Source organism: Haemaphysalis longicornis, unplaced genomic scaffold, assembly GCF_048455015.1.
Source record: "Haemaphysalis longicornis isolate Haplotype H1 unplaced genomic scaffold, Haemaphysalis longicornis Haplotype H1 scaffold_9, whole genome shotgun sequence".
Classification (NCBI taxonomy): domain Eukaryota; kingdom Metazoa; phylum Arthropoda; class Arachnida; order Ixodida; family Ixodidae; genus Haemaphysalis; species Haemaphysalis longicornis.
In genome coordinates, this window is record NW_027526460.1 from 117,901,554 (window position 1) to 117,973,642 (window position 72,089).

Below are 72,089 nucleotides of genomic sequence, written 5' to 3' on the forward strand. Positions count from 1 at the left end.
GCCGCGGCTACCGTCACAATTTTTATAACATGCCAAGTGTTTTTACATCTTTTTTGCACAATATTTGATACCTTGGTTGCGATCTTTATGAGTGAATCGTCAAATTACACTTCACGTCGTCATAGCTATAGGTGTCGCATGTCACTGATTGCTTGCGTCGTGCTTACAAGGTGCTTACGCAAAAAATTGCCGGCAATTTGTGCAGTCGAAAATAGGGCCCCGGGTGGCGCCTTCAATGGACGCCAGCCGTTGTTTCACCCTTCTAGCCAAGTAATACTTTCGCTTGAAAAAAACTTTAAATTGGTCGCACAATCGAGCCGACGGCACGTGTGAATTTCCCCCAGAGTGAATCGGCAGACTGACAACAACGAACGAGAGAAACACAAAATGACAACGGCTGCAGGTAAATGCGGCGCCAGCCGGTGCAGTGGCGTCGGAAAGAACATAACAAATAAAACAAGCAATAACAACACCGGCACGGGAAATTCTTGCGCGTGGGCGGGTTACTATCTATAAAGCCGGTCGTGCACCTGCCAGGGGCCACCGAGATAAGCTGCCGAGAATATTTACGGAAAAGTTGTCGCAGCGGAGTGCTTACTACGCCAAGCCACTGATACCGCCGCCAGACACAAAATCAAGATAGGCGACGGACGGGCGCTGCGGGGCGTCTGAGTCGTGCGCAGTTTTCGCCGAGCCCTCGTACAAACGGGAAGGTTCATAGCCCAGCCGAGGGGTGACGGTGTCAAGCGCCGTTTCCAATTTCCGGCCACGATGGGGCTGGTCTCAGAACGCTTCTGGGGGCTAGGGTTGGAAATCATCGTTTACATTTGGTGCAATGTGACCAGGCTACTCTTCTATGTTTGGTTTTCGTGGTCGAAGCCTCGTCCACTACCTCCAATCAGCGATGATCTCCTGCTACGCTCAGCATCCTCGCTCGCTGCGGACATCCGGAGTGGCAAGGTGAATTCTGACTTCTTTTGGGAGGTGGTTTCTTGTTTGCCCGGAATTTGGAAAGCAAAGGTCCAGGAGGGAACGGTTTCCGTCTTTAAAGTTTCAAAATGGTTCCCTTATTGGAGTTTCGTAATTATGCATATCCCGTTAAAGCAAGAAGAAATGAACAATCGCCAATAGCAATAACTCTGAGGCCAAATTTTTGCACTACGCAAATGAGGATAGCTTCGTGGTCGTGGTGGTACTCAATGACTAAACAATATAATATCTGCGCAAAAATGAAACACGGAGAAAGTGAAGCGAAGACGGGCACACAGGGCGCAAACTTCCAACTACATTTTATGGTACCACTGTGTGAACATTACAAAGTTCACAAAGAACGAACGCGCATGAGTAAGCATAAACAGATTAAACGCCGAGCGAAGCAGCGGCTAAATAAACCAATTCCTTTTCGGTGAGCGCAAGTGAGGGCGTGCTCCTCCCTTTTATAGTTCAGCAGGCGGCTGTACACCACCCGGCTCACATAAGCAACAAATCACCGAGTCTTGCTGTCGCCTCAACTTCCGTAATTTCTCGTAAAAGTTGTTTCCGGCCACGCAATAAAATCGTACATTTTTCAAATGTGAATTTACAGCCGAATTTTAATCAAGGTGCAGCCAAGAACCCACCGGTGCCAGATTTATTGTTATTGCTGTGTTCGCGTGACCGGTCATTCAGGCAATGCCCGGCCTGTCCAAAATACTGCCCGTTACAATTGAGCGGGAGGCGGCACACCACCCGGCTCGCACAGGCAAAAAAACCTCTTCCGGTGCCTGTTGTTGCACTTCTCCGGGGTGGGGCGATTGGGGTTCGTGAGTGAACAGCCTCCCAAATGTTTAATAATATAATATAGCGGGAGTGACGACCGACCCCCATGTCAGCGCCTTATCACGGTGTTCAGTAGCGAAATAGTCGAGAGTACGCGCACGGGCATAGGGCTATCTGCTATATGAGTGTCGTCTGCTACGTTGTTTCTTTGAGAGGGGTACACCCCCTGACACTGCATCTGAATGACTTTGTGCCCTACGCTACTGAGCTACCTTTGGCGGTAGCAAAACGGCGTTGCCAGATAAGAAAAACAGGGGGTGTGTGGCCCTCAGAAGAACAGCGGAGCAGAAGACGCTCCCACAACAGATAGTTCTATGCGCGTGCGCGTACCCTCGCCTATTTGACCGGTGAACACCGTGATAAGGCGCTGACATGCCGATCGGTCATCGCTCCCGATACATTATAAAAAAATTGGGAGGCTGTACTCGGCTTCCCAAGCTGGTTGGGCGCCGAAAAAAACACCTTAATGTTAGCTTTCTAATGTTAGCTTTCTAAAGATCTAATCAGGAAACGGCAAACCATGAGAATCTCTACCGCAGCTGACAGAATAGAACAAGCCGAGCTCTCGAAGCTAGTCAATAAGCGTAAGACAGCTGACATAAGGAAGTATAATATGGAGAGGATCGAATACTCTGTAAAGAACGGAGGTAGCCTGAAAGCAGTGAAGAGACGTCTTGGCGTGGGGAAAAATCAGATGTATGCACTTAAGGATAAGCAAGGTAATGTCATCACAAATAGGGATAAAATAGTCACAGTGGCCGAGGAGTTCTATAGGGATCTGTACAGTAGCCGGGACATACAGGATAATGCCGAACGAGACAGTAGTTCAGAGGAGATAGACATCCCACCAGTAACGACCGAAGAAGTAAAGTAGGCCTTGAAAGAAATGAAAGGGGGCAAAGCACCTGGTGAGGATCAGATAACAGCAGACCTCTTGAAGGATGGCGGAGAAATTGCACTTGAAAAACTGGCAAACCTGTATACGCAATGCCTAATGACCGCAATGGTACCGGAATCTTGGAAGAACGCGAACATCATCCTAATCCATAAAAAGGCGACATGAAGGACTTGAAAAATTACAGGCCGATCAGCTTACTGTCAGTCGTCTACAAGGTATTTACCAAGGTAATCGCTAACCGAATCTCTGCAACGTTAGATTTCAGTCAACCTAAAGAACAAGCGGGGTTCCGTAAAGGTTATTCAACAATAGACCATATTCACACGATCAATCAGGTGATAGAGAAGTGCACGATGTATACTGAACCCCTATATATAGCGTTCATAGATTATGAGAAAGCATTTGACTCGGTCGAAACCCTAGCAGTCATTCAGGCTTTACGGAACCAGGGGGTAGAGGAGCATTATGTAAGAATACTAGAGGATATCTACAATGGGTCTACAGCTACCATCATCCTCCATAGGGAGAGCAGTAAAATACCTATAAGGAAGGGTGTCAGACAAGGCGACACAATCTCTCCAATGTTATTCACAGCATGCTTACAAGAAGTATTCAGAACGTTGGATTGGGAACAGGTGGGAGTAAGGGTTAATGAAGAATACCTCAGTAACCTCAGATTTGCTGATGACGTTGCCTTGCTAAGTAGCTCGGGGGACGAATTGCAAAGCATGCTTTCCGCACTGGGCGAACAGAGTAGAACCGTGGGCCTGAAAATAATATGCAGAAAACTAAAGTAATGATCAATAACCTCGGGACAGCACAGCAGTTTGAGATAGGTGGCAAGGCAGTGGAAGTGGTAAGCGAATATATCTACTTAGGCCAAGTTGTGACCCCAAGTTCCAACCATGAGGCAGAGATAATTAGAAGGATCAGAATGGGGTGGGGTGCATATAGCAGACATTCTCAGATAATGAATAGCAGCCTACCATTGTCGCTGAAGAAGAAAGTGTATGACAGCTGCATCTTACCGGTACTCACTTACGGGGCAGAAACTTGGAGGCTCACTAAGAGGGTTCAACTTAAATTGAGAACGACTCAGCGGGCAATGGAGCGGAAAATGATAGGTGTAACATTAAGGGACAAGAAGAGAGCGGAGTGGGTCAGGGAACAAACTGGTGTTAAAAACATATTAGTAGAAATTAAGAAGAAGAAATGGACGTGGGCAGGGCATGTAATGCGAAGGCAAGATAACCGCTGGTCATTAAGGGTAACAGAGTGGATCCCTAGAGAAGGCAAGCGCTGCAGGGGGCGGCAGAAAGCTAGATGGGCAGATGAGATCAAGAAGTTTGCGGGGATAAATTGGTCACAGTTGGCACAGGACCGAGGTGATTGGAGAATAATGGGAGAGGCCTTTGCCCTGCAGTGGGCGTAGATAGGCTGGTGATGATGATGATGATGATGATGATGATGATGATGATGATGATGATGAATGTTAGCTTTATTTCCGATCTCATTGAGGTTGTGGGATATCCGGTGCATGTAGGAAACTACACCTACTTGTGGGCGATTGCCAGATGCGACATCTTCAGCTATTTGTTGAGCGCTCGGTCTCGCATCTCTCCAAATTCGTTCCGCTACCGACACCAGGACCAGCTTAGGATACGCTGCCGAAGACAGACGTTTACTTTGTTGCTCAGAGCTTGCGCCCATTGAGTGGCGGCAGTAAGACTTTTGTAGGCCATTCCTAAAGCACAAGCTGACGACGGCCTGTTTTATAAGTTTTGAACATTCCAAAGAGCCGCGACTCAGTAAGCCCCTATTGAAATATACGTCGGTCCATTCTTGTAAAGGGAGTTAAATCCCAAAATTAATCAATGAATCATCAATCATTTTGACGCCATTGGAAACGCAATAGGAAATCGGCAAGGAGGATGCAGAGAGGAGGACGGCGTTTTTGAAGTGATTTTCTGCTGAATAAAGTTGCGTATTCGCAGCGAGTGGTCGAAAGTGCACACTACAATATGCGCTAGTAATCCCGCAATGCTTAGGAATCACTTTCGTGTCCCTTTAAGGGGATAGCGCCGACACCACGCAGAAAACGTTTCTCGGAGAATAACCACGCATAAACTTAGCCGAAGAATAAGGTAGGTGGGGCCTCGAGCTTCGCTGTTCGCGCAGTCGCGCGACTCTTGCGTAGCTGCCCCGATGTTTTAAGTGCACAGCTTGATAGGGGCTCGCCTATCCGTCGTCGTTAGCTCGCTCGACCCAAATAGAGCCACATGGTGTTCCGTCGTAGCGGCTGTTGCTGCAGCGTAACCCAGTGGCCTGGAAAGCCAAGCGGTCTATATAGCCACAAGCGTTTGAAACTCGTGAACCACTTGTGCCTGTCCTACATCTCCCCGTTGTTTAGCGCAAAGAAAACTGCAGGTACATTTGAGGCAAATTATACGTAATTAACCGGCAGCGCCCGCTTTCATTAAGTTTGCAACTCTCGCTGGGTTAGTTTTTACGAAAGTAAGCGAAATAAAAGTGGCAGTGCAAAGGCGGCACGTCCGGGAGGAAAAGCAAGCACAAAAAGAACATAACTCCCATTTGCAGAGTTATAGGCAGGAAGCACGCCAGCACTTCGAAGGCGGGAAATTTGAATTACACTAGGTGCTAGCAGTGACCTGATAACGGTGCTACAACCCATTATGGCCAATCACTCCTTTTCACTTCCGACAGCTTTCACATTGACTGGAACGGCTTTAATTTTTCGCAATGCAGCGAAAGCATACCGCATCCAGACAGACGGTTGTCGGGCATTGTCAAATTCAAATAAATCCACGTTTTCACAGCAAAATTGCGGTGTAGGAACGTTACAGAGGGGTGCCTTCCCTTTGGGTAAGTTTAAGCTACTTATTGCTGTATAGGTTTGTGGTTTTGATTCTTTTGTGTCAGTTTTGTGCACTTTTGCTTCATATTTTGGAAACCGTAGTTGTTTCCGTTTGGGTAGATTTTGGATACCATTTATTTCTATTAGAATGCTTTTAAAATTGTTTTTAGGTACCTATCATTACATAATATAGGTCAGTAAAGGGCTAAAATAGCTGGTAGCGGTAAGCATATATTAGGCAATGTTTTTTAAAGTTGTGCGGTATGGGCAATTTTAGGTTCGATATTGGTGTTGTTTATTTCAGTTTGGTTGTCTTCGTGAGCTTTAGGTAGCTTTGTATTATTATATAACCCCTATTACTAAATCAGATACCGGCTGCCTCGAAAACGCCTACACGCTGCTGGAACAACCGGTCGCTTCGGGGTAATAAGATGACCCTTTGGAAAGCGCGACTGATGCTTGGGCAGGCCCGGTGAGCGAATAGCAGAAGATCCATCGGGTATTCATTTTAATCTGTTTCGTCCACAATCGGGGCCAAAGCTAAGCTTTGTAGTCGACGTCATCCAAATGGCAGTATTTCTTAAGTGGCTGGCAGAGCTTTGTCTTAAAATATTCCTCGTTCCCTCAACGCTCTTGCGTGATCAAAAAGAAAAAGCAAATGCAGGGGTGTCAACCACTGTTTCTTCGCTTGCTGAGCGCAGAATATGGGTTGAAGATGCCGGGAGCATTCTTACTGCGATGCAGATTGCTTCGCAGGTGACGAGAGGGGAATAAAAAAATAATGAAGAATAAAGAAAAGAGAGGGAAAGAGTGCGAGAAGAGAAGAAAAGAAAGGAAAAAACTAGGCCAGTTCCACTGACCGAACGTCGCGAACGCTCATGTTAACATCGAAACTGTCTGGCGTTTTCTAATAATGGTAAGCTTCATAGAACTTCTCAAAGCGAACAGATCGATTCCTATTCGCGCCTGCTCGCACGTAAACTCTCGCTGGCGCTTTCGACGGGCGGCTTCTTCCCGAGACTGCAACATGTACCCAACGCTTTTCTGATGGAAGCGAAAAGCAAAAACCGCCGTGTGTACGAGGTTTCCGCGCACGTTAAAGATCCCCAGGTGGTCAAAATTAATCCGGAGCCCTCCACTACGGCGCGCCTCATCGCCTGAGTTGCGTCGGCGTGTTAAACCCCACAATCAATCAATCAACATGTACCCAACATGTACACGACTACCACCAAGACAGACCATCAGTTGGGAGCACGCTCTCCACTTAACGACTCCTCTCCTTGTCTCCGCCCACCTGCTGTTGGCGCTCGCTCCGCCTCTGCCCAGTACGCTGCACCATACTTGGCACTTCCTCTCCCCCTCGCTAGCCTATGCCCTCGTCACATAGCTGTGCCCACGTTACCACGCCTCGTCCCATGAAAGCCTGACATGGGAACACGTTCGTGGTTTGAAAGCGGGAGCGGGGATGTACTGAAAGGGCTGTGTACGTTAGGAGAAAGTGTCGCATGAACTGGCGAACAGCTGCCGTCACTCTTTTAGTGGGGAGCACTATTAGTATTAGTATTAGTAGTATTAGTAGCAGTTAGTAGTCATAGTAAACTTTATTCAGAGCTAAGATGGAGGGTAAGGGGTTAGAGGTAAGCGTGGAATAGCATTTCCACGACTCCTGTGCCGAAAGTCCATAGCAAGGCAGCAGTTCTCGCTGGCTGGAGAGGTGCGAGCTGAACAGTGCCGCTTCCAAGGACTCTAGTGATGTACAGTTATACTGTTGCCATATGATTGGTAAGCTTCATGCAGTGTAGAAAAGCTCTGCCTTCTGATGTCATTTGACATTCTTCGTTGTACTTATCTGGAAACGCTACTGCTAATCTGGAATTATATGGGTAGGTATTGCTTTGAATTTTCGTAAGAGATCTGGCCTCCTCCGCGTTTAGTAGAAGTGTAGGTTTCGGCATTGCTTTTCTGGTTAGTCTGTATAACTGAAGTCGGTCACGTGGCCGTACTGTAGGGTGGAAGGGCGTATGAATTCTCAGACTCCCCGCAATCTATGATTTGCCTTGTGAGGGAGACCGATTTTCTGTTTCCAGCCAGTCGCTAACGGGTCGGGGTTTGTATTGTTTTGTGTTCGCCTCTTGGTGTCAGAGGCATTATGTTCTTTGTTTGAGGAAGAATGCCGCAATCTGTTTGGAGTCAGTAATTATGGCGTGATTTTTGTTTTTGTGCTCGCCCCACCTTATGGCCTTGAGGATGGCAGTGGTTTCGGCATGTTGTATGTTCTGTTTGTTGTTAATTATGAAATATAGCCTTTTCCCGTCGCAGTTGACTGCCACCGCTTAGGCGTTGTCACGGCTGTTAGTTCCTGCGGGGGTGTAGACTGCGTCCTAATTTTTGCGGCATTTTCTGATGGAGGCGAAAAGCAAAAACGCCCGTGTGTACGAGATTTCGGCGCACGTTAAAGATCCCCAGGTGGTCAAAATTAATCCGGAGCCCTCCACTACGGCGCGCCTCATCGCCTGCGTTGCGTCGGCGCGTTAAACCCCACAATCAATCAATCAATCAATCAATAATTTTTGCGGCAGGTCTTCTTAATGTATCTTGCTCTAACTGATCTTTTTCCCTTGTTGTACGCAAGATTCATTTTTGCGGGAATAGGTGGAATTTTGAGGCTTGCTCTTTGTTCAGAAGGAAGTTCTGTCACCTTTTGTAAGTACTCTGAGTGAACTCGCTACCGTGCTGTTTTGAGTGTTCCTCTTCCAGTATTAGTTTCCAGTAGTCGTTCTGTCTCGGCTTCCAGGAGAGCCTCTTTGACCTTCCGAAAGGTGTTGCCCCCTCCCAATTTGTAGCTCATTTTATTGGAGGCGTATATCGGAATGCGGAGGCCTGCCTTGTGGACAGTTCTGGTAAGAGCGTCGACTCTTTCACGTTGATTTGCGTCAGGGTGGGGTAATGTAAGCTGTAGGTACTTGTACTCATGGTTTATGCTTCCACCAGCTTGAGTGTCTTCTTCTCTCATGCCTTTTCTTGTTCTTATGATTCTTGGAATTACTCTAACCAATTGCTGTGATGTTTCTTTAGCTTGTCCAAGGTTTTGTATTGTGTGTGCTGCCCCATATTCTTATTGTTGGCTTGAAGAGAATGTTTTGGTTGTCAATTACCATGCTTCCGGGGGGAATGTTTTCTTTCGAGGGTCGTATTCTATTAAGTTTTTTTTTCGGGTGTTTCTTAAGCCCTTCCTTCGTATAGATACCTGCAGCTCATCGATTGTTCAGTGTAATTTAGTATATTTCTTAAAGGGTTCGACTTTAGGTCCAGATGTTGATGTCATCTGAGTAGATTGATTTGCCGATGTGTTCTTTCTCTTCCAATTTCTTGACTATTTCAATTTTTCAGGTTGAACAGCAGTGGGGAGAGAATTTCCCCTGGTGGTGTTCCCCTGCAGGGCATTTCAAAGGGACGGATTGAATGTTTGGAATGCCAATTGTGGCTGTTCTGCTTGACAGGAAGTTTGTAATGTAATCATAAGCTTCCTTGCCGCATCCTGCTCTTTCAGCTGCTTTTAATATTGCGTGATTTGTTACGTAGTCATGTGCGCCTTTCAGATCCAAGGCTAATATGATTCGATCATAGTCATCATTGGGTTTGAAGATGTCGTCTCTCAGCTTGGGAAAAATATCTTTGGTGGATAGTTCATTGTGAAGACCAATAATAGTCTGAAAACGTGCTTTCCTCCGCGTGCTTTTTAAGCCTCCTCAGGGTGGTTCTTTTTTACACGTTCCCTACGCATGATTCACGGATATCTATCCTAGATTTTCAATACCCAGGTGTCTTTCCTGGTTTGGGTATTGTCGTAATTGACGAGTTTTTCTATTGCATAGGTAATCAGTTCGGCTTCCATAGCTTTTTATTTATGTATACAGCTAATTTTTCAAATTGAGAGTCAGGTAACTGAGCATGTTATTGTTAACTATATCTTTTCTTGCTGCACTCTCTCTTCCTTATGCTCGCAAGGATGTCTTGACACATTTCCTCTTTTGTGATGTCACTGTCGAGGTTTGCATTTTGGGACTCTGGTATTCTCTTGCAGGGGGGTGATTTTCGCGTTTAGTTAAATGTCATTTAGGCATTCAATAAGTTCCGCGTTGGTGCCTTAAAAAGCATGGACAACCCTTTTGAGGTTGTGTCTTTTGTCTCATTGTTGTGCCCGGATCGAGAATACCTTTAATTATTGCTCACGTGTTCGAGGTATTAGGGTATTGTTGAGTGGGCCAAAGAAGTCTCGCCAATTCTGATTGGCGATTTGTATCGCACGCTTCCTAGCTCGATTCATGGACTTTTTAAATCTTGTTTTTATATTTTTTCTCAATCCTGCTCTGGCAACCATTGGAGTCTGGGGAAAATTCGCGTGTGCGTCAGCCAAAACGCTATCAGCCGGTGCACGTGGCGTGCAACGATTCGCGGCACACTGGCTTATTTGACCAACTGCACTGCTGTCTCCTTGTTTCCTTTTGGACCTACATTCATATGGGTCCGTAGAGACGTCTACCACTTCAATCGTGTGCTCGGTAATTGGACCCACCGTGAGACACATATAAATTATCCACGTCATCATTTAGACTGTACATTGTCCAACAAATTGCCTGTAACATAAAAACTAACATGGTGCATGCTGCACTTTTTTACTGATGCATTCCTCACTAGTAGAACACGGAAGCTCCTAGCGTGAACGCGACCAGCTCATCTATTACACAAGATTACAAGTAAAAATCAGCCTTTCCTTGTATAATCTTAAATATTGTTTTGGGAGTAAAAGGACACAAGCACATGAAAATTTATTTAATCAGCCAGTATATCGAAGACTAACGTGCCATCTTTATCGGCTATATTAAATCTCGGGCCACGCGGAACAAAAGCATGTGTCCACAAAAAATACAAGGAAAAGAGAAATGAACAAAGAATGAGCATCGATCAGAAGTTTTTCTCATAAGAGGTCGCACTAAAAGGTTTTCAACGGTAAATACTAAATCTGAAATATTTGTTCCGATGAACTTAATCTCCGAGGGATTATTGCAAGAGTCATTCAATTGGCGGAGGCCCCTCAGGTGCGCTGGTAGTAGTAGAAGTATCTTCGTATTTCGGGTCATTGACGAACTTTTCCTTTTTGGTATTGCTGAAAGCGCAGCTTTATACTCGGCATCGCGGTTTCGCGATACCGAGACCGGTTTCGCGGACTCGGTATCGCGAATCATAGCTTTGCAGTGGCTTCGCGCTTGTCTAGAACAATCCGCGGTGCCACAGACGCGAGCTCACAGTGGCGCACGAAGTGCTAAGTTCCCTAGCAGAACTGTTTTTTTTTGTTCTGTTTACCCTACGTTGTTTACATTGTGGCCGCGAATGGTTAAGGTAAGAATGTTCTCCGTAGTTCAGTTTGCGTTCCTACGCCAGCCCAACGGCTGTGCCTTGGTGCTGCCGAATTCACCTATCGCTTTCAGAGGAAGCGTGGTATAAATGTTGGTCCTGTCGTACGGACGCTCATTGTGCGAATTAAGGCGATGTAGCGAACTGGCCAGTCTCCTTACGTTGGAAAACTGACACCGGGAGGAAAGATGGGCCAAATAGTTTACGACCGTGGCAGTCAGCAAAAGCTTACAACACAAATCCAGTGGGGTTCAGCCAGAGATGCAAAATAGGGAAGGGGGGGTGTGTTGGTGCTGATGGTCTCTATTGCCTTCTGTGCTGAACTTTGCGCGGGCTCCCGGGGGGGAAAGGATTATCATATTCACGCGAACCTCGTCGCTTGCCGTTATGGCCTGTAAAGATGCGTAAAAACAAAATGAATGTTCTGACTACAAACACAAGCTTCTGTCCCAAAAGAGTCGCAGGTGCAATGCGCCTAGAAGCCAGCCTTCCAGACATATTTGATACGCCCCTTCAGCGGCTCGCACCTGTGGTTAGGCGAGGGATACGCTTGCAAGGAACGCAGGCGTAGCTAATGTGGAAGTGCACAAGATATCTCTAAATTATGTGGAGTTAGAACTTTGTTTACGAAAAATAGCAGGACAGGTTTTCAGGGTAAATACATTGAAGTCGCGAAGAACTTCAGGAAAGTTTCTGATAATCAATGTTAGTGCAAAATAAGCGAGCACGAACGGAACAGAGGGGCTGAGGAAGAGGGGCGGAGGGCGACGGGGGCAAGTTCTAGCGCGGCTTGGGGGGGGGGGGGGGGGGAGAGCAGGAGGGAGCAGGAGGGCAAGTGCCCTTTTGCACTCTCCTGCCAACGCCATGAATAAACCTGTGCACTTGCAGGTCACGAGTGTCCAACTCATCTCCTCTTGCGTCAAGCGCATTCGACAAGTGCAACCACTCATCAACGCTGTGGTCGAGGAAAGATTTGAGGAGGCACTCCGTGAGGCCGAGGCGGCTGACAGGCTCGTGGCTTCTGGCACCAAGAGCGTTGAGCAGCTGAGCCAAGAAAAGCCACTCCTGGGATTGCCCATAAGCGTGAAGAACAGCATCGCCGTCAAAGGTCAGTCATAATAGCATATGTCTTTCGTTCCACCGAAATGTTTCTCGGTACAGATATGCCTACGCACACCAACCAGGTCGGGGAAATCTGCAACCTCAAACGTTAATTTTCAGAAATATTCGTACTCTATAACATATCCCTATTCCGCCTTATGATATTGTTTAAGGGCATTACCAAATGTCGGGTTTGGATAAAAGATCCGTTAAATATTTTTCCCAGCCCCGTAAGCTTCCCTCGCGGCAGTGACAAATGAACACAACTACCCATGACCAACAGGATAGTTACGAATGCTCAACATATCATTTGCATTTTCGCTGGTAAAGCTTGAGTGCATGAAATACAGAGGCTGTACTTTCGAATGAGAAGGCGCAATCCACGCCAGCAATAAATAAGGCCGGCTTTTCCCAGAGCGCATTACCAGCCTTCATACATTCTTTATCCGTCAAATAGGCTTTACGAAAGGGGCTGTTGAACTCAGTATGTATGGTGCAGGTCATGATAATATAACTACTGCCCAGATAAAGGAGGGCAGATATATCGTACTGAAAAAATTGGCTCCCATTCACGCTGTGAAGGTGGTTTGAAAGCAAAGCTGTAAACGGCACCGACAAAAATTGCCCATGCGACGTCACTTTAACTCACACACGTAGCTCTACAAACCAGAGATTCTGCCAGCCGTTACTTGGAATTCGCGGGGGCGGTTTCCCTAACGCAGCAGCGTCGGCCACAGCCGGGCTAGAGCGGTGGAAGCCACCGCCGCCGTAGCCCGGCCGTGCATCGCCAGAAAGAAAACGGAGAGGAGCGTCTTTCCAAGGGTGAGACAGCGAAACCTAGCCATCCTGATGTTCTAGCTTGGGGCTACACCACCGCGCGACACAAGCGCAGACACCAAAACAATTCGGTATGTGAGCTTAGTGATTCCCATTTATACTGGTTTAAACTAGTGAGTATAGTAAGTTTGAGAATTGCGAGAAAGCTGAGGGAACTTTTATAATCGCTACTAATCACAACGACTTGCTACTTTCGCTTTTTGTAATACCTCTTAAAACTCAACCGAATTCGTAATCACCAATTTAGAAAACGAAGTCCCATTCCTACCAAGCTGTGCGTGAAAGGTGGCGTTTCTTTGGCGGCCAGATGTCGGTATTTGGTTTGTACATTTTGTTTTCCTGGCATGCAAACAAATCCTTACGTATCTTTGCGGTACGACGACTTATTTCCGTCTGGTCCGCGTTAGCCTGGAGGTGTTGTCGAACAAGTTAATCAAGCCGTGCGAGGGCACCGCGCAATGTACGCGAAGCTGCCCCAACACAGGCCCAAAACAACCGCCGCTGAAGCAGGTGACGAAGCTGCACCGCCGACGTCGCCACCGGCAAGCAGGCACTTCCGCGAAGGGAACGCTGGGTAAATTCACGTTGCCATTTCTAGTGTGCTCCCTGAGTGAAACCTTCCGCCCCCTCTACTCTTCCCATCCTTCCCCGCCGACGCCTCCGACGTGTTCAGAGTTTGTTGTCCCGCACGCCACGAAACAACCGTTGGCTGGTAGAGCTATAAAGCTTTGCTTTAAAAGTAGTGTTTGTTCAGCCCCCAGATGCCTGCTGGTGGTCTCTACGCTTTTTTGGGCCCTGAAGACCGACCTTTTACGTATCTGTGCAGTAGGACCACTTAATTTCGTCGTGTCCGGGTAATGCAGGAGGGGCTCTCGAACAGTGTAATCAAGCCGTGAGAAAGGAAGCGTCTAATGGACACGAAGCTGAGCCTAAACAGGTCGAATACAACCGTCACTAAAGCAGACTACAAAGCCGGGCCGGGCTAAGCCCTAAGCTAAGCCGCTTTCCCCGCCCTAAGCGTGCGGGGAAAGCGGGGCAAACTCGCCGCGGCATCCACACTGTGCTCCGTGAATGAAAACCGTCCTTCCCTTCACAGCCTGGTTGGGAGTTCGCAAGCCACGAAAGAACGGTTGATTGGTATACGTATAAAGCTTCGCAACTAATAAAGTACACTGTCAGTGTGCCTTTTCTCGGAGCCCTGTGTTAACAAAATCTAGAGAATAATAAAAAGACGGTATCGCATAGTTATTAACAATAAAAGAGCTATAAGAAAATCTTGTCGCCAGAACTGTTGAAAAATTTAAGATAGCGTTAGGCCCGCTGTGCCGGATTGTAACCACCCGTAAGAAATACTTGAATGACATTAGTTTCAAACAGCAGACACACGTCCATATTGGACATATTACTGCCGCGGTGTATCAGCAGCTTAGGTGTTCTGCTACAGAGAACGACGATTCGGATGGCAATCCTTCTTACGCGGCTCCTTTACAAACACATAACATAAGCGCTGGTATGTTCTACTTCAGCACCTCAGGCGTAGCTTCAAGCTCTGAAAGAGACATTGCGATAGAGCGTTTGTAGACTTGTACCTCCGCCTTTTGTTGGCTACCCCATGAGCACTCAAGAATCTGTTCTTACTGCAGGGCGTTTACTGACAAATTGGCAGTTCGAATATGTCGGGTACGGTTCTAAAATGTTGCCAGCACGCTCGTTCTTCAGGATTACTTCAAGACGCTGGATCTTTGCGGTTGGAAGGACATCGGGCGGAAGAAGATGCTCCGTCCGTGGCCCGCCTCCGCGCAGCCGGGGCCATTCCCTTGGTGCTGACTAACGTTCCCGAGCTGTGCATGTGGGGAGACGCCCAAAACCTGCTGCACGGAACGACCAGAAACCCCTATGACACGCGTCGAAGCCCAGGAGGAAGCAGCGGTGCGTACAGAGTGTCACTCTGACACAGAGCAACGCACTGCTGGGGTAACTTCAGTAATGTGATGAAAACGTTTCGGTGAAATTTTACTGACGTGGGAAGGTAAAGTTTGTCCTGTAAACTACAACATACTTTCTATCATCTATCTCTGAGCCATGTGTGAAAATTTGCTGTTCCCATGACTATTCAAAATTTTCCAGTGTCTCCAATATTTAGAAATGCGTGGGCTACTTACAACAGGCGATACATTTCTTTCTGAAGTGCTCTGTACAATTTTGAAGGATGGTTAGGTTGCACGGATCACTTATTTGCTGTGCGAAAAAATTTCTATTGAGGAAAACGACTCATCACCTTTATGTGCAATGCAACCTCACGAGGGTCGGTTTGTTTAAAACAGGCGTACAGTTGAGCTCACACATCTCTGTACTGGGAGTACTGAAACTCGTCCCATTTTGCGTCCCGAACGCGCACCATGCCTTTTACGTGGACGACTCAACGCTCATGTGTCTGCACCGGATTCCCAGTGGACCAGCAAGACGCACTTGAAGCAGCCATCCCGGCGCCAACAGTACCAGCAAGGCAAAGGAAAATGATCACCGAACACTTGCGTTCCTCTCGCCATCCCACACTCCATTAAAGTCCCACCAATCATACGGAACATGTACAGCGTACATACTAGGACACGTCATGAACCCCGTGTTCAAGCAAATAGGTTGTTTCCCAAAATGTCCCTTGGCTCAATACAAGCAGGCTTGACGTACCAATAATAACCATCGCCACCAGCACACACCTGACGGCCGCTACTCTCGCTAAGACATTTATTATTCAGTGCAGAGCACTTCCTCGGCTCACCTTGTCGTCGAAGGTCGCTAACGGTCGATAAGACTGCCCTAATCAGGAGGCGCAGCGACATACCAGACCCGAGTAGCGCCTTCTGTACCGTCGTCAGGGAGGCACGCTGAGGCTTAGAAAACCACGCGGTTTAAATAGTCACAACCATTCAAACCTAGTGTACCGGGGGTGTTTGCCATACATCTCCCCGTTGTTTAACGAAAAAAAAACTGCAGGTACATTTCAGGCAAAATGTGTGTATTTAACCGGCAGCCCCCGCATTAATTTCGTTAGAAACGCTCGTTCGGTTGGTTTTTACAAGTAAGCGAAAAAGGGTCCGCGCAAGAACAAAATGGCCCGTTCTAAAGGACGTAAGAAAACTCCAGCATACGAGAGAAGAGAGCAAGCACAAAAGAACAGAACTCCCGCTGGCGCAGTTTCAGGCAGGGGGTGCGAGAGTACTGCGAATGCGGGAAATTTTAAATTGGGTGGCAGCAGTGAGCAGATAACGGCTCTGCAGCCCATTATGTCGAATCACTGCTCTGCACTTCCGACAGCTTCCGCGTGGAGTGCAACGTTTTTATAATATTTAACACAACTCGGAATAATTGTGACTTCGGGTTTAATGGCGCAAGACGCCGTGACAGTGGTGAAATGAGGTGACAAGCATTTATAATAGTTAGCTACTTTAAAATTTACGAAGGGTGTTGGTGTATGGTGCCATTATTACAGACATACCCGCCGTGGTGGCTCTGTGGATAAGGCATTGTGCTACTGAGCACGAGGTCGCGCGTTCGATTCCCGGCCGCGGCGACCGCTTTTCTGATAAAGCCGAAATGCAAAAACGCCCGTGTGCACGTGATTTAGGCGCACGTTAAAGATCCCCAGGTGGTCAAAATTATTCCTAGGCCCTCCACTATGGCGCGCCTCATCGCCTGCGTTGCGTCGGCTCGTTAAACCCCACAATCAAATCAAATGATTATTAAACATAGTGAGCACAGACATCTCAAGTGTAAAGCCTTGGTTCCCGCCACTGTTTGAGAACATGGTCAGGTTATTGGCATTAGCATAAGTAGGCATTCCTTTGGCCCCCAGTGGGGCGATTACCTCAATGGTGCTCTTAAGCCGCCTCCCTCAACTTGCGGATAGCATGCACGTCACCCGCGACTGTGAACGTGCAAGTCGCGCCAGCTACCGCAAGCACCCATAATCTCAGTCCCCAGACCTTTTTCCTTCGAGGAAAACGAGATGGCACACAAACCTCCTCCTTTTCTAATCCACCGGGCAGTTCCTCAGCAAAGCGAAGACAGAAAGTTCCTTCGCACGGCCAAGCCAACTCCTGTTACGCAATATACATACCATCGTGATACCTTGAAATACGAAAAACGGAGCGCGTGGATTTTGAGTATATGCCTCGTATCATGGTGTCGAACCACGTATGCGGAGTAGAAACAAGTTACGAGAGTTTGTCACCAACCTTGCTATGGGAAGATCAGCGTCTTTCCGCCGTCTGTTGGAATATTGGCAGAGAATTCAAAATCGAGGAAATATAGTTGAGTGCGTCGTATTCACTCAGCGCAGCGAAGCAGGGATTAGACAACCCTCGTGTGAGCGGGTGCCGAACGCGGCATTAAGGCAAATCAGTGCTCTAACGCCGCGCGATAGTCTTGTCTTGCCAGCATTGAACACGAGCTCTCGTAACGCGGCTCATCGCTAAGATGCGTCGCATGTACCGAAAGCCATGCGGTCTGTTGTTCGTATTTAAATGCACCACAACAGTACACCCTCCTCACTGCCACCACGAGCAGAGACAGTTCTCGCCACTCCATCCCACTATTAGGAAGCGAGGCGACCGGTTTGCACCGATTTTATACAAACCGCTGTTCCCCCAGCATGACAAGTACCCCACCCGCTACCACACTACGTGTAATTTCTGTCCCCAACCTGACATCCCACACTGCATGGGACTGTTAGACTAATCCCCTCCTACCACCCCGTCCCCAGCCCACCTAGCAACAATGGAAGGGCCAGCTTGCCAGCGCTGACCTTTGTCAATTGTAGGCTGTTGTGCATATTTTTGTCATCTAGTGCAGATCGGGGCTTCAATGACTAGCTGAGTCCTCCACCCGATAGGAGCCGAAACCCACTCATTCACTCACCCAGCACCGCATTTTGCATAAGGTCTGTCTTAGGTTATGATGCTTGCATGAGACGAAACATTTAATGATGTGCAGAACGGACTGCCTCCTGATGTGCGGAATGTGTCCTGTCAATACTCCAACCACGCATTTCAGGTGGAGAAGGAAGCCTGATAGCCGCCGCTGGGTCGCTGATGGGAATTGGCACAGACATCGCCGGAAGTGTACGAATACCAGCTGCCTACTGTGGGATTTTCGCCCACAAAGCGACATCAGGTGATTGTTACTGAAGACCTTGGCAAAGCCTTTAATGGATTCTTTACACGTCGCATGCATTTCCAGCGAACGTTCACGCATTGTACATCCAGCCTACTTAAACAACTACAGCCTTTCTCTCTCTCCTATTGGTGCTATGTGCTATTGGTGCTGTTTCTGCGCTTAAGATGAACGTTATGGAATACCAACAAGCCTGAACGGAAGCCCTTCTTGAACGTCTAGTATTGTATCGACCTGAAGCTGTGAAAGCCAGCATGCAACAAAACCATTTAAAAGCTCCTCATACACCCATGTTTTCATTGATTGTTCTTGGAACTCCAGCCCTAAACCAGTTTAATGTCTCGTTTATTCCCGCTTGAATTTCTGACAACTTAGCCAACACTAAACGTTTATGGGAACCTATGCGATCAGAAAGAAAATACAGTCTACACGCGACTCAACCTTGCAGCAAGAAAATCCAATTGATAGGAGGCCTCATATATCAAGGTAAATGTTCGGCGGCAACTACTAGACAAAGTTTTAAATCTTTTTCCCTCCTGATGCCCATTCGAAATGGCACAGTGGTAGGTTGTATCACTTGTCTATTAACAAAAACAAACCAAATCCTGTTTCTTAAGATGGTTAAAACGCGAGGCTTTCTCCAATGCAACCCGAGTCAATGTCAACGTCAAAAATGCAAACTTCTTTGCCTGCGTCCGATTTGCGCAATCGGATAGACCTCGGCTACATAGCGCGTGGGACCCAGGTTCAATTTGAACCCCGGGGAGCATTTGTTATGCTTGTCATGTGCGTTCTCGGCGTACCATTATGGATTTTTGACTTTCACATTGTACCCTACAGGCATTTGCACCCGACCTAAGAAAGCTTCGATTTTCAAGCACCTTTCACTTTATCTTGAATCACAATGATCGTCCGAGACGCTGCCTTTACTGCATTGCGTTTAGGGGAACATCGCCATCACTGAGACCTAGAAAGCTTGACTTTGAGAACGCTCTGTAACAGTTTGCCTATATTGTTACTGCGTTTAAACGCTTATGCGACATGTGCCGCTTCATGATGCCGTTATTAGCATCTCTCTGAATTCAATCTCGCTCCATGTAGCATATTATGCGTTGTGCTACAGGAGAAGCCACCCGCCTCAAAAATATGTGGTTGATCCTGATCTTGTTTTAGTTCTTTAGGAAGTGAGTAAAATCTGTGTTTACAGTCAGGCTAAGGTACGCGTTGAAAGTTTGCGTACCTCTGATGATATTTATCTGCTCCAGTGTAGCAGTATTCGAAAGCTCGGCTACACATCACTGCGTCGGTTACGAGACAAGTGTGGTCGCTGTGTTGCTGTTACTGTGGATGGATCATGACGGCTACTTTTACGACCAGAGGATAAAGACCAAGTTCCTTAAATGTACTGTCCTGTGCGTACCCTGAGTCTTCCAAGGGTCGTCGCTGCGATGGGAATAAGTTTATGTGCGCAAAAAAAAAAAACACTGAAATACAAACTAGCGTACGCGTGTGCTGCCATTTCTATGACAAACAGCTCCACTCAAGTGGCCTTCCTTACATTGCATACACACAACTTTTGCCACGCATTGATTCCCAATGTTCAATGGACTACGAAGTCGTGGTTGTTCTTTTCCTTCATTCTCTTCTGCTTGTCCGTGCGTTGTAAATATGTTGTTTAAGGTCGCTTAATTGTGCGATGCAAGTCGTGACAATAGATTAGTCATATCATCGCGAGAGTAGCAATCTCTCAGGGCCGGTCTCTTCTCGCGATTTACTAATATGTTTCAACCCATCCCAGCAACCCTAAGGGTGAACTCTTGTAGTAAACTATGACGAGTAAAACTGCACTGAAGTTTTTATATCTACGGGAACTTAATCCAGGTCATTATGATGCGGCATCTGAGTGCACTCCAATACTTTTCAGGGATTGTTCCAAACACCGGCCTCATACCCGACGTCGGGGACGCCATGAGAAATTACAACTGCGTCGGCCCCATGACGCGTTTCGCCGAAGACTTGCCTCTCCTCATGAACGTGCTGGCAGCTGGAAAAAGTGATCAACTTAGGTTAAACGACGAGGTCAGTTCTTGACAGTTTTTTTAATGTTTTTACACCCTACCAATGTACGAGACTCTAAATGACATTCTTATTCCACGATCGTTTTTACTTGTGGGAAGTGTACGACCAACAAATTATTTTCTTTCTTTAATACCTCAGGCTTTTATTGTGGGCAGCTTCCCAATGCAACTTAGGGCACACAGACAGGAATATGCAGCTATGCAGCTAAGAGACACCCTGAAAGGCACATGGCGGTTCCACGTACATAATCAGGGTTACGTTTTTACGAACTCACTGACATGGCGATGTTGATTGTGCACGCACAACCGGGAGACTCAGCTACTAGAAACAGGGCAGGAACCAATCGGTCTAAGTACCCAGACTGTGGTTTCTTTATAGGCGACAAGTCCTGTCAACAAGCGTCAACCGAAAAGTAACATTCGGTTCCAGCAGGGCGCAATGGAAGACACAGTTGGATGAACGTTTGTTTCTTTCTCTGAGCGCTCATTTTGCAGATTCCTCATCTGAGGTCCCCAGTAAATGTACAGTTGTTTTATTACACCGCCGCCGTATGCCGCTTGTGTACCCGTACACAGTAATGCCATCCCCTTAGCAAATGATCAGTCGTACAAGTATTTGGGCGTCACTCTATGCAGCGATCTTTCATGGAACGTACACGTTAATAACTTCATTTCATCTGCAAATAAAACGCTGGGTTTCCTTACCCGCCACTTACGCCTCCCTCCAAAATACGTAAAACTACAAGCATACAAACCCTTGTTCGAACGAAACAAGAATACCCATCGCCCAATTGGGACCCTCGACAATCTTATCATACACATGCCATTGAATCACCACAAAACCGGGCCGCTGGATTTATTCTCTGTTTATACTCTTCCACTGTGAGCATATCTGGATGGAAAGCAGAATTTTTTTAACGGATCTCGCACTTCACCGTCGTATTGCCAGGCTTTCATTGTTCCACAATTTTTTTCACAGTGCCTTGCATATCCCATCATATCTTGTTCCCGCAACACGTATATCTCACCGCACGAGCCATTCGCTTCAAGTTGCTCGGCCACGTACCCGGAAATCTACTTTTTCTGCGTCGTTTTTTCCTCGTACGGCACCACACTATACGACCTTCCCAGCGAAATCGCAACCATTACCTGCCCATCATCCTTCATGGAAGACATCAATAGGTTTTTTTTCTGTTAAATCCTCGGCTTCTACGTTTGTAACTTTTGTTACCCACCCCTTATTTAATACCCACCGGCGGGTCTTTAAGGAAATAAAATAAAATGAATATAAACCATAACAGCTACTGATCAAGGTGTCATTACAAGTTTCGCATATAAATCCGTGTTAGGTTCTCTTTTTTTTGCGCAGGCTTTCCATTAGGATAGCCATTTCAGCAACCGGAGCTCTGTGTTAAGTGTGCTCTACAAACAAAGCTAAAAACTAATCATCGAATGCGGGAGTATCTTGCAGGTCAACTTGAGGAGTCTCAAACTGTTCTTCACGGAAACCGAGGGATCCCGTCACTTCAGCCGTATAACCTACGAGGCTCAGCAGGCTGTCCTGAGGGTGAGTGTACAGTTGGTCCTTCCTCCATTTTAGCCGTGACAATACACTGAAGACAAAAAAGTAACCTTTGCGGGCAGTTTTTTTATGTTAAGTGTGATGTATGGATTGCTGCGAAGGAGTACTACGCCTCACACACAGAAAATCGTTTAAAGGGACAGACAACCAATTTTGCCGAGTACATATTCCCTATTTCAAATGAAAAGGCACTACGTAAAACACCTTAACGAGAAACGGTTTTGCGGAGAACGCCCTAGAAACTTTTGAATGGAAATTTTTAGATCGAGTCGTATGTGTCCTACAAAAATAATGCTGGCAACCATGACATACAGTAGCGCGGCAACACACTTCTGTCTGTATGCGAAATGAAAAGCGATATTTAAAACTCGTCCCCAGCTAAAAAGTGTGAACCGCCGGCTTTTTTATCATTTTATGTGTTTTTTTTAATTCACCAGTCTATTTTGCACGAAGGGATGGACAAAAAAGGTAAAATCTGGCTTCACGTTGTGGCGGTCGGAATTTGGATTCTCCCCGCGCGCGTCCTCCTTTTTATTTTTTTTTTTTGAAGCTGCAGTTAGCGTATTTGTAAACTAAAATCGAATATTTCGGCAGAAGAAACACCCCTGGCTCAGACAGAATCGTCAAATATATTGATCGCCGCCGTTGACTCCCTGTTTACTGATCGCTGCAGTTGATTCGGGGCATGGAGGCTCTGCTAGCCACACTGAGAGCAACCCAGCGGCTGCGGGCGGCGTGTCTTAAAAATTTTCACAATAATGTTTAAAAACGCATATACAATTTCAACTTATACGAATACTTTTGTAAAAAGTTTTTAATAAATGAATAAACGTTTCAGCAGTTACAGTAGCTGCTAGTTTTGCAGGTCACGTGACCGGGACACATTTTTGAGGTTCAAGTTTCGGCACTACTAAACGCCACCCTTCCGATTTCGGAAAGTTAAGTGCCAAATTAAAATTATTTCCGCCAATTCACTTATAAATTGTTGTGCTTATCGGGCTATAATAAAGGCTGGCTTTCATATGAGCTAGAGAACATATACGCGACAAAATCGGTGTTCTGTCCCTTTAAAAACCTTTTAAGGCCCCGCCATTCGCTTTGAGGGGGGCAGAAAAAATGGAAGCTGATGCCCAAGGTTAGTCTATGTTATGATAAGAAGAAAGAAAAGCCCTTTCCCCAAGTTCCTGACATGGGAAATTTCATCCTAACTCGAGAGACAAGCTGCTATTTTGAATATTCTGTGGACAAAAAAACGGTTTGCAAGGCTCACACTTTTAGAAAAGGCTGTGTGTGCACCCCTGCGTCGCACATTTTTTTAGCTATGGCATTTTCCTCCTGCTTGTATCCGCCGTGGTGATTGGCTGGATAAGGCCGAAAAATTTTATAATATTGTTACGTGGCGGTAGGACGGATTACATGAACCATGGTCGATACTGAAGCGATCTATTTACAGGAAGAGATGCACCCGATTTAAAATCCGGCCATCGCAGCTCGATAAATGCCGCACTTCAACCGTCTTCGTTCGTATAATGTCACTATCGCACTACGCTGCACAGTGCACTTATTAGTCTTACCCGCCGCGGCGGCTCATTGGATAAGGCGTTGCGTTGCTGAGCACGAGGTCGCAGTTTCGATTCCTGGCTGCGGCGGCCGCTTTTCTGATAGAGGCGAAAAGCAAAAACGCCCGTGTGTACGAGATTTGGGGGCATGTTAAAGATCCCCAGATGGTCAAAATTAACCCGGAGCCCTCCACTAAGGCGCGACTCATCGCTGGCGTTGCGTCGGCGCGTTAAACCCTACAATAAATCAACCAATCACTTCCTCGTCTTCTCGTTCCATTATGTTGAGCTTGGGCTGCTGCAAAAACTTGCGCTATTGCTTTCACCAGAAGACAATGAATTTTCGTATTATCACCTATTTCACTTGTGCGCCGCTTCTTTAGGGCGAGGTCTCTCTCTAATCTTTTATCACTTAATTAGGCCCCTAGGGTTGGAGGCTGACTGAGGTAACTTTGTGTAACTGATTTCGATTTGTATTAATGGGCTTTAATACAGACATCTTACTTCATTCCCCATGTTGCCAAGTGAGTATTTGTTTCTATGTCCCGAAAAAGATAAAGAATACCATGTGACGTGTGCGGCAGCCGCAGTGGTAAAAAATAACGTGAAAGTGTTTTGTTATAAGTTTATGCATACGCCGTTGCGGTTGTGTCAATTTTTCTTGAGAAAAGACTTTTTTCTTCTTGCGACAAACCTGTGTCGGAATGTATTTATTGTGTTTTTAAGGGTGGAGCTCACATCAGCTTTGGACTCTGTTCCCTGCAACGGCATGCATGCCGCCGGGTTATGCTTGGTCGCGTGTTCTCCATGTCCCAGGAATCCGCGTGCCTCACTCCTGCCATGTTTTCGGCTGCTAAATAGGCGACAGAAGCCGGCCATATCCGTTCAGAGCGACAACACACAACGGGCGAGCCGAGGTGTCCGCAGTGGGTGAAACCCTTCTATGCCATCGGAATTACTTAATCGGGAGTTGTTCCTTCCCCATCAAAAATCGTCAGGCTCCCCTCTGTAGTACCCTCCTAGTCGTAAAAAGTGCGGTCACACTAGGCCGACGGTCCCCCAATATAAAAAAAAACAGGTTCTAGATTCGATCCCTCCCAGTAAGATGCTGGTCGCATAGTGCTCATTCCGACTACGCTGCGAGAATATGCATAGCCGCTGAAACATTCTGCGGCCTACCCCGTCATGCCGTACTTTTGTGTTTATTCGTCATTGCTGCACTCCGAGCTGCTCAGCATAGCATTTTTTGAAGCGTGTAGGGTGAGCGTTTCTCCTAGCCTTCACACGTATCTGACCCACTGCGTCTATGCTAATGATCACAAGGGATCGGTCATATGTGGTTGCACTGCAGATTGCTACATCAAGTTATCCTGGGAAAAAGTACTTATTATATCTTGATTTCACGCTTTCGTAAGAACACTTCAGTTGATTTTTGTATTGATTACCTAGAAGAACCGTTTACTCTTCTGGTGCCTTTAATTTGCCATCGGTTGTCTGCTAGTGTACCAGTCGCACACGAACATACAGCATGGAATTCCAGTGACAGAAAGTCTGGGAACCGTAACCGAATTTACTGTTTAATATGCCTAATATGGTCTACGAATTACCAGAATGAACCCACATTCATTCGGGAACAAATCTCGCACGGGTTCAGTGTTCACTACACGCTCGATTTGCCAAGACACGATGGCAGTCGTTAGACTGATTTTGTCGGCGCTGTGATCGAAGCGCTGCGCAGTCAGCTTGATCAAGTCAATCCGGAGAAATGTGCGTCGTGGGAAAACGTCAACTGGAATAGGCACAAAGAAGCCCAAATAGGAACGGCGCTTTCGATTCAATATTTTTGCTTTGTAGACTCGCCTAACTCCAACCTGAATGGACGAAACATGGACTGGGGACTCTAGACAAGTACGAGTAATCTGTACAAGTAATCTAGCAATGTTTACAAAGCACTCAGTGATCCTTTAATTTAAAAAACTAAAAGACCGTGGAGTTGTGGCTGTGGTATCGAAGGATTACCCATCCTCACTAAGGTTTTCTAACACACATCCCAATATACTTCCCGGCACACATCCCGACGCGCTTTCTGAACAGTGCCGCGGAGTGGACCTCCCCATTCTATTCCAATTCCATTTGAAAGAATTAAAACTTTTGCGATTCCATTACTTTGAATTCCTCGGAATGATAGAATTTGGCCCGTTCCAGCTCGTAGAATGGAGGGGCAGTGCAATTTCATCGCTGCATTTCCCCAACGTAAAAAACTGCTGCTGATGATGATGATTAGTGGCTTTCCCTTTGAATCGGGGCGTCGGTTGTCAGCAACGGACTTGCCTGTTTTATTACGTTTACTTGCCCTACTCCCAGCTAACATAGATTTGCTTCCGCCCTCCCATCTCTCCCTCTTTTCTGTTTTGAACTCATCGCCTCCACCCCCTTTTTTCTCCCCTCACTGTTCTAAATTTTCACCTGTATGATTACTCCGCCTGCGTACCCATCCCTTCCCTACTTTTCTTCCACCACCACTCCAGTCGCCTCTTCGTCACCTCTATGGCCTTGAAGTTGAGGTTCCCCTTCTCCCCAAATCCCAAAGCCTCCGCCAGCGTCGTTTCCCCCTCACCCCGCGGTGGCCGTATCTCTGGGCAGCTACTGACAATATGGTATATAGTTTCCCGATCACTGCCGCAGCATGCACACGTTTCATCCTGCTGGCTGTAGCTACCCGTGTATGCCCGGTTCTCAGGCACCCTGCCCGTGCCTCGAAGAGCAACGCACTGCCTCTCGTATTGCCATATCATCCCTTCTTCTTAATTTCCCGTTTCTCTGCCCTATAAGTCTCCAGGGTTTTTTTCGCTTCCATTCTCTGTGCCCACTTCGTCGTCTCTGCTGCCTTTACCTGTTTTGTAACAGTTGTGTAAACCCCACTTTCCCCTACCGACTTTCCTTACCGCTTGGTCGGCTGTCTGGTCCTCCGTCTCCACCGCGTGTCCACGCTCCTCATATACAGGTACTTAAACACCCTCGCGGCCCATTTTTTGTCCTCCATGTCACGAAGTCGCTCCACAAACTTTATCTTGCTCTGCGCCTCCCTCGCCTCAAAACACGACCAGCCCATACCCCCTTGTACCGCTTCATTTGTAGCTTTGCTGTGGGCCCCTAGGGCCAATCTGCCTACCGCCCTGTGATTTACTTCCAGGCCCGCTTGGGTCTCCAGATTCATGCACAGAACCGAATTAGCGAAACTGCCCCATTGAGTCACCCAGCAGCGCAACTTGAATCTTCATCACACATATTAAAAACTGCCCAAGTATGCGGAACGTGTCACTTGCCAGCGAAGTTGGTAGGTGGTAGCAGTTTGGTTACTTATCTCGTGCAAAACGACCACTCTTTTATTTAAAAAAGTTTACCATCCCTTCCTGACGAAAGTAAAGAGAAGCGTTGAAGCTCAAAGTGCGTCCAACCGATCATCAAAACGTCTAACACCCAAATCACAAGCGAAGAACGTACCCATGCGACGATTTTTCGCCACTAAGTACACGCATCCACGAACGATCTAAATGAATACATTTAAGCGGTTTATTAGAAAGTAGGAGATTGCACACCTTTATGTTCAAAACCTTTTTTTTTTATTTAGAAGCGGTCCTTTTTCGCATTTTTCAAGTGACCGTTTTGACACAATGGAAGCCTGGTTTTAAAGAGAGAGGGTGAGAGAGAGAGAGTGAGTGAGAGAGAGAGAAGCTTTATTGGTGGTCCTCGGTTTCCCACAAGCGCCGTGTGTACCGAGATCTTATCGGAGCTTTTCGGTCGAGGAACAGGTCTATGGGGAAATGTACTCTTTTTGAAGAACACCATTCGTCCCACTAACAAAGCTTTCACTTTAAAAAGGGGCAGTTCCACACGGCCACCATTCTTAATAAGTAGCGGGATCCCACTACTTTTCATAGTATTAGCATGTGAGCGTGTTTTAACAGTTTGTACTTGCGCGACGCGAGATGAAGCAACTATTACGTTGACGTCGGCTTTCTCCGTTTTGTTGCGCAGTCTTTCGCATGCTATCTTGTTATCTGCTTTGCGTACTCAAACCAGCGCCATTATGCTGCGGAGAACTTACCAGCATGTCCCGCGGAGCTTGCTCACATGCATCTGCACGCGCTAGAAATGCTTGCCTGAAATATTTCAAGTAAATTTACAACATTAAGCAGTAATCCAACTGTCGGCCGCGGCGGCCGCTTTTCTGATGGAGGCGAAAAGCAAAAACGCCCGTGTGTACGAGATTTCGGCGCACGTTAAAGAACCCCAGGTGGTCAAAATTAATTCGGAGCCCTCCACTACGGCGCGCCTCATCGCCTGCGTTGCGTCGGCGCGTTAAATCCTACAATCAATCAATCAATCAATCAATCAGTAATCCTACTGTACCAACGCCAAAGACGAGAGGGCAGCGTCACCGTGAACAGTATTGCCCCGCCTGCTGGCCTGGGTGCGGTTGTGACTGGGGCAATCCCAGCGCTGTAGCCACTGTTGGTACTGGGAATCCGAGTGCCGTCATCAGTGTAGCGAAGTTGCCTTTGCCTGAAAAAGCCTGCCAAAGCACGAAGAGCCGACCTAACGGCGCCACCTCGGAGACGTGACGATTGACGCGGAAGCGACAAAACACGTGTTTATTTGTTGGAGGCGTTTCGTCGTGGGCAGCCAGCGGTCTCAGGCATCGGCGGACTTCGCTCCAGTGACGCTGACCTCCGTGTTGCATCAGCAATCGCTACTGCAACCTGCAAGTCTAAAGCAAATCGTTTTGAAATCACACGTGTTGCTAAATTAGCTCAAAAGGTATCAAATGTTTTCTCACAGGCAAAATAGTGTAGGTGCAGTGAATTCAGACTTTTTCTTCAGGTACTGAAGTGCAACAATAAGAAGCGGGCTATTGCGCAATAGGAGCAGGCAGAAATTGGCGAAATTAAAAAATCAGTGAATCTGACGCAACGAATCAGTGTCATGCTGTATGTGCTTCAGATGAGAAATCAAAGCTAAGACAGCGTTGCACTAAAATGCCGGAGGCAGCTAGCACTATAAAACAATATGGTTGAACTGGTGCTCTAGAAACCACTAACTTCGACCATATTTTTTCTAGTGTAGCTACAACACATGGCTTTCGAAACCTGTGTTATTTTTCCGCGCCCACTTTAGCTGCATGCTTGGGAGACACTGTGACAAATAAAACACATGTTTGTACAGTGAAAGTGCCATCAAGGGCGAAAAACGTGTTACGTGGGCTAAGCGAAACCCTGAATAACACTGTTGAGAATTTACAGTACGAAGAAGCTTCTAAAATGCAGCCTTACACTTTTGGGCAAGAATGGGTTTAGTGCTTCCCCTCCAAGCAACTTACAGCAACTGCCCCTTGCGGAGTCTGCACACATTCGTCTCTGGTAGAGAAATGCCCACATCGTGCGCTTGCGGCGCTCGACGTTTTCACGCGCGCCGCGGTAGGCAGCGCAGATTTAGTTACCCGACAAGCCGGGTATACGTTCTTGTTTTCATCGCCGGTGCTTACTTTGAGATATACCGACGCAGTCGTGCCAACGAGGTAAGTAGCCGGAAGGTGCCAGCGATAGTGATGCCGTCGTCTGAAAATCCCCATTCCATTCCCATTCCACTTCTCCAAGTGTTGTCTTCATTACCTGCGCCGTCGTCTGAAAATCACCATTCCATTCCCATTCCACTTCTCCAAGCGTTGTCCTCTTTCCCTGTCGACTTCTCGAAAAATTGGAATAATTCCAGAGTCATTCCAATTCCAGAGTGGTAACTCCGGAACACTGTTCCGGACAGGCTTACGAAATTACGCGCTGAATAATTTCAATATGGTCAGACCATCACCTTGAGTAGTTGGCGCACACCTATTCGACTGCACTGATTTTCGATAATTTTAGCAGTACGCCTTGACGTTGTTCTCCGGAAAGGAAACAAAAAATATGCGTGGTCATGTGCCATATACACACATCTGTACGTACGCATCTTCTTTTGGGAGTTTAACATTAAGATACTCTTATGAATTGCTGGAAGCGCCATTTGTGGCAATTTTCCCGTTTGTAAACCACGTGTGGTCCTGAGTTTGCAGCAGGCAGGCATTTAACAAAGCGAAAGGGTTAACGGAGTCATGAAGACAAAGTACAAGTTTGTTTTATTCGAAAGATTTGGTGTTTTTTATTGTCCCCCAGAGCTTGTCCGGCAGCAAACGATAGTTTATTCATTAATAAATTATTCAGAGAACCCCAAAGCACCATACTGGTGCGTTGCTATGACGAGCCAAGTGTGCGCAGAACCAACAACAGCAGGCTCTGGTATTTCAATGTTTACGCGTACTTTACGAGCTCCCATGCTCACCCCACAATTCTCACTTCTATAAAATGAATATATGCATTACATTTAAGCGAAAATATCCCGTGGAGGAAGATTATAAGCCCTGCATAACTTCCATTTGCTTTTGCAGGCATCCGCCATCCGCCAAACGCAGAGCTGTCTGGTATGATATCATAGGTTCTTTAGCGGGAAATGAGCTTGTGAGTTTGCATGGCCATTGCCGTTTTTCCTAAAGTATGCTCATTTCTGCGAAGTTTACGTTAAAAGTGGTGTAAGTCTGACTCTAAAAAAGGCAATCTTTCGAAATAATTAAAGTCGTGTATGGTCTTCAGGGCTCCTTTAAATTTCACAGAGCAAAAAAATGCGGCCTTAGACCCATCGCAGTTATGCCGAAGTAATAATTAGGATATGTTGCATGCATGAGCAGAAAAGGTATTACCGAGGTCGATTTCCAGAACAAGGGTTTTGCCGTGCCTACACCCTCAGCGAGAACCTCCTCTCCCCTTCCTAAAAGCGGTATCGGGGACTGTTTTCGACGTGTTGGTGATGGCTCCTTGAGCCACGCTTTGTATTCTGGCCACTGGAAAAGCAGTGGTTGTAGAGGTGGACCCTGGCGGCACTGTGGCCGCAACAGTTCTTATAGGCACTGAGGAAGGAGTCTGTGCACGCAATGCCCGGAGAAATTACGTCAATGCATGTAGAAATGGTAACTGAAAGCGCTTCACCCGGCAGGCTATACTGCTTTGGCATTTTTACACGCAAACAGTCTGGTTTCTTATCGAATCGGATATCTGATTGGGTATGCCTTGAAAGTAGAAGGAAAGCTTACTATGGCATTGTACTTACCTTGTAGGAATAAGCCATAGTTTTTACGAAACGATAGGTTACAACGACGGTAAACATGACACGGTATGTTCCCAAGCGGTTTTTTTCAAGAACAAATTATTTTAGGGCAAGAGCATCACCTGAGTCTCTGCGGGAAAAGAGAACCTCGGCCTTGCTGTACCAAAGGATAACTATAAATATAAACCATCAACGCCCTTGAGAATAATAGAGCAAATTAAAGGAACGCACGGTTCTATTACTCCGCAAACCTTGCTTGTGTGGTGTGCCACGTAGAAATGCAGTTCCCATGTGCCGTGTTCGCGGCTCGTGGCCAGCACGCCGTCGGCATACAAAAAAAGCTCTTCGACTTCGCCTCACGTCGATATCAATCACATACCAGCTCCCTCTGTTGCAAAGCGGTGCCTGGAATCCGCAAAGCAATATGGAGAAGCGAACAGTTAAGGCCGAAACTTTGGCTAGTTTGTTTTGAACTCAGTATTACCCGCAAAAAACCAGGCACGATAAAGAAATGTTGACACAACGATCCGTAGGCTTCCACAGACAGTTTTTACTTTTTCACACATACCACATTCATTAACAAAAGGAGGATAAAAAATCTCCTGCTTACCTCGGATATTCCTGGATATGCATCCGAAGCTTGGTTTAGGCTCGTTGTCTTGGTTTCTCTGCGTTAACTTTTCATTTACCAGCAATTATTGCACTTTCATATACACCCATTGTTACGCCAGGTATGCCTTCTGTGCCTTTTGTTGTAGTCCCACTACTGGCGTTTTTTGAGCCGAACAGCTCGCTGATCCTCAGTATCCAAAGGTAGCTTCCTTCGCTTTACATTCTGAACCCTCTCTAGTGAATCAGCTATCCGCAGAATATTCAGACGCCGCTTGCCGATGACCCCTCCCCCGTATTGATCTCATCCATGGCCAAGCTCGCACTGACAAGGCGACGGCGGCGTTCTTCCTAGTCAGTTGCCCAGCACGTGACGTTGTCAGGCGGCAACCCAGCTGCGGAAAGCGCATGCGCCAAGCCGGTGGTGGTGGAGCTCGGCACGGCGAGGTATTATACGCGACCAGCCGCGGTCAATGAAGGTCAAACAGCTGGAAACGGCCAAACGCGGCTGCACTAGGTTAGTAACGTTTTAAATTAAAAGAACACCTGAAAAGGGCACGCCACGTCACAGTAGTCGAGTAGGGTCTTCAACACCAGTCGTTGATTGAAGGAGGTGCTGTTGACTTCCCTGTGGTCTCCATTTCAGTTACCTGTACATGTTGCAGTCAACATGTAGTGTCCTATTTGCACGTGTGAAAATTACCAGGCGTTAGCACAACATAGCTGATCACGGCCGCAATACATTAATTTATAACCATTATAACCAACGCAACACCTTCGATAAACTATGCTGTTTTAGTCCGCTCACAACTTTGTGGCTATTGTTTTCTTGTATGCAGGTTACACGCCACTTCAAAGACTCCTACGGACTGCAAACTCACCGACTGCAAATGCCCGAACTCCAATTCGCAGACATAACATGGAACAGGGTGTGCGCGGCTAAGGTACCCGTACCTATGTCGGAATTTGTTAGTCCCGGTGGCCTCAACACCTTTGCCGAGTTGATCCACTTCATCAGAGGGGCAGGCCGCCATACACTTGCTATATTATTGGCGTGCAAAATGGCAGCCTGGTGCCGTTTCGGCTCAAAGAAGGAAGCATCCAAATTCGTCACCGACGTTGAAATCCTTCGCGACTGGTTTGAAGAGACCTTGGGTGAAGACGGTGTGCTCATAGTGACGGCTGCCACGAGCGCAGCTCCCTTCCAGAATCAGGACCTGCTGTTCTGCGACGCTGCGAGCATGACGGCGCTCTTCAATCTCTTCGAAGTTCCCGCCACTGTGTGCCCTGTTACAATGCAGAAGACCAAAGGTGGCGCGCCGCTTCCCCTAGGTGTACAGGTAGTTGCGAAGAGAGGCAATGACAGGCTGTGCTTAGCTGTGGCCAGAGAGATTGAGAAGACGTTTGGTGGTTGGGTGGCCCCTGGTGTCAGGGCATGAGTAAACAGGTGATGTGCAAGGCGGTTGACCCACGTCGGAATATCAAACATAGCAAAGCCCTCCACTGTTTGGTTTTGGTCAATGCTCTAATGAATCACGAACAAAAAGATTGCTTAAGGCATTAAACCGGTTTTTTGAAATATGCCTGAAAACCTGTTTCCTGAATGAATACGACATCTATATATGAGGGGATCTTATTACACTGCGTTACAGGCATTGTATCATTATGGCGTTGGAATGCTGATACGTTGCTAGGAGCGACCTCTCTGTAATGTTGTTTTCATCGCAGGTCTTGTTTTCATCGGAGGTCTTGTAACGCCCATCGCAACGGAAGGTCACATAGGCGTTGTAGTCCCGGTGAGGTGCTGTTAACAAAAACGTCATCAAGCACGTTGCGCTCCTCAGAACCGCACGGAGGGCGCTGCTGGTTCCGTTTGATGGCGTTATACCTGGAGCTTTCACATTACGCCAATGATACGGCCGTTACAAGGCCGCGCTGCTCCTTCGATACGCTCCGCATCAAACATTGTGCGAATGAATAGTGAACTCTAAAACAGATTTCTGCGAAACAAGCTTCACGTGTTTCCAGCGCAAAACCGGCAGGGTAGGCTAGCAACACCTTCGCGCTAAACATTGTTCGCTTGACAGCCCCTGCGTCATGAGAGGAACATGCCCCTCAAGCTCACCTGCAGATGAAGGCAGTACCAGGTGGGGGGCTTGGAATGACCGCGAGTGATTTCAGCACACGGATCGTTTAAATTATATCCATGCCAAACACTTAGACCACAGTACCCGGAGCATTCTCCTGACGGATACTTTAACGAAGGCACGTAATCGCTCTCCTTAGCAGGGACATTATCCTTGTACTAAAAGGAATGTGCAACACTTCTGATAAAAGCTTTCACTCTTTCCTTCCCGTCTAGAAGCATTGTAAAAGGTTTAATTATCACTAGCACTGAGTGGCACTGCGTGATTTGCTCATCGGAGCACATCCGCCTTGCGTTTCTGCTTTGCTTTGGTGGCTTTCTTTGAAGAGGCCGTTGAATTCGTTCATTGTTGCGACTGGAAGGAAGCCGGCCAATAACCGCTTGGCCGCCGTAATGACGCCATTTATGAGGTTTAACGCCAAAACCGGGAAAGAGAGAAAAATGTATTGAGCAAGTTTCTACGTTATCTGATGGTCATAGAGCAATATTTCTTGTCCGAGCTACTTTGCAACCCCCTAATCTAACTACATGTTTTGGTTTACTACGTTCTGCAAGCCATTAAGGTTTCCAAAAAAGGTGAATAAAGTGTTGCACGGCCCCTTTAATGGGGTCCTAAGCACACTGATCCTTCAGTACTGTGAATAGCATAGGCCCTTCAAAGCCGGATAAGTAAGACCTCCTCCATAAATCTTTTGGTCAAGGATTATTCTTACCGAAGTAGTACGTCAAAAGCGCGCTATTGAGGTCCTTCTCTTGTCCGCATTTGGTACTACTGTGGAAGTTACGGGGCGCTGGCTTTGCAAGGGTTACCACTGCTTCAGTTCGAATCAGCAAGAAGCGTGCGTCCAGAGTGTAGAAGTACAATCTGATGACTGCTTGACTAAGTAAAACTCTGATCTATGTCTTAAATACCGATTAGTGCTTACAAGGGGTGTATGGGAGGGTCTTTCGCAATTTCGTCAAAGCGGGGTGCAGTGGCAGGCGGCATTCTAAATTAGGATACCTGAGGATCTTTACCTTGCAGGTGAATTTTGGCACAAGACCGCTTCCGTTTTTACGCCTCGTCGAAAACGTTGCCACAGTGGCCGAAATCGAACATGCCTCAATTTTATTGCAGCCCAATTCCTCCGCAACTGCTTCACGACAGCTGGTAACGAAATAAGGGCGTCAGAGCGGACTGAAAGCCGTAACTGAAAACTTGAAAAATCAGCTTTGTCTGGTGCAAATTAGAAAATGGGACGGTTAGTAATTATTCAGTTCAGGAGTGCAATTAAAAACGTTTGTTCCGGGTTTTCGGTTTTCAGTTTGTGTGAGAAGTCCAAGCATTTCAGGATTCATTTTCGCTTCCGTGCAGCCAGGTGGGAGATTGCTGTCGCCTTCTCCGCGCACGTCAATGCAGCGTGCTTCCCACAACAGGGCTGCGCAGCTCTCCTAGTGCGGCCGTGGTGCTTCCAAACGCTTCGCTGCACAGCGAGCTCACGTGACATGTGTGACCTGACTGCGTGTGATATTTTATTGAGCTGCCGCTAAAATGGTCCCGCTGGTCGGGCTCTTTGGCCTCCGGGTACAGTTCTAGATACTGGCACTGATGGCCTGGGATGAGCCCTAGCGAGTGTTGTGTAATTTTCTATCGCAAACTTTTTTCCCAACCCAATTCTTCTTTTATAGCGGATAAACTCAATTCTTCGTGTTCTTTTTATCAGTAAGGATTACGTATATTTTAGGTGGATCCCCAAATCCCTAATGGATCCCTAGAGAAGGCAAAGGTGGCATGGCGGCAGAAAGTTCGGTGGGCAGATGTGATCAAGAAGTTTTCGGGGTTAAATTGGCCGCAGTTAGCATAGGACCGCGGTAATTGGAGATTAATGGGACAGGCCTTTGCCCTGCTGTGGGAGTAGATAGGCTGGCGATGATGATGACGATGATATTTTAGGTCGCTTTAGAAAGGAAAGACGCATGACACGTGGGGCGCTGTGCAGCGCTGTGCTTGGAAATTGGCGCCCCCACATGCAGCGCAAAAGGCGACAATGATGACTGATGTGACGTAGGAGGTCACGCAGCCCTCTAACTGGTGTCACTTTACACTTCTCTCAAGAAAAAAGTAATATTTTTAGGGACGACAAGAAATATTTTTTAGTATTTATTTTTTTGCCGAGGCCGAAGCGGGCGATGGGGCTTCGCACTTGGGCCTGGCTGGGCCTGGTCTCTTGTGATAAACACCGGGTTCCGTCTAGTCCCGGGCTCAAGTTTATCTCCAGTGCACAGCTCCAAGACATATTACATGTCTCCCAGTTCCCTGCTCATCTTAAGGAACACTGGTTACATAACTGATGTTACTCAAAGTCCCACTCAGTTTCGAGTTGCGTAACGCTCGTCTGCGTTAAGATGATCACAAGCAGGGGAACGGTTTCTATCCTTGTTGATTTCAGGTACGGTAACCTTATCTCTGACACCGTGGATTGTGAACCGCCTCCCGCCTGCAGGTCAAAGAGCAGTTTTCGCCTTCTGATGAACGCCATCTGGCCCCAAAAGGACTTTTAGTGTGGAGAGGACAGCTTGCGCACTGATTGCGATTGGGTTGAGAGGTGTGGGGGTATGGTTGATAGCTAGGGTTGGAGCTTCAGGAAATGTAGCTTAATATCAATGGTAATGTCTGAGACAATGCTGAATACAAAACTATTTATTTTTGGATTGATTTACCATTTTTTAAGGTTGATTAGGTCTTGGTAAATGTCATACAACACAATATACAGAAAGAGGTCCCAAAGTAAAGACTATAGTGGGACCTCTTGTTAGTAAACGCGAGAACTGGTATAAAAAGGTACAGAAAATTCAGTCGCGCGTATAGTAGATAAGGTGAAAAATGCGACAAACAAGGCTAATAAAATAATATACGTTTGTGTGACGGAAATATTTCCGTAGACACAATACATAATTATACAGTGCAACCGATGTAAAGGTTGCTCATGAAGAACATAGGCGTAATAATGAATTTTCTAGGTAATCACAGTAAAAAACAGATCACAAGAATTGGCGGGATAAAAATGTCCTGAGTGAGTGCTTGAATGAAGATATAGACGAGAAATCTTTAAGTTCATGAGGGAGGCTGTTCTAGTTCTTTACAGCAGCGAATTCCACCGTTTGTTTTCCATAGTTTGTGCGCACTCTTGGAAGCAGATAGTTGTGTTGAAGTGAGAACCGTGTGTTGGTAGGATTGGTAAGTTGCTTGCTATTGATTACGTATAATTATTCCGAATTTTTGGTTAAACGGTAAGCAAATATTCCCAGGTTATACAGAACGAGCTTGTCAACGGTAAAAAGGTTTAGTTTCCGAAAACGGGGGGGCACATGCGCGTTGTACTGGCTGGATGTTATCAGTCGAACCGCTTGGTTTTGAATGTGCTGATAGGGGATGAGGTGCGAATGATAAGAAAGGCCCCAGGACACGATACAGTAGTTGATGGGACTATGAACAAATGCATAGTACAGGGAAATGAGCGTTGATAAGCTAAAATATTGACGCGCTTTAAGCAAAACTCTAATACTCTATGCCGTCTTCTTTTTTAAATACTGAATGTGAGCAGTGAATTTAAGAGAACAGTCCAGTTGAACACCGAGAAACAAGCATTAATTGCTTGGAAATATGGGGTGGGAGTTACTGAGTATGGTCACATTATTGTGTCTGAGCTTACGGGAACTGAATAACATGAATTGTGTTTTAGATGGAATAATTAGTAGCTTATTCCTGTGCCACCACATGCCAAGTTTCCAAAGGTCGTTATTTACTGCTGTGTTATTTCCTCGATATTTTCGTGGGCGCTGTAAATGTTTGTGTCGTCAGCATAAAGTAGGCAGTCGGCGGGAGTTGTTAGGCAGTTTGGGAGGCCATTAATGTAAATTAGGAATAAGATTGGACAAAGAATAGACCCTTGTGGTACGCCTATATTTACAATTTTTATATCCGACATTTCACCTGATACGTTAACGGTTCGTTCTCGATCGAGCAAATAATTTCTAATGAGGTTTAAAGGGGGACAAATTATACCCTATAAGGATAATTTTTGAAAAATAATGTCATGATTTATGGAATCAAATGCCATACTAAAATCTATGAAAACGGATCCGACTATTTTACCTTCATCGATCGCCTTGTTAAATTAGTGGAGTAACCGGGCCGGAAACCGAACTGTCGAGGCGTCAGAATTGCGATTTTATTGAGGTAGTGTAAAAGACGTTGTTCAATTAGCTTTTCAATCACTTTACTAAAAAATGGAAGTATAGAAATTGGTCTGTAGTTATTCATGACAGTCTTATCCCCTTTTTAAAGACAGGAATTAATTTAATTCTTTTCAGCTCTTGTGGGAAGACAGCAGTTTTAAAAATTAAATTTACAATGTAAGCTAGTGTATCAGATATAATATCAACAGTATCCTTGATGTAGCGCGCATGAATGTTATCAAGGCCGGCACTGGTTGTTTTAAGATTAGCGATAGTAGAACTAACTTTACTGGATGGAACTGGGAAAAGAATGATTGTGAAACCTTTCGTTGTGCAGAGGTAAAGGGTGCATTCATTACATTTGATGTTGTCGAAAAAAATGAGCTGAAGGCGTTAGCGATTTTTGTTTCTGCTGAGCCAAAGGCCGTTGTGTTGTATTTATGAGATAACATTCGGTGGAGCATTGTTATTCTGAAACTCGTTAATGATACGCCACTGCTTTCCCCTGTTACTACCGGTGTCACTTATTCGTCGTTCGTAATAATTCTTTTTAGCGGTTTTCAGCAATAGCGTAAAAGTAACAGAACATTCTTTGTACCGCCTGAGAAGCGCGGCGTTTAAAGGTTGCCGCTTAGTTGTTTTGTACAGGTTTCCTTTTTTATGCATAATTTTGAGCAATCCGAGAGTTAATCAGGGGTTCTCGGGGAATGAGTAGCTTTTGCGACACTTTACTGTAGATGTAGACGACGTTATGCAGTGGCTTATTATCGCCGTAAATTCCCTGTACGATGACTGAGCATCTTGACACGGCACCAGGGGGCGCATGACATTAACTCTAGGAATTCTTTGTTGATTATTGTTCTGTATGACTGATCTTTTTAATAGTTTTTTGCGCAGTGAAAACGAAGGGCTATTGGATAATGTTCAGTAATGCTTGCTCGAATGATTTGGTACGCATTTGGTACTTTCCGTGCTCGGTGCAATGACATACCCAATGAGGCATTGTGCAAGGTGGAATATGCAGAGACATTCCTAACCTGTCGTGCGGGCTGCACGAGCGGGATGTAAATGACTGATTTATCAAAATAAAAACAGTTTAGAAGTGAGCGCAACGTTTTAATTTAAAAGTTTTCTTGTCTGCACACGCGTCTACTGCGTACGTACATAATTTTCAGTTCTAGATTTGAGCACTTCCTGATAAACACCAGTTTTTCATTACAACGACATTTCGAAATTACGAACGATTTTCGGCGGCCCAGCGTAATTCGTTATATCGAGATTTGGCTGTATTTCTTCAAACGCTGCTAAGTGCAAAATATGAAGCCCAAATAAGGATCTATGCATTGAGAACGAAGATCAAAAATTGCTCGTTTCAAAACTGAAACTCGAAAAAAATGGCGGCCTTGCGGCTCGCTGGAAATGACGTTAAAATCCGGAACACAGTTGGCGCTGCGGGGGTTTTCGCCAATGGCTGCCTAGGAGAGGACGGCGTACATTCGATGTATTTCGGGGCATCAATTACTTCAAAAACTTAAACGTGCTGAAAAACTGGCTTGGAAGTGCGTGCAACCATTATTGCTTTAGTGTGAGCACCTAAGACGCCCCTGCAGTCGTATGGTAAAAGGCAAATGCAGGCATCGCAAGACGTCGTGGTGAAGCTGAGAGGTAGGGAATGGGTACAAAAAAGGCGGTACAGATCGAAGCACCCTGCGTTCTTGAGAGAAGGAAACGAAAAAAAGGCTTTTGCTTGAAGAAACTGCCGAAACAAGCCGGCTAGAGGGTAAGAATTGTTTAGGCAGATATTATCACAGTTCAAATCTAGGATTGTATTATTATTTTTGCTTACACGGCAGCTTTGTTACTATCAGCAGAGTGTCACCACCAAATATTTAGATTAGTATGCCCGCCTATATAAAAAATTAGCAGTGGCTAAGCTCAGCTATGCCAGGATATACGTAGCGTGAGCTAAGGTTCAGCTCGTTAGCCATATTGTTCCTGGTTGTCTAGGATTAGCTTTATTATTATGCTCACCACTGCTTCAATGACACACACACGGTATACGCAGTGACACATGTATATTTATCAACCGGCTGCGGCGCAGCATTACCAATCGCACCAGAGCTAAGGTGGTTTGGCGTGCTGTCGAGCCTCAGCCGCCTTTTTCGTACCCTGAGAAGGTATTTAAAGAGCCTTCCGTTAATGAATAAATAAATAAATAAATAAATAAATAAATAAATAAAATTATAAATAAATAAATAAACAAATAAATAAATAAATAGATCAATAAACAAATAAATAAATAGATAAATAAATAAATACGCAAATAATTAAATAAATAAATCATAAAGATACAGTATACTATGTCCATTCAGACATGAAGGAAGATTTCGGTACATTACCCGCAGACATATCTTCCAAAAATTCACTTATGCGTTATAGGAAAATTGCCCTCAAGAGGAGAACGAGGAGGTGGAGAAAGCTTCAACAGTACAATCCTAGTGATTAGTGGGCCGTGTTCAGGACCAGGAGGAGAGAGCAGGAAAATTGTTTTTTTATTTATAGCCCGCCTTCCCGAGTATACCAGGATTTGTTCTTTACGCCTGGAAGGGTTCGAAACAAAATAGCGAGCTCCTTGGAAATATAATTCGATTCTCTTATTATATGCAAGTGTACTATTTATCGCCTTTGTTAGCGAGTATATTATTCCACCAACAACGGAAGCATGTCATACTTGTTCTGGTTTAGAGTTCGTTTGTTTTGATAACGATGGTTACCATAGAAACGCGGAGCACGAAAGCCACCTTCGAGTACTGTGGGCAACGCTGTCTACGGCGCGATCGTGGTGCCGTAGCACAAACCTTGTAATTGTATTTGCATGTAAATAAACAACGGACGCTGCGGATATATGCACTTTCTTGCACACAGCCATAATGAACGCCAATTTGTGAAGAATCGAATGTATGCCATACAGCCCAAAGAAAATACTCCACCATCTTTGTTAGCCTCACAAACATCTCCAACCTACTACTAACAAATTTAGGACGATGCAAAAGAATAATGCGTTGGGCGCAGAGAAAAACATTCATCTGATACAAGACAACAACAAAAAAAAAAGAAATAAAAAACATCCGTTTTATTTCCTGCAGTGCCACGCGCGTGTAGGGGCCCGCTGCTTGGTACGTAGCATTAGACTGTTGAGTCTCCAGAAGAGAATGTCAAAACTACTCAATGGAACCGTACGCAGTTTGAAAACTTATTGAGGAGGTCTGAGCCTCGCGAATAAGCTAGAAAGGACAAATTACACACGATCTTCTAAACAATGCTGTGAAGAAAGTTGTTCTCTCTCTCATCGCGTGGTAAGAACTTGTGAGGGATACAGTTTAATTTATTCACTTGTGTTAGACGCTGGCAAAAATAACTGAATTACCAGCAATACGCTTTTTAATGCACTTAAACTTCAAAGCCGCTGATTTTTAGCGAAGGAATTTATCTCTTTACGAACGACACGGGAGAGGAATAGCATGAAAGGTGAGCGGGACAGAGCAGGGGCGTCAGTCTACTACGTCACAGCCGCAACGAAAGGAGCAAGTACGCGGTCATTTTTTCCTCATCTTTCCCAGCAATTTACGACCTTAGTCAGTCAAATGCACGTTTAATATTTGGCTGAGTTATCGAATGATTGATTGTAGTTTTTAACGCACCGACGCGGCGCAGACAATCAGGTGCGCCGTCGGGAAGAGCTCCGGATTAATTTTGACCACCTGACGATATTTAACGTGCGCCGAAATATACCACTCACGTGCGTTTTGCATTTAGCCTTCATCAGAAAAGCGGCCGCTTTGGCCACCAATCGAACCCGCGACCTCGTGCTCAGAAGCGTAACGCCTTAGCCACGAAGCCATCGCGGCGGGTTTGGCTCACCGCAGCGGGTTTCGGCAGTGTGGTCTAAACGTCACGAGGTTTATTAGTACTTCTCAAGTGTGTTTAAGGCAACCTCTAAAGAAATATATTATGACGGAAAAAATCGCTCTGGGGCTTCGTGTGGTTGCATTCCGCCTGAAATGCGCTTTCGCGGGCTAGTAGGCTTTGTTTTTTTGTTGCCGGCGTGCCGGCATTACGAGGTGCCTAAACGAGAGGCTTTTCCTTCATATTTTCATTTGGATGTCTTGTGGGCGAAATACGGTCGTATTGCTTGTGTCTCACTCACTGTGTGATATTATGGCTGATCTGACAGACCCGTGACCTGTGTTTATTTTCGGCTGGGTGGTTTATATGCAAAGGTACTGTGCATGATTCAGAAATGCCTGACCCCTGTTGCCACCTCGGGTTCCTCCCACTATAGGCTGTTAGTGCATCACCGAAATACCTCATTTCTCATCGAATCCCTTTGATGTCCAGGGAGCTCGCATTCAATGGCGGCGTTTAGGTTTGCAGGCCAAGTTAACAACGTTTCAATAGACGCAAACGAAATGGTCACTCCGCATCCGCGCTAAGTGTACGACACAAAAATCATTGCCGTAGGTTCTATGATGCATATTTAAAATTTAAATCCTATACCGCATAGACATGCGGAAAGCCATTCCTTCACACTAGAGAAAGGTGTATTAGGCCTAACTAAGTATTGGTGAAAGTTTACTAGATAAACTGGGCATTATTTTGGCTCTCACTTTGATGGCCACCAATAGACGCTCTGTATGAAGTGTCCAAGGATGTCACAGACACTTTCAGCCACACCAGTACCGTTTCATAAATGTTTAGTCGTGCATACTGTCGTCAAATATTAAATCTTCCATGGCAAAAATACGTGAAATTTGAGAGAAATAGTTGATGATGATGGTTGGATGTTAATGCCGCAAGGCTAAATGGAGCAAAGATTGGCAAAGCAGTGTTTATTGTGATGGACGACGAAATAAACGCTAAAATCACTCAATAAGGACTACAGTAGAATCAGTGAAAGACAATGAGGATGGCTGGTGTAGAAGGCCAGGTTGTAGTTATGCGTGGTATGAAATCAGGTTTAAAATTTTCCTTCTCCTAAATATATAACAGCTCACTAGAGAGAATTTTATAAATATTTAATTTTCACGCTAGAACCCGCAATAAACAATTCCTCTAAAAAATGTCTAGATTTTACGCCCCAACAAGTGCAGCTGCCCACACAATGCTGCTATCTCGCCAGTTGGCACTGTACGTACACCTGCACATTCCAAACCCTGAGAACTGGGGCGCGCGGAGAACCCGAGCAAGCTGCCTTCAGATTAGCCGTGCGATCGTAAAACAATTGCTCCCGGCGTGGTGGTGGTGCTATATAGCAAGATAGTTTATATTACAGTAACGTTCTCCGTTCACGAGAGGCGGCTAAAGAAGATTTTTTGCCCCTCGACAATGCCAGCACCAAGGCTGTACGTTGCAATATCGTGATGGGATTTGCGTTTTTATATTTCGGGAGAGGTATCCTCGAGCGCGGCTCTAATAACTCTGCCTGCAAAAGACCTTCTTTTCAATTCTTGGTGCGTGACCCGTGTTGTGTGCGGTTTTTCAGGAGAGCTGGATTGACAGGAAATCCCTTCACGTTATGCGTACGGCATCAAGACTGCCGGAGCTCAGGTCCTCCCCGAGTAAAACATTCCGTACATGCGGAAATATGGGAATACGGAATTCATACGAACTGTTAAACACCAAGATGTTAATCAGGCTGACAATGTTTTCAAAAACAAAAGACTACAATGTTTTGTCAGAACAGAAACGTTTGACACAGTTTTCTTGTTTCTGTAGTAAGAAAAGTGCGAAATACGGCAGCATACGTTTCCCGAATGTTTTTTGCTGTACTTCGTATGTACGGAAATTCATACGGACTGTGGTCTCTGCGGTTGTGGTGGTCGTACAGAGATTAATCCAGTGTCAATTTTTTGACGTAGTGCTGTTTTACATTAACACGTATTGCGGACACATTTCTATGTATTTGTTCCGGTGGTGTGTGAACAAAGAAGCTAATTTTGTATTCACCTAATCCCGTTTATAAGAAACGTTTCAGGAAGGTCGCATACCTCTAGGTTTTCAAAACTTCGAAGGCCGTGCTGTTCAGTGAATTTTAAAAGAAAGAAATGCTCTGTCAATGGTCACTGGTGTATTCCCAGCGGCGCACTTTCTGTAGTAACAAAGGTATGTTTTACCTGACACATTGGGAGCTGCTTGTTCTACAGAGTTGCTCGCGCTTTTCGTGGCGTTCGAGATGTTCAGGGTCACACCTTCGTTCAAGTTTGGGTAGACCCCCACTACAGCCACGACCAGGAAGCACATGAAGCATGTCTAGAGAAAGCGCTGTGGTGGTGGGCGAAATTATGAAAATCTATTTTACAGGAGCCCTAAATAAGGTGGCGAAGGCTATAAGGGCAGGAGGTTTCGCTCTTTTCTCGCACCTGAAAGCGTTTTGGAAGCTACTAGCTGGTAAGATTGAACAAAAACCCGCCGCGGTGGCTCAGTGGCTAAGGCATTGCGCTGCTGAGCACGAGGTCGCGGGTTCGATTCCCGGCCGCGGCGGCCGCTTTTCTGATGGAGGCGAAAAGCAAAAACGCCCGTGTGTACGAGATTTCGGCGCACGTTAAAGAGCCCCAGGTGGTCAAAATTAATCCGGAGCCCTCCACTAAGGCGCGCCTCATCGCCTGCGTTGCGTCGGCGCGTTAAACCCTACAATCAATCAATCAATCAATCAAGATTGAGCAAAACAACCTAGATACACTTGTAAGTGTCCTTGTGCCTCGAGGTACCCGCAGTCATTGGCTTTGCTCTGCTGTTTGTCCAGCTTTTTATTTGTAACCGCTCGCGCATGCTCCACCTACTACGGGCTACGTGGCACTGGTTTTAGCGTTCGCCGTGCTATCGATGGCACTTCAGTTCTAGCTTACGAAAAACACCAGATAGGATGGCTTCGCAAACAACATGCTCGCGCACGATAATAATTGAAGATTTCCTCCTAAGACTAGCCGCCCGTTTTCGTTTCTTGAATGCGGTGCTGTCGCGGAGAACAGGTCTCTCCGAGGCCGGGTCTCTCAAAAGACTTAGCCTCGCCGCAGTTATTCTCACCGTTTTATGAAGTCGCGACAAAAGCTATACCCAGCACACTTTTATCGCACTATCTGCCCTTTTCACGCATATGTATGCTGACGTTCAGCAATAGTACGGATCTGAGGGTGGCGAAGAGTTTTAGCTGCTGCAGTGTGCCGATTCATGCTCTGTCATTGTCCACCTTGAAGGTAGATGGCTTCTGCTGTCCGTACCTGGTTGTCTGGGTTATTCATATCTACTAAACGACGCGCTATGTCAACAAGCTCAGCTAAGCTCGTGTGAGAGATGGCGATGACCGACATTTTTCCAACAAAGATATGCCATGCCAGAGTGTCGCTCTCGTACACGCCGCGCTCGCCGCCAAAAGCCACCTGCGCCTTTCCCCAAAGCCGAAAACGCTGATTGGCTGCAGCATTTGTTGGTACCCGCCAATAGCGCCGCTGTTGTCTTCAGCGCAAGCTGCGTCATAAAGTCTACGTCAAAGGTAAACAAGTTACGTCAAAGCTCTGTTGAATGGTCGCAAGACTTCAAATGTAAACACGGAAAGAAAATACTCTTATCTAGCGATAGGGCGCGCGAAAAGGCGACCTATTTAGGCCCGTTTAATTACTGCACTAACGTTGGATTCTACTTCAGTCAACGCGTCAGGTGCCGTATGGGTTGACTTAAGTCAAACGTTCATCACCGCCGTACGAAGGCATGGGGTAGAGTTGTGGCGATAGTCGTCAACATATAACTCCTGGAGGTGAACTGGATCTTGCAAGCGTGGCGGAGTAGCTGGTTGGCTTTAATCACTCTTTTCTAACGACCATAGCGATTTCACATTGCTTACAGTGTTTGAGCATATCCTACTATACAACTGGTAGCACGTTCAGTGGCCATTGGAATCGTTTCTTTTTAATTTTGAAGCATTTTGGGTAGAACAACAATTCTCGGTTAGAGATGCGAGCTTTGTGAGTTATTTAACTATAGTTCACTCTAATAAAAGATGTTTGCAGGTAGTCTTTCGTTACTTCTAACCTGCGCCGCCGTTGTAATTGGGAAGTAATTCTCCGTGCAAACACAAAAAGGCTAGACTCACTCTCCAGGTACATATTATGCGATGGCAGCCGAAGCTCGACGAACAGCATTTATTGGGCTAGAAACGGAGGTTCAAGCAGTTAAGCCATTAAATCAGCAACAGCTGATAATTCTTCTCTACAAGTATATAATTCGAATGAATTCATTTATATTGCGTGTCCGTGAAAATCTGGAAGGAAATAAAAGGTAAAATGTACAAGCCGCTGCAAATGACTCGGATAACTATTTTTTGATTGCCCCATACAAGGGGCCACATACCAGAGTCGTTAAATTAGGTATGCGCTGTTCAACATGGTATGGGGCCCTTTTGTGCCGCGTGAATTTGTGTGAGAGCCATAAATTGTGCATCCAATGGTTATTATTTTTTTATTTACCAACACGCACGCATTGATCTGGTATGCCTAGGTGCCAAGAAACAAAGATTGACGAACGGAATACTAATAGCGGAGCTGTTTAGGTTATAGCCATGTAGGGTGGCATATGCAAAAAAAATAGCAAGAACACAAACAAGTGGTCGCCATTCTTTTGATTTTTACTGCCTGCCCGTGGCCGCTATCTTGGCAATCCTCACTAAGTGAGTGTGCTTGGCTTGACAAACGTGCACAGGAAGAGCTGGGTGGTTGTGGAGACACATACACATGAGCGCTAGGCATTTCTTGGTTTTGTTAGCTGCCCGGCCGTCGCCGCTAGGCCCGTGCTCATGTGCGCGAGCTCGTCAATTTCCTGGTATTTTCAACCGCGGACACTAAAAATTATGATTTCCTAAAGAGTTTCGCTGTTAAAAGAAACGCACGCGGGGCCTCGTGGCGAGGAGGGAGAGCGCAGAAGGAAATCCCACCAGCAAAGAACGTGGGGCACGTGCTAGCCTTACCACTTAGCCCCCTATGACCGCTCAACTCTAGTCTTGCCCGCTTTCCACCCGTGCCAAGAGCTTGTCTCGTAGGTGGTTTTAACCCTAGGCGGAGAACCTGCGGCTTACAAGAAGATCCACAGGAGCAACAACAGGAATCGGAGCCAAGCCTAGCGTTCTTGTCACCACGTGGGCGACACACAGCGCCTCGTGACTGTGCACCGAGCACTACGTTTGGACTCCCGCAAAACAGGGGTCGGAAGAAGAAGTGTGCAACCACCGAGGAAGAACCCAAGCAGCGCGAAGGCCGTCGTGTCGGAGGTCGAGAACGTATGAGACGGCTACGGTCCAACCCCGACTATCGCGCCTAAGCCGCACGCCTCGACGGAAGCGAGGACCGGAAGATCACGAGTACCGCGTTCGTCGGTCTCCAATACTGACAGTGGATCCCATGGGTAAAGAGCTGGGTCGACACTTACGCTGCTGTTGCTTCAGCTTTGCGCTACTAGTGCAAGCTGCGTAGATTTTCATAAACACTAAGCGCTCAAATACGGCATTTGTGTAAAATTGCAGACAATAATTATAGTGAACATCGAAATTACTGTAAATACAATTTTTCAGAATTTTTTCTCTCGCGAACTAAACTAGCTGTGCATTTTCGTATACACTAGTTTCTGCAAATAAGTATAAAGCTAATCTGCAAGGTAAAACGCCTGCATGTAGCATTCCTAAGCGTTGGTTTCGGTCTACCACTATTATGGGAACTTGACGGAATATCTAAAGGTGCACTTTTTGTGTTCTGCAACTCAGAGGGCGTTCAGAAAGCCCCTTCTGGCACATTGCACAAAGTCCAGAAACTTCTTTTGGAGCTAAAACATTCCACCAACCATTCACTGTACTGGCCACACTTTGCTTGAAGAACACCATAAATATGTGTTCTTGTTACATCTTGGATCTTCAAAAGCGCACAAGGAACGAGGGACGGACAGAACGAACACAAGCTAGAACCTACTTACTACTGCAAATTTGTTGTACCACATGAAATGTATACATAGAAACAAGCATCGAATAGCTAAACTTAGTGTTTGTTACCGCGTGCGCTTTTTCATGAAGAGTGATGAGTGTTTTTCTAAAACACTTGGTATTTTCGAAATATAAATAAAACGCCTTTACAAGCTGCCCATTGTTTGGGTATTATACTCAAACCTATCGGAAGACGCGTTGACTGATGCACGTTTTACTACTAGAAGAAAGAGTGGCGCTGGTGGAATTCCTTATCAATGTGTGTCCATCGCTCCTTGTTGGCTTTTTTTTGACAATATGCACGTGACCACCACTAGGAGGCGATTGAGAGGAAGCGAGAACGAACTGGTTTTGAATATATGTACAGAAGGAGTTTGTGTTCTCCCTAACAAGGTGTTTTGCTGTTCCGTTTTCCCATATAACAGTGTATAAAAGGAAAATAGGAAAGCAAAATCACTTTATAGCAGATCGGTAACATCAAAAAACATTCGTTTTTTTTTTGTCTTTTGATGCGAGCAGCCCAAGCAAACAATAAAAAAATGCCAGAACGTCTGCCCGACCTAAACGCAAAAGTTGAACAGGTGCTGTATTCTGGCCAGGTTTCGTGCAATTATAAATTTCATCTTTTCTACCGCACTAATCACTGAGCACGCAGTGTCGCTGGCGAATGGCTTTGTGACAAACTGTTTAGAAATAAATTTCCCAACCCCAACGGATCCCCAAACCTTACTTTGCGAACAGAACTTTGAGGGGAGGGCAATGCATCAAATGCACTAAGACACTTCCATCCGCAGTGCTCATAACAAACGATGGTTATGGGTAATGGTGAGCAAGATTCTTTACAACACAAAGAGAAAATCCGGGGGTACTGGATACAATGCCGTTTGGATACAATGCCGTTAGGTGTATTCCATACTGCTTCTGAAAACTAGGGAACAGCGAAAGCTTTTGGGGCCTTTTACCAAAACAATATTTTTAGCACGATCGGAAACTCAGTATAGTTTTCAGAAATATCCATTTTAAAAATTGGTGTATACAAAATGAGATTTACCATCTATACGTAAAACATCTGATGTCTTTGTTCAAAAAATTTTACTGTGGGCTGGAAGTATGAAATGTTGTTTGATGAAGTACGTTAGAAGATGAAAAATTTAGGGATCTGAAAGGAAAGAAGAACAATTTAGGGATATGAGTATAGACGTAGCGCCCAGAAAGGTACAGGCGGGTACTTAATATTGCAGAACACGCGAGCGCGCGGTAAAAGCCACCGATGCGCACACTGGAGGCCCGGCGCCTGATGTCGAGTCTGGCCCGGCGCCCATTGGCGTCCTGTTATACTCGCAGGCACGCCCATATTCTTGCTTTCTGCAGCAGTGGTGCGATGGTCACTGAGGCGCCGCAGAGCAACGTCTTTGTAGCGTTTCTTTCATTCCGATGGTAATTTTGGGGCCTCATGTGACGCTTTCGCCAGTTTTGGTGCAAGTGCTCCTCGCGTCTCGATAAACACTTGCTCGGAATGTTTTGTTTGTTTTATTTGTGCTTTATCAGTTAAAGACTATAACAGTAGCGGCTTGCGAACAGCGCCACCGAACGAAGCGCGTAGGAAGCACCATCACAGGGTTCCGAGCTAGAGACAACGTGTAGTAGCGCAGGACCGCTTCGCCGAGGTGACGACGACGACAGCGAAGGCGGAACCACGTGCCGCACGCTGATGTCCTCTCGCGCTGAAAAAAAACCACAAGAATAAAATCAGTTAGAGCGCAAACGCTGTCGTCGCTGGTTGTCTCTGCGCTGGTCGCGACATGAATTGCCGATGTGCACCGAACTCGCCTCTTCTGACAGCACCATATCGGACTCTTTTGCCTCGCCGGATTCGGCGGGCCAACTCCAGCCCGTCAGTGACCAGGAAGCAGCTCCGCCCGCCCTCGAAGCAGCTCCGCCTGCTCACGCTACAACCGCGGCTGTGCACACCACTACTCTACCCCCATTTTGGACTCGGAAGCCGCGGGATGGTTCACGCAAGTCGAGCGCGCTTTCGTCTGCGTCGCATCACTAGCCGGGTAACGAAATATAACACCATCGTAGCCTCCTTGCCAGGCAGTATCGCGTACGAGCTGGCCGACATCCTCGACGCCCCATATCCTGAAGCGGGGTACGACCACCTAAAGGCAGCAATCATCCAACGCAAGTCGGAGTCGGAGCGCAGCAGGCTGCAGCAGCTTCCGAACTCCAAGGAGCTCGGCGACAGGTGACCTCGCAGCTGCTACAACACATGCAGCAGCTATTGGGCGATCATAAACAGGACCTCAACAATCCACTTCCTCCGGAGCTCTTCCTTCAAGGCCTAACACAGAACATTGTACTGGTGCTTGCGGTAGTCACTGACATGCCACTTGACCAACTCGCGGAACTGTCTGACCGCATCGTGGACTATTCCCGGTCCTCAAGCATCGCCGCAGTCGCCGATAAACCCTCCACCTTAAGGGATGACTCCAGGCTTGGTCGAATTGAGAGACGCATTGATGAAATCAGCCCTAGGTTCTTATCCCTCGCAACCCTCTTGCACCGACGCCGACGTGCACCCGGCGACAGACGGTACTGGACAGACCCGCCCAGTTCTCAACACCGCTTTTCCATAACACGCGGTGAGCCTGGCCCTTCGGGCCACTGATGGTATCATCGTACCTTCGGTGCTGCCGCGCGCAAGTGCAGCCCGCCTTGCTTATGGACGGGAAACTACGAGACCGGACACTAGCGGCGGCAAGTGAGCCCGGTCACGCAGTCAGCCGCCTCTTCTACGTCACCGACCAGGTTGCCGCCCTCCACTTCTTGGTCGATACAGGAGCAGAGGTGCGCGTCATACCGGCTTCCTCGCTATACCGACACCGTAGAGAAGTGACTTCCTCGTTCACCGCCGTCAACAACTCGCCGATGAACACCTATGGCCAGCGGTCGCTCACAGTGACTTTTTGTGGTGGCTTCTCACAATTGCCGACATGCAGCAGCCATTTCTCAGTGATGATTTCCTGGCTTTGTACAACCTGGCCGTGGACGTGCACTCTCGCCGCCTGGTGGACATGGCGACAAGCCTTTCGGTACATGGCGCTCTCTCCTCTGCCACGGCGACCGGACTTCCAGCCTTTGTGCCCCCTTCCGTGTACGAGAAGATACTGCCGGATTTTGCCGCGATCACAAGACCCCACACGGGAGAGTCCTCGGTGATACACACGATCTCCCACCACATCGTTATGAAGGAACTTCGCTCGAGTGCGTCGTCTCGCCGGATCTCGTTATGCCATTGCCCGTCGAGAGTTCGAACACATTCTGGAACTGTGAATTGTCCGTCCATCCTCAAGCAACTACCCGTCAGCCCTGGATATGGTACCCAAAAAGGACCCCAGTGACTGGAGGCCATTCGGTGACTACCGTGCCCTCAACGCGATCACCGTTCCGGACTGGTACCCGCTCTCGTATTGGCAGGACTTCACCACAAATCTGGCAGGCTGCAAGATATTCAGCAAAGTTGACTTGGTGAAAATCTATCACCAGATACCTGTAGAGCCAGCAGATATACCGAACACTGCCATCATTACACCATTTGGTCTTTTCGAATATGTGAGCATGCATTCTCGGCCTTCGTAACGCCGCCCAGACTTTGCAATGAGCCATCGACGAGTTTACCCGTTGTTTAGACTTTGTCATTGCATACCTTCACGACCTCTTGATCGCAAGCTCATCACCATCTGAGCACAAAGTGCACTCGGGAGCCCTTTTAACTTGGCTTGACGAATATGGTTTCGTCATCAACCCCAAAAAGTGCGTCTCCGCCGTGCAGACCTTCGAGATCCTGGCCCACCTGGTCACTCCACAGAGCATCAGACCTCTCGACACGAAGGTGAAGGCCGTCCAGGACTTTCCACAGACCAATTCAATTAAGAAGCTCAGAGAGTTCTTGGGCCTGCTGAACCTCTACCGGCGGTTCATTCCAAATGTTCCGAACTGGTCCAGCCCCTCACTAATCTAGTGGCCACCAAGAAAGGCCCTTCGGAGCACTTAGAGTGGACGAGCAGGCAGCGTCCACCTTTTCTGCTGCAAAAAAGGCCCTCTCGGATGCTACCATGCACCCCGTTATTATATACCCCTTTGCTGATGCTGAACTTCGCCTTATCACTGACGCCTCCAGCATGGCTGTCGGTGCTGTGATTCAGCCGTTCGTCTCCGGTTGGTAGCCACGTGGTTTCTTCTCCCAGAGGCTACAATCTGCCGAGGGATGGTACAGCACGTTGGGACGCGAGCTACTCGTGGTCTACCTTGCCATCGAACATTTCCGGCATTTCCTGGAAGGCAGGGACTTCTACATCCTTACAGATCACAAACCCTTGACATTTGCCTTCCAACGTAACCACAGCTCGTACTCGTCACGTGAAATCCGACCGCTCTCCTTTGTCCCGGATTTTACTGTCGATCTCTGCCATCTCAGTGGGCCGATCAATACTGCGGCTGACGCGCTGTCTCGCGTCCAAGCCCTTTCGTCTTCAGCAGCCGATTTCCATAGAAGAGCTTTCTTCTGCACAGCAACAAGAGCCTGAGCTCCAGCAACGTTGCTCTGACCCCTCCGCGCTGACGTTCGCAGATTTGCCGTTGCGCTTTACCGAAAGCACAATCACATGCGAGACATCAACCAGCGTCTCCCGGCCTTATGTTACACCGGCGTTTCATCAAGCCGTTTTCGACGCCCTGCATGGCAAGAGTAACCCCGGCATCCGAGCAACCCATCACCTCGTCATAGCTCGGTGGTTCTGGCCCTCCATGAATGCCGATGTCCGCCGGTGAGCACTCACCTGCCTCCGGTGCCAACTGTGAAATTAACCAGGCACACTGTCACTCTTGCCTCGCCATTCCATCCACTGGACAGCCGTTCATCGCACGTGCACGTTGACCTGATCGGCCCCCTGCCACCGTCGCGATGCGCCACCTACGTGTTGATGTGTGTGGTCCCCTTCACGTGCTGGCCAGAGGCAAAACCGATCCCTGATATTACGGCGGAAACAGTCGCCAAAGCATTGGTTGGTGGTTGGATGTCCCCTTTCGGCTGCCCTGCTGTTGTCACTACTGATTGCGGGCGTCAATTCCAATCAGCCCTGTTCAAAGCTCTCGCTGCCATCTTGGGATTACGCTACATACACACCACCTCCTACCATCCGTCTTCAAACGGTATGGTGGAACGTTTACACCGGCAACTCATGGCAGCTCTCACCACCTACGAGCCAAAGGAATATTGGGCCGACCACCCTCCCCTGGTCGTGCTCGGACTGCGCTCGGTTTTTAATACTGACCTGCGGTGCACATCAATCGAGCTGGTGTGCGGCTGCCCTATTAGCCTCCGCGGCGACTTTCTCACAGCTCCGCCTGCCGATGGACCTTCGGACCCCGCCAAGTACGTGGCTGAGCTCCGTCGCCTTCTCGAGCAAATCCGGCCCGTGCTTCTTTGACAGCGCAGCGACCACTCTGTCTTCATGCTTCATGAGCCAGGACCTTTCTACCTGCACTGACGTCTTCGTGCGCCGCAACGCAGCCCGTCGACCCCTCACTCCCGCTTTCGATGGCCCATACACCGTCATCGAGCGGCACCCGAAGACTTTCACCATCAACATGAACGGCCACCCAGATGTCGTCGCCGCTGACGGGGTAAAGCCCGCATACGTAGCCTCTCTCCGACCAAGCCAGACTTTCCCCGTCTCCGAAACCATGCCCACGAATTGGCCCCTTCAACCATCGAAATCTGTGACGTGGGCTTCAACAACGGCCTCCGGCTCTACGGCGGGGAGCCCTTTAGCTGTGCAGGACCGCCGCGCCGAGACGACGACGACGATAGCGAAGGCGGAACCACGAGGCGCACGCTCACGTGCGCTCGCGCTGGAAGAATAAAAATCAGATAGAGCCCAAACGCTGTCGCGGCTGGTTGTGTCTTTGCCGGTCAAAACAAACGAAATGCCAGCGACATGAATCGCGAGCCTTTATTCTTCTTGGTTATTTTGTAAACTATTTGGCCACTGGACTTGTCTACCAGCTCGCATTCCCCTGCCCAGAAATAGTCGATTTGCAAGTTTTGTAGAAGAAATTATTTGTTTTTTTTTCATGTCTACTTCCTTACCTACATTTTCTTACTTACATTTTCTTACATTCCCTTACTTACATATACATTTTCTGTTCACTCTGCACGTCGGCATTCGCAAAAATGGCGCCTAGGGTTCCCACCGAAGAACGCCGTAAGATCATTCGCTAGTTTTTTAATCCATTCTTAAAAGGGATGTCATTTGCCGGCTTTTTTATAAGCCAAGAAATGATGTTAGCCAAGCAATTCATGCCCTGATTCGTTGTAATTCATTTTGAGGTTTTAACCCGTAGACGCTACACATGCGATGAGGTGCTCCGCAGCAAAGCTCCCGAATAATTTAGACCACCTGGGGATTTGTAACATGTGCTGAAATCTCGAACACACTTCAGCGTTTTCCTTTCGCCTCCTCAGAAAAAGGGCCAGCTCGCATTTGCCTGGCGGAGCAGAAGGACAAGGTCATCAACGAAAGAGGAAGAGATGATTGTTTTTCAGTGGTTGAACACCAGTTCCTTAGTCACGAAAAATTCGGAAGGCGCTAAGTAACGAATTATATTACTGCAAAAAGTAGCGAATAATGTTAGGGCGTTCTTTGCTGAGAACACGAGGTGCCATATTTACGAATGCCGACGGGCAGAGCGAAGAGACAATTTATAGGGTTATAGTGCGTACGTTTCTATCATTCATAAGTAAAAAAGTAGACGTTAAAAAACTGAAATATTTTCTTCTCTAAAACTTGCAAACCGCCTATTTATCGGCCGCGGAAAGCGAGCTGAAAGATAAGTCCAGTGGCCAAATAGTTCGAAAAATAAACAAGATGAATAAAGTTTCGCGATTCATATCGCTTGCATTTTGTTGTCCCTAGCGCGGCACCCTTTGAATGTGCTTCCCACGCGCTTCATTCAGTGACCCATTTCGCAAGCCGCTAGTATCATCGTCTTTAACCGATAAAGCACAAAACAAACAAGCAAAACATTCCGATCAAGTGTTCATCAGTACGCGAGGAGCACTTGCACCAAAGCCGGCGAAAGCGTCACATTAGGCCTTAAATGTACCTGTGGTATGGCGCCCGAAACCACAAAGAAGAACTGAAGAAGAAAAAGATGAGCGCGAGGTGAAGCCGCGTTCGAGTCAGCCAGGGATCAAGGGAATGTCCCGCAAGAAAGAAGAGAAGGAGGAAGAAGCTCACGCTGGATAAGCAGCATCTCCACGATGGCACTTCCAGGGCCTGTCTTCGGCACGGCCAGTTGACCTGTGGCCGTCGTAAGGACGCCCGGGCACCACGTCGCCGGCAACGCTGGGCTGTGGCGGTATTTTCACCGCCACCAACCTCCATTATCTTCGTGGTCCTGCTCACGTTGTCCTCCCCAGCACCCCTTGAACAACGTGCCGCATCCCAGAGCCCGCTGCCCCTGAGACGCTTTCCCCTTCCCATCACCTGTTGCCCTCGTCGCCGTTTCCTGCGCCACGACCACTGGCTCCACGGTGTGAGGAACTTTTTGTATTTCTACTTCCGTTGGGACTAATTTCCCAAAGCTTTTGTTTCACCCATTCCTGTATTATTTACCGTCGCGTCCTTGTGATCGTCCGTCATAAATGTAATCGTCCTCACTTCTACCGAAGCCCGTGTTGCGATCCCTCATTCCTGCGTATCTGCACCCGGTCCTTGTGTCTTCCGAACCTTGACATCATCACAGTACCATCGGAATGAAATGAATGATACAAAGGCGTCGCTCTGCGGTGCCTCAGTGACCAACGCAGCACCGCTAAAGGAAGCAAGAAAATCGGCGTGCCTGGGAGTAAAACAGGATGAGCATGCGCGCCGCGCTGTCTTTACAACTGGCGCCGGGCCTCCAAAGTGCGCATCGGTGCCTTTTGCCACGCACTCACGTTTACTGCAATATTAAGTCGCCACCTGTACAACTACCTTTTCGCAGAAGCCCCTTCCCGATTTAAGTCGAATAACGTCACTATTGTTGCAAGAGAATTTCGTTCGTTTTTTTGGTGCTTACCACTGTGTAGTCATAAAAGTCGTTGACGTGGCCTCTTTTCCAGTGCACAGGCCCAGTAATCGGCACTCCTCCGGGATGCACCCAACTCTTATTCGGTTCTTCTGACGACGAGATTGCGAAGTCATCTTTGTACACTTTGACTCGAATTATCTGCTTTCCCGGCTGCAGACCCGCATTTAGTGGTGTCGAAATGTCCACGTCACCGATGTAAACGACACTGCAAAAACGAAGTGTACAAAGAAGACTTGTAATTGTCAGTGTTCGGCAACCAGACATTTATTTTGTTTTTTGAGCGGGCACTTGCTATTCTTTTTGATTGTAAAAGACGTAAATAGGGGCCAACATTTGTAGGCGTGTCCCGTTCTGTCGCAAGCTTTGGCTGTTTAGTAGCTCATCAGGTACAACAGTGGTGAAAAGCGAGCCTTTTACTGGTAAGAAACTGTGTCCGCAATGTAACGCGAAAAGACCACGCAAGTGGGGCGATATTTATGCCATGCCGACAAAATGCAACCGCTTGCTACTTCGTATACTTCCGCTCATCCTATTAACTAGAAAAATAGAAACCTGTGCTTCAACCGCTGTCTCCGATTACCGCTGATCTTAAGCAGGAAGAGAAAACTAACCTACAAGGCCTAGCAAAGCAGTTTAGAAGCCGCGGCCTATTTCGATTTTTATTGGCAGGCTTGAACTCGAGAAAAAATTACGTCGACAGTTCTACGCGTGCATGATACAAAACTGTAAATGCCGTCAACCCGACAGGCGCTTACATCGTCAAATAAAAAAACCCCCAAGACTGTCGATTTCTCGATAAATGGGAGCAGTTGCCGCATACATTGATTCCACTTCTTTGCTTCTAAATACCTTGAAATACATTCACCGAGGATTATCCTCGTCAACCGAGCATCTATATCGCTGTAAACATAAGCCGCGAGCGTGCACGCCAAATATTTAGGAGCCCCGACAACATTTTCATAATGAAAGGCATACCTTCACTGTTCTCTACTGCAAGCTTGGGAGTGGTGGGAATAAAAAGTGTGTCTTTTAAACTCTAAATCACTTCAATGGCGCCAATCTCGCCCGGATGAACTTAGCGTCATTTTTTCGCTGTTTTCCAGCCTTCTGTTATTTTTTCTTTTTCTTCCTCTTACTTCTGTCCTGTAACGTATCGGACCTTTTCTTCCCCCTTCCCCCGCCGAGTAACATGTCGGTGCCACACTTCTGGAAAACATCTCAGCTTTCTCTTCTAGTAAAGAGCCTACTCTCTTTCTCTCTACTGTATGACAATAGACTCCATGTGTGCGCAAAATAATAAGCTATTTTAGGGCAGTATACTGAAAAACACTGCACAAGAAAAAAATTCCTCAAAGAGGCCATGAAGGCAAAGGCCATGTTGAGTTCTACATCTATATGAACAATGCTTTGTGCCGATGACGGCGGCGCCAGTTTTATCAGAAACTGCGCACAAATAAGAGGGACATTGAATAAAACATGTGTAGGAGTGGGTAGTCCCTAACCACCATTCCTCACTTTTCAACTGCGCCTCAGAACCCGTCCAAATACTTGACGATTGAATGGACGTTGACTGGACGTTGACTGAAGAATGACTGGATTAATTGCACAGCGGGCTCTAGTTCGGTTCCATCGCAGCACTCGAATGCGAGCGTGGAATTAACACAATGAAAATAAGGCCGTTAGTCCTCGCGCGTACGATCTCACTTCTGTCGTTAACATGTGACTGAAGCGTGAAATTTTATCTTTTTAATACTATATCTTTTCTTCAGTAAAAAAGTGTCCTTCGTGACTGGACTGCGTAAGGCACTGCATGCTCACCCCTTAAAAACCAAGTTGAAATTTATTTTAGAGGCGAAGCGTCTCATGCTCGAGGCTGTGTCCCTTCCTCCCTCGTTGTCGCTGTCCGCCATCCGCACTGTACATTTATGACTGCAGCTAGCGACAAGCCAAAGAAACTATAGGAGTCATCATTATTAGTGACGTTGACGATGCGAAAAAAGGCGACTGTGCTTCTCCGAACACAGAAAAAGATGAAATCGTGTCGAACATTAATTTTTTATAGCCCATGAAGAGATTGATGAGGCTCTATCTTAAAAAACAGTGAGTTTTGCCAGCCCTTGCTACCTCCTACATGCTTCTCTCCTAGGGGTCGGGGATGTCAGGAAGAAAAAGCCCCAAAAAAGGTGGGCAGAAGAACCAAAAACAAAGGTGTGGGTTGATGCGCTTGGCGGAGTATTTTTTCAGGAAAACAACTAATTTCTTAAAATATAGTGACTTCGAAGCGAGCGCAACAGTTTGCCTGTCGGCACACGCGCCTACTGCAACCGTATAACTCATTTTATTTCCTAAGTTTTTGCACTGGCTTATAACCGCCAGTTTTAAATTTCAATATTATTTCAAAATAATTTTTCATGGTGCGATATATATATATATATATATATATATATATATATATAAATATATATATATATATATATATATAAATATATATATATATATATATATATATATATTTATATATATATATATATATATATATATATATATATATATATATATATATATATATATATATATATATATATATATATGTGTGTGACGTCCCGCAGATGGATGGTCCAGGGCAGTTGGCCGGAATGGGAGATTAGCCACCAAGAGACGGTGCGGTGCGATAGTGGTGGAAGATGAAGAAGAAGTTGTTAATAAAGGTGTTGGTTCGACGGACGCCATGTCTCCTGCGTTACATATATATATATATAGTCAAACCCGTTTGTAGCGAACTGCAATATGCACCGGGATTAGTTCGATATATCCAATACTTCGATATAGCCGTACCCGCCGATAACGTGGTTATTGTTACGAGTTCGCAATCTGCGGGAGCCCCCCGCCCCCTCCCCGACTCCGCTATCCGCGTATGCAGAAAGGAACACAGTACAGTAGCCATACCATTCGAAAATAATCCATTTATTGCAAGTAATACAGCTACTTTCCGCCTTAATGCCCACGTTGCAAAAAAAAGGGTGATTTTTGTTTTCACTTTCGTTTTTACGGCTTCAACTAGCATAGCATTCTCTACACGAAACATTGTTTGCACCAGTTCGAGTCCGCGTCCTCAAAAATCTAAGAAGCATTGGCGGAGCACATCGACTGCCGAAACCGCGTTAATATAAGCGTCGGACGGATTTCACTCGCGACATCATCGGGAACGTTGGTGAGCTTTTCCCACCGTTCACCGACGCTGCTGTCCTAGTCCGGACTCGCTAAATGGGCGGGTTCTGTTCGCGAGTCCCGCGCATTGGAAACAGTTACGGAAGGTATTGGGCGTCACGTCGCTCCGTGAGAGGCGCAATGTCTCAGCCGCGGCTCTTGCTCCGTGGTCGCTGGAAATCCACATCTCAATCGCCGCTCGAGTTCGTGCATTTCGGCGGCCATTCTAGGCGACCAGAGTTCGATATATCGGATGTTTGATTGATTGATTGATTGATTGTGGGGGTTTAACGCGCCGACGCAACGCAGGCGATGAGGCGCGCCGTAATGGAGGGCTCCGGATTAATTTTGACCACCTGGGGATCTTTAACGTGCGCCGAAATCTCGTACACACGGGCGTTTTTGCTTTTCTCCTCCATCAGAAAAGCGGCCGCCGCGGCCGGGAAGCGAACCCGCGACATATATCGGATGTGAACTTCGTTATAAGGAATATGTTTCCCATGTATTTCCGCAACTGAATTATTTTTGTTCGATATATAGCATAATTCGCTCTATCTGGGTTCATTATAGCTGGGTTTGACTGTATAGTTTTGTATGTATATAAATACACATATATACACATATATATATATATCAATATATATATATTGAAAAGGAGTTTATGGTCAGGGAATGGTAGCGTTCCAGGGTCACGATGATCACGATGCCGCGAACTATCTGAGTTCGTGGGGCGTTTTCAGCGAGACTGGTGCTATCCTCTCGTCGTCTTCAGAATCCCCATTCACTGCATACCCATTATTGCCCATGGCCACATATAAGATCAGACCCACACGGACAAGGGCGTCCTTCGCCGTGTCTAATACCATACTCTAAATGGGCGAACCTTATGCACTTCAATTACCCCCCGCGGACAAAAAGAGCCATCCTGGCGGCCTGAGGGCAGGATAATCCATCAGTTTGTGGTAGACCTTGCGACGGTCAACGAGAACAGTTTCGCGACAGCGACAACGAAGGTCCGGGGACAACGTGATCAGCTCAACTACGCAGTTCTCTGGGCATGTACCCTCGGTTACACGGTAAGGACCACGATATTTGCAGAGTAACTTGTGAGCGAGACCAGGAACAGTTGAGTATATCCACAGCCACACACGAGAACCGGCAGCGAACTCACGGGGCGGTGTTTCATCATCCTGACCCTAATGCTGGCAAGATTGCTCCCGGAAAGTCAGGGCCCTGGAGAGCTGGCTGCCCTCTTCGGCGTGCCGAGATGCCTGTGACACGGGGGTACATTCAGATGCATCTGGTGGTCACGGCAGCATGGTCTCGAGCGGACATGACGGCTCGCGGCCGTAGAGTAGAAAGAAACGCGAAAACCCTGTAGTCGCTTGTGTAGCGGTGTTGTAGGCATAAGCAACGTATTGAAGAACTTGGTCCCAGTCGATGTAATCCGCAGAAGCATGTGTCGCCAACATATTACCCAGTGTCCGGTTAAATCTTTCCATAAACCATTGGTCTGTGAATTCTGAGAAGTGGTGATGCGGTGGATAACATTGCACTTTGCGAGCAGGGCTTCACTTACTTCACAAAGAAATACACGCCCTCTGTCACTGAGCGAATTTCTAGGGGCACCATGACGAAGGATGAACCGGTGTAGAGAAATAGGGTGACCTCACGGGCATTGGGGGCTAGTAGTCCGGCGGTTTCAGCGTACCTGGTTAAGTGGTCTACCGCGAAGACGGCCCAGTGATTTTCAGAAGGTGTGTGGGGTAGCGGCCCATACAAATCGATTCCTACGCGGTCGAAAGGTCCTACTGGACAAGCAGGAGCAGCAACGGATCCGACGGTTTTTTTGGTGGGGAATTAAGGCGTTGACATTTTTCGCAGCAACGGACGAACTTGGTGACAAATATGTACATTCCACGCCAGTAGTACCGCATACAGATACGTCGGTATGTCTTCGGTACACCAGCATCACCACACTGCGCATCGGCGTGAAAACATGAGCAAACATCTGAACAGAGATGGCGGGGAATGACGAGGAGTCATTTTCGGCCGTCCGCTTTATAATTTCGGCTGTACAGAAGCTCGTCATGAATAGAGATGCGAGTGGCCTGTCGCCGCACAGCTCGAAAGGCGGTTGACGCAGCAGAGTTTGTTAGAAAGTCCAAAACAGAAGTGAGCCAGGGATCATTGCGCTTCTTGAGAGGCATGTCGTCAAGTGACAGGGACTGCAGAATTCTGTCTATGGATGACAAAAAGGCACTGTCGGTGGTCAAAGGAGAGCAAGAGAGCGCATCGCCATCGGTGTGTTTGCGGCCAGTTCGGTAGAGCACTCGAATATCATACTCTTGTAAGCGAAGGGCCCACCTGCTAAGGGATCAGACGGATCCTTCGAAGAAGATAGCCACCATAGGGCGTGGTGGTCGGTGATTATGTCGAAGGGCCTGGCATACACGTACAGAAAAATTTGCTTATAGCCCATACAATAGCCAGGCACTGTATCTCCGTGACAGAGTAGTTTTCCTCCGTTCTTGTGAGTATCTAGCTCGCATAAGTAACGATGTATTCGTCGGAGTCAGATTTTTGTTGGGCGAGCACAGCGCCAGGCCAACGGCGCTGGCGTCAGAATGAAGTTTGGTAGGGGCCGACGGAACAAATTGGTGAAAGATCAGTGGACACGTAAGCACAGAACGGAGCTTTTTGAAAGCCTCGTCACACTCTGAAGACCATAGAGAGATGTCATTGGACCCGTTCAGAAGCTTTGTTAAAGGTGTCGTTATCGACGGAAAGTTCCGCACGAATCGTCGGAAGTACAAGCAGAGGCCGATAAGGCTTTGGAGCTGCCTGGTGGTGGTGGGCTTAGGAAACTCGGCGACAGGACGAAGTTTGTCAGAATCGGGACTGACGCCATCTTTGGATAGAACATGACCTAAAACTGTAAGCTTTAGGCCTGCATTACTGAGGGATTTTAAGACTTGTCGAAGGCGGGTAACATGCGTGTCAAAATCGGAAGAAAATACGATAATATCACCACGGTAACAGAGGCAGGTTTTTGACTTTAGGCCGCGCAAAATTTTGTTCATCATGCGTTCAGACGTTGCATCGGCGTCGCAAAGACCAAAAGACATGACTGCGAACTCGTACAAGCCACTTAGTGACACAAAGGCCGTTTTTGCACGATCAGCATCCGCCATGGGGGCCTGCCAGTAGCCAGACCTTAAATCAAAGGAAGAAAAGTACTCGGCTCCTTGCAAAGTGTCGAGGGAGTCGTCGATTCTGGGGGCATCCTTGAGTGTTATTTTGTTGAGTCGGCGATAATCAACACTTAACCAAATGGATCCGTCTTTCTTTGTTTCTTTGTAACGAGAACAACCACTGACGCCCACCGGCTTTTGGAAGACTGTAGGACGCCACGTTCAAGCCTGCCGTCCACATGACGGTCAATAACGCCTCGCTCTTTGGCTGACACGCGATACGGCCGTTGTCGTAATGGCGGGTGAGTTACTGTGTCAATGTGGTGAGTATCTATAGAAGAGCGGCCCATGGACCAAGGAGGATGTTTGGCAGTCGAAAGACGATAGTAACTCTTGAGGCATGGCGAGAAGTCGGTTTTGTTCAGGTGCATGGAAGGAAAATCGAGGTATCCGGGTCTGGAGCGGAGGAGTCTAGGAGAGCAAGTGAAACGTACGATGAGTTATTGGGAGCGTCGGTGAAAAGGAGGGCGTCAATCTCTGACCCAGGCACTCATCCTAAAACAGTGTCGCTGGAGAGGAATAGGGGTCGCAAGCAAACATGGAGCTGAACCCTCGCTGCATTTTTAAACCTTCGAATCGAAGCGTGAAGCATTGTCGACGTTAAAAGAGCTCGAAAGACCTCACCAGCACTGTGGCGTGGGGAACTGATTCGCACAGAACGGGTACAAGTACGGCAGATCTAGGAGGAACGTCGGTGTGTTCGGCGACAATGAGGTGAAAAGGGACAGGGGGCTTGTCCGATGATGCGTCCTGAACTAAAAAACTACAGCTGAGTACGTGCGCAATCGATGACGGCGTGGTGGGTCGAGAGAATATCCCGCCCGAGAATGACGTCGTGGGCGCACAGAGAAAGCCCGATAAACTCAACGAGGTAAGTGATGTGTTGAATAGTGACTCGGGCGCGCAGCAAGATGCCGAATTTGTCGGGCGCTGCCGGCGCGGAGTGTGAGGTTGGACACCGGCCGGCGTCGTCACTTTCTGTAATTTGCGGCACACTTTTTCTGCGATTGCCGTCAACAGTAAGGTTAATGACGTTATGAGGTGAAAATTGAGGACCTAAGGTTTTCCACGTGGGCGCAGCTCTTGCCTCAGGAACGGCGGCGACTAGTTTTTCTCCTGTGCTGGCTCAACGAGAGGGCGCACGGGTTAGATAGATCGGCGACGCGGCGAGAACGACCTGTTGCCGTTGAATGTCTGTCTGTCAGCAGGACACGAGTTCGACGGCGGCGAGGTGGACTGGTGACGAAGTAGTGGTTCATACACGACATAGGACGGTGACTGAAACGACTGATCGTATAAGAAGGCTTGGCCGCGACAGGAGCGGGCGACGCGACGTGGCCGGCAAAACAACACACAAAGCATAAGAAGCGGTTATCAAGCGTTCGCCACACGTTTGGCGCACGAGGTGCTGGTCGAGGCGGCCACATTGAACACAGCTGCCGTGATCGTTGGGCGCAAAGCGGTGCCGGCTGACGAGGTTGTAGTGATGCTGCTGTGTAGGTTGGGGGCGGCGATATGGGACCAGCCACAGGCCCCGATGAGCGGGCCGAAGGGAGAACTTCGGCGGCTTGTTCCCGTATGGTTTGCTGAAGTGTGGAAGACAATGGGGGCGCTGATACCGAAGCTGGCGCACACGATGGAAGAGATAGTTGACGCGCGATTTCTTGGCGAATAAAATCTTGAATGCGGGGCATCAGGGAATACTGCTCGCCGCCGACGACCAATCCGAAAAGGGGCTCGCCCGGGTGTGACGCTGAGCGCCGCGTGAGAAGCGGCTGCTTGCGGAGCTCGTCGAAGCTCTGACACCAGTTGCTGAGGTCTCCGACACCCTGCAAGACGATTATTCAGCAACACCTGAAACGCGTCTTGGTCAGGTGTTGCTGACAGGTGTCAAGCATGTCCTTCAGAAGATGCTTGATCTTGTCACCCTCTTTAATGGAAGGATCTGCCCGCTTGCGCAGGCCAATAACGTCTTCGATGCCACTCGTGAATGTTTAGCCTTCGTGTTGCGACCGCTCTCGCAAAAGTTGTTCGGCGCGAAGTTTCAGCATGGCTGGGCCACCAAATACTTTCATAAAATCAGCCTTAAAAATGACCAAAACTGCCAGTCGGCTCCTTGGTTCAGGTACCACGTCTCACCAAGTCCCTTGATGAGAATGGGACATTGTTCAGCTTCATCTTGTCATCCCATCTGTTATGTGCGCTCACCCTTTCATACAATGACAGCCAATCTTGGACGCCCTGGTAGTCATTGCCATTGAACATGGGTGGGTCTCGCTCGCGGAATGCCCCGTAACATACGACGGGGGGTTCAGAAGAAGACGCCATTTCCCGAGTGTCATCAGTGGGCAAAGCGGGACGCAGACTTCTGTTTCGTAACTCCACGCTGCCTTGAGGGCGGGAACCCGCACACTCCACCAATTGGAAAGGTGTTTATTGGGAGGGAATGGTAGCATTCCAGGTAGTGGCATTCGGGTAGACACATAGAGGGCTAGCCGGAGCAATGATCACGATGCAACGAGCTATCCGAGATCGTGGCGCTTTCTCAGCGAGACCGCTTCTATATCCTCGTCGTCTTCACAGTGCCCATTCACTGCATTCCCATTATTGCCTAAGACCACATATCAGAGCGTACCCACACATGGTATAGTGTGTCCTTTTCCCTGTCTAATAGCCTAGTCTAAATGGGCGAATCTCACACTACAATATATATATATATATATATATATATATATATATATATATATATATATATATATATATATATATATATATATTTATATATATATATATATATATATAGTATAAGTAAAGAGTCGCAGAGTCGGGTACACACCAAGAACAATAACAAACAAGGGTTACTTACGTAGCGGCAAAGGGACCTGGATTCATCAGAGTACAGTTACATCAGCAAAATCATGTAACCCAACTCTAATGAAGGCAACTCCCGCAGCCGCTACGTAAGTAAACCTTGTTTGTTATTGTTCTTGCCGTGTATCCGACTCTTTACTTATACTATTTCTGCGCGCTTCGTGAGTTTATATATATATATATATATATATATATATATATATATACATATATATAAGAGAAGAAAAACTTCGAACAAGGTAAAAGCACGATTGTGGCCTACGTTTCAGCAAAGAGAACTTGCTTTCCTCAGGGCAATCTCTCGCCTGGCAGGCAGGGTTTATATAGGGGTAGGACCCCAGGTGAAAGGAGAGGGAAAGATGGAAGGGAAATTGAGCAAGCTGATTGGTTTCGGAGTGTGTCGGGGGAGAGATTGAGGGGCCAAGAAGGTTGTCTAGTTTAAGCCGCGAAGTAGGTCACACGGAAGTCAGCTGGTGGTTGATATTCGTGGAATTTTTGGACAGAAAGGATGAGAGGGTGCTTATTGACCCGCCGCGGGGTATAGGAAAAGGATCTCAGAACCGCCGGAAGCAGACCAGGCGGTGAGGGTGGGGTCCTTATCAGAAACTATCTGCAAGCCTCAGGTCAAAAGAAAAGATAGAGACGGGGGAAAACTAACAAGGTCAAGAAAAAAAAAGGAGAAAAAAAACAGGGAGGGAAACCACATAAACCCACACACAAAAGAAAAAGCAATGGCCCGGCAGCTGAAATGGCACGTGTCACCCACGGCAACATTCCTGGTACAGGCCTGTCCTGAAACTCAAAAACGAAAAGATAAAGTTACAGTGACGTACGGGGCACAAGACCACGCGGAGTAAAAAAAAAAGAGAAATTAAATAAATAAAATTGAATTCCAAAAGCAAAGCTTGGAGGCATGAGGGCGAGTATTAAGCTAGACACTAAGGAATGAAAAAAAAAGAAAAAGAAATTAGGTGACCAGGTACAGAGCAGAGTGAACGGTCATAGTCTTTGGATGAGGAATATGCACGAAAATGCCTAATGCTGTATTCCCGGTGAATATCGCAAGGATTCCAAGTTGCCCTTAGACGCATTAATTCCAGCAGGTTCCATGGAGTTGAATTTGTGAATTAAGTAGGATTCTCGGTATTTCCTGTCCCTAGGGGACTTAAAATTTGACTGAAGTATATATAACTTAAGGTCATCAAAATTGTGGCCTGGTTGGTTGAAATGCTGCTCTACAGCTATGGAGGATTTGCTAAGAGTATCTGCCCGGTGACCATTAAGTCGTAGGCTCATAGGTTGGCTCGTTTCGCCTATATACTGTTTGTGGCACATTGAGCATTCCAACATATACACAATGTTGGATGAAGTGCACGTAAAACTTGAATTAATCTTGTGGACATAATTACTGGCTGTGCTTTTTACAACGCAGTCTGTTTGCAGGTGCCTACAAGTCTTGCATCTGGGGCGGGAGCAGCTGGCTATGACTGGTTGCTTTGAAGGCCCTGTTTTAGCATGGACTAAAATATCTTTTAGATTCCTGTTTCTCCGGTAGGTAACCCTTGGTGCTTCCGGGAAAGTCTTTTTAAGTCGGTCATTACTGGCTAAAATGGGGTAGTACTTCCGCAGTATAATGTTTACGTTTGGGAGGGCGTTTGAAAATTTAGTTATTAGGGCAGGTGGCCTGGCGCTTTCGTTTTGCCGCTGTTTCTTGAGAACGTCATCCCTTTTGAGATTAGACACACGTTGGTACGCCTGATCGAGCGAGCTTTCGGGGTGGTTCCTGTTCATAAGGGTGGCCTTTAGGTCGTCTAGGTGCTCTACGTAGTCACTGTCATCACTGCATACTCTTCTAAGCCTGGTGGCTTGTCCTACAAAGATCCCTTGTTTGCAGTGTCTGGGGTGATGGCTTTTATAATCTAGGTACTGCTGCCTGTCTGTTGGCTTTCTAAAAAGCGTGGTTTTAAGTTTACCGTTGTCTAGAATGACGGTAGTATCTAGGATGTTCACTTCTTTTTCAGAATACTGGCAGGAGAATTTAATAGTCGAATGCGAAGAATTGAGATGGGATATAAACGTTTCTAGAGTCGCGCGACCATGTTCCCAAATCATAAAGATGTCGTCTATGTAGCGGAGGTAAACCTGAGGTTTATGCGGAAAAGAGCTTAATAGGGTAGCTTCAAGTTGCCCCATGAAAATGTTGGCATAGGTCGGTGCGAATGGAGTACCCATGCTAGTTCCAAAAACTTGCAAAAAGTAAGAAGAGTCAAATTCAAAATAATTGAGAGTTAGAACTAGTTTTAACAAAGTTATGTACACTTCTGGTGCATGTTGGTGCGGGTTAACTGATAGAGATTTTGAAATCGCTTCAATTCCTTCGGCGAACGGAATGTTTGTATACAATGCAGCAACGTCAAGAGTAACAAGGAGGGTTCCACTGGGTAGGCGCCCACCCATATTTATCTCTTCTATTATGCGGAGGAAGTGGGGGGTGTCCTGAACGAATGAAGGAAGAAGAGCCGGAATGTCGGATAGGTGATGATTCAGAAACAGAGATAGTGCTTCGGTTGGGGTATTGTTATTCGAAACTATGGGTCTGCCAGGAATGTCGGCAGTGAACAATAAGTCTACGGGGACTTTATGTACTTTTGGGAGGAGGTAAAAACGTCCTGCATGCTTATTATTCGGTTTCATGAAATTTAAGTCAGTAGTCGTTATTAATTCTCTAGATCGTAGATCTGTGAGGGTCTGAAGGATTTTTAGGCTGTATTCCTGGCTCGGATAATTATCTAAGGGCTTGTAGTGGCAAGGGTTATTGAGCTGCCTATAAGCTTCATCTTTGTATTTTCCCATAGGTAAAACAACTACACTACCACCTTTGTCGGCTGGCTTTATGACTATGTCGGTTCTGGCTGATAGGCAATTCAGGGTAACTTCTTCCGACGGAGTTAGGTTCTTGCGCTTGTTTGATCGCTTAGTTGTTGCCAAAATTTCTCTTGATACTGATGTTAAGTACAGATCCAATTCTGGAGATTGATCTAAATCTGGAGTCCAAGTGCTAGGAGGGTCGAGGGTGCGTTCGTTAATGTCAGGTTGGTCCTGCTTCTCCGAAAAAAACTCGCTTAGTCTCATTCTCCGAGGAAATTCAGTGAGATCTTTGTGTAACTCGTATTCATTCACACTGTTATTTGTGGGACAGAAAGTTAGACCTCGTTCTAGGATACCTTTTTCGTCGGCCGTTAGTGTTTTGGAAATGTCAATAACGTTGCTGGGGCAGGTAGCGAGAGAGCTCGTTGACATCATCCACGTTGACATCATCATCCACCACGCAAAAATTCACCATGACCCCCTAGGACACCTGGCCAAGGACGGACTACACCCTAACTTTCGAGGCGTCCGACTGATTTCCGAAAACATCAAGCACAGGCTGAGGAACACATTTAAGGTGACGCTCCCAACTTCGCGTATCAACCTCCCGTCTCCGGCCAGCACAAAACAACAGAACCAACCCAACACCCCCAACGGTAGCGAAATGTCATGTCCACCTAAGAACAGCACATGTGACGCCAGCACACAAACCGTGGACGTGGCCGCAACACCAGCTGTACAGCACGTGAGCGAACAACAACCCGACCCACCAAAGACAACACGCTCATGGTTCACGCAGACCCCAACACGCAGTATAACGCAAACAGGCACCCAAACAGGCATCGATGTGGACCTCGACCCTAGCAGCCCCCCTAAACTACTGACTCCAAGCAAAAAAGTGTCACCCCGGAGGTCTGCTCGGAACAAACACAAATGACTACCACCGAGTAGGCCGTATGCTCCAACCCCTAAATCCCGCTCTTTCCTCAAAGCTCGAAAACTAGCCGGCAAACAAACCAACTACAGATTTCATCTAAAAACGTACTCCTTGTATCTCCAAAGCAAAAAGATCCCCAAAGGCCTCCGCCTAAAAGTTAGATGTGCCCTTGGTTCGCTCCCTCCTGAACTAGCTGCCAGGTGGCAAGATATTCTGAATAATGCTTCTCTTTCCCTCCTAGAAATTCTTAGAGAACACTGTACTAGCCAACTCAGCCTCTTCAACGACCATATTGAAGCTCTTCCACTAACCGAGCAGGAGAAACTAGATCTCAATATTTTCATAAATCGTAAGGAAAATGATCTTAGCAATAAGCAAGCGGTTAAGTTTCAGCGTGACCAACTTCCCTCGCAAAATGCAGCATGTACTGTAAGAGATCAGCCTCTCAATAGCCGCGACTATGAAGTACTAGGTCATGTAATGTCCCCCCTCGATACAGAGATCGCTTTATTAGAACCTCCTCCCCCAGCCCATAATCCTATAGAAAAAACTAGCTCTCTCGCTACCTGCCCCAGCAACGTTATTGACATTTCCAAAACACTAACGGCCGACGAAAAAGGTATCCTAGAACGAGGTCTAACTTTCTGTCCCACAAATAACAGTGTGAATGAATACGAGTTACACAAAGATCTCACTGAATTTTCTCGGAGAATGAGACTAAGCGAGTTTTTTTCGGAGAAGCAGGACCAACCTGACATTAACGAACGCACCCTCGACCCTCCTAGCACTTGGACTCCAGATTTAGATCAATCTCCAGAATTGGATCTGTACTTAACATCAGTATCAAGAGAAATTTTGGCAACAACTAAGCGATCAAACAAGCGCAAGAACCTAACTCCGTCGGAAGAAGTTACCCTGAATTGCCTATCAGCCAGAACCGACATAGTCATAAAGCCAGCCGACAAAGGTGGTAGTGTAGTTGTTTTACCTATGGGAAAATACAAAGATGAAGCTTATAGGCAGCTCAATAACCCTTGCCACTACAAGCCCTTAGATAACGATCCGAGCCAGGAATACAGCCTAAAAATCCTCCAGACCCTCACAGATCTACGATCTAGAGAATTAATAACGACTACTGACTTAAATTTCATGAAACCGAATAATAAGCATGCAGGACGTTTTTACCTCCTCCCAAAAGTACATAAAGTCCCCGTAGACTTATTGTTCACTGCCGACATTCCTGGCAGATCCATAGTTTCGAATAACAATACCCCAACCGAAGCACTATCTCTGTTTCTGAATCATCACCTATCCGACATTCCGGCTCTTCTTCCTTCATTCGTTCAGGACACCCCCCACTTCCTCCGCATAATAGAAGAGATAAATATGGGTGGGCGCCTACCCAGTGGAACCCTCCTTGTTACTCTTGACGTTGCTGCATTGTATACAAACATTCCGTTCGCCGAAGGAATTGAAGCGATTTCAAAATCTCTATCAGTTAACCCGCACCAACATGCACCAGAAGTGTACATAACTTTGTTAAAACTAGTTCTAACTCTCAATTATTTTGAATTTGACTCTTCTTACTTTTTGCAAGTTTTTGGAACTAGCATGGGTACTCCATTCGCACCGACCTATGCCAACATTTTCATGGGGCAACTTGAAGCTACACTATTAAGCTCTTTTCCGCATAAACCTCAGGTTTACCTCCGCTACATAGACGACATCTTTATGATTTGGGAACATGGTCGCGCGACTCTAGAAACGTTTATATCCCATCTCAATTCTTCGCATTCGACTATTAAATTCTCCTGCCAGTATTCTGAAAAAGAAGTGAACTTCCTAGATACTACCGTCATTCTAGACAACGGTAAACTTAAAACCACGCTTTTTAGAAAGCCAACAGACAGGCAGCAGTACCTAGATTATAAAAGCCATCACCCCAGACACTGCAAACAAGGGATCTTTGTAGGACAAGCCACCAGGCTTAGAAGAGTATGCAGTGATGACAGTGACTACGTAGAGCACCTAGACGACCTAAAGGCCACCCTTATGAACAGGAACCACCCCGAAAGCTCGCTCGATCAGGCGTACCAACGTGTGTCTAATCTCAAAAGGGATGACGTTCTCAAGAAACAGCGGCAAAACGAAAGCGCCAGGCCACCTGCACTAATAACTAAATTTTCAAACGCCCTCCCAAACGTAAACAATATACTGCGGAAGTACTACCCCATTTTAGCCAGTAATGACCGACTTAAAAAGACTTTCCCGGAAGCACCAAGGGTTACCTACCGGAGAAACAGGAATCTAAAAGATATTTTAGTCCATGCTAAAACAGGGCCTTCAAAGCAACCAGTCATAGCCAGCTGCTCCCGCCCCAGATGCAAGACTTGTAGGCACCTGCAAACAGACTGCGTTGTAAAAAGCACAGCCAGTAATTATGTCCACAAGATTAATTCAAGTTTTACGTGCACTTCATCCAACATTGTGTATATGTTGGAATGCTCAATGTGCCACAAACAGTATATAGGCGAAACGAGCCAACCTATGAGCTTACGACTTAATGGTCACCGGGCAGATACTCTCAGCAAATCCTCCATAGCTGTAGCGCAGCATTTCAACCAACCAGGCCACAATTTTGATGACCTTAAGTTATATATACTTCAGTCAAATTTTAAGTCCCCTAGGGACAGGAAATACCGAGAATCCTACTTAATGCACAAATTCAACTCCATGGAACCTGCTGGAATTATTGCGTCTAAGGGCAACTTGGAATCCTTGCGATATTCACCGGGAATACAGCATTAGGCATTTTCGTGCATATTCCTCATCCAAAGACTATGACCGTTCACTCTGCTCTGTACCTGGTCACCTAATTTCTTTTTCTTTTTTTTTCATTCCTTAGTGTCTAGCTTAATACTCGCCCTCATGCCTCCAACCTTTGCTTTTGGAATTCAATTTTATTTATTTAATTTCTCTTTTTTTTTTACTCCGCATGGTCTTGTGCCCCGTACGTCACTCTATCTTTTCGTTTTTGAGTTTCAGGACAGGCCTGTACCAGGAATGTTGCCGTGGGTGACACGTGCCATTTCAGCTGCCGGGCCATTGCTTTTTCTTTTGTGTGTGGGTTTATGTGGTTTCCCTCCCTGTTTTTTTCTCCTTTTTTTTCTTGACCTAGTTAGTTTTCCCCCGTCTCTATCTTTTCTTTTGACCTGAGGCTTGCAGATAGTTTCTGATAAGGACCCCACCCTCACCGCCTGGTCTGCTTCCGGCGGTTCTGAGACCCTTTTCCT

At 46.9% G+C, this 72,089-nt stretch overlaps 1 protein-coding gene across 1 annotated transcript; it reads left to right on the forward strand.

Annotated features, from left to right (window-relative positions):
• Positions 1 to 630: 630 nt before the first annotated feature.
• On the forward strand, positions 631 to 32,721 carry LOC144153713 (fatty-acid amide hydrolase 2-A-like). Its single transcript, XM_077685399.1, has 7 exons — positions 631 to 960; positions 11,895 to 12,114; positions 14,664 to 14,873; positions 17,997 to 18,116; positions 20,041 to 20,195; positions 21,666 to 21,761; positions 31,978 to 32,721. Exons 1-7 carry the CDS (start codon positions 772 to 774, stop codon positions 32,575 to 32,577), a joined length of 1,590 nt encoding a protein of 529 aa, XP_077541525.1. The 5' UTR covers positions 631 to 771; the 3' UTR covers positions 32,578 to 32,721.
• Positions 32,722 to 72,089: the final 39,368 nt, after the last annotated feature.

What these genes read in the sequence shown, in the direction of transcription:
- LOC144153713 (XM_077685399.1), top strand. Translation starts at nt 772, where the DNA reads ATGGGGCTGGTCTCAGAACGCTTCTGGGGGCTAGGGTTGGAAATCATC. An exon ending in GAACAGCATCGCCGTCAAAG is followed by an intron (nt 12,115 to 14,663) that starts GTCAGTCATAAT and finishes CTCGTTCTTCAG; the next exon opens with GATTACTTCAAGACGCTGGA. An exon ending in AAGCCCAGGAGGAAGCAGCG is followed by an intron (nt 14,874 to 17,996) that starts GTGCGTACAGAG and finishes CACGCATTTCAG; the next exon opens with GTGGAGAAGGAAGCCTGATA.